This window comes from Diadema antillarum, unplaced genomic scaffold, assembly GCF_040938485.1.
Source record: "Diadema antillarum isolate AM-2024a unplaced genomic scaffold, OU_Dant_1.0 seq00001240_RagTag, whole genome shotgun sequence".
Lineage (NCBI taxonomy): Eukaryota > Metazoa > Echinodermata > Echinoidea > Diadematoida > Diadematidae > Diadema > Diadema antillarum.
In genome coordinates, this window is record NW_027272027.1 from 1 (window position 1) to 59,398 (window position 59,398).

The window sequence follows — 59,398 nt, forward strand, 5'->3', positions numbered from 1 at the left end:
ACTTCATGGGTACCTTTTACAGATAGAGAAATAAGCCTGTAAAGGCATTATGGCGGCCATTTTGCATTTATTAAATGCAAATATATGCAAAAAATGTATAAATGGAAGCTTGAAAGTTACTGCTTATATCATAATTGTATTCCCTGACCTAAAAAACATAGGTTTAGACACCAGAATCAATTTTCTGCGGGTTTTATGTCCAGATATATAGCGACTTATTCCTGAGTGTACTACATTAATGGTCGGTATACGAAGATATGGGCTTGCACAGGCAATATGGCGGCCATTTTGCATGTAATTATATGCAAATATATGCAAAAACTATATAAAGGGATGCTTGAAAGTTGCTACAGATAACATAATTGTATTCCTTGACCTAAAAACCATAGGTTTAGACATCGGAATTTACTTTCTGTGGGTTACTTATCCCGAGATATAGGCATAAACAGGTTGTATGGTGGCCATTTTGAATTTATGCAAATTAGACACTGATCCACCACTCGAATTTTAGGGAACTTTTAATATGTTATTTTAATAGCTCTTCCGGGTCAAATGCAAGTGGAATCGTTTCTGTTGCAATTAGTTGTGGGTTAACCCATTTTTTTTTTCGTATTTTGACTGGACTACATTGTTTATGATTAACTTTAAGGAGCTTCTGCTTGTGTTTAAAGCTCATTGATAATATACATGCAAACAGGTTGAATATTTCTACAGTCTTTTTTTTTTTTGTACACATGTACCGGAACTAACGATAGGCCTATAAGGTGGAATAGGGATACAGAAAAAACCAAACAAAACAAAAAACAACTCACAACAAACGAGGCAAAGGAAACTGGATTTGTAGTGTAACTTGCGCGACAAGATATTAAACAAGCATTTTTTTTTTTCAAAAATGGGGAAAAAGTATGTCATCCATTGCTATCTAGACATTTTAAAGCATTTCATTGATGTAGGATAGGGCCTACTGATATTAGCATTTTTTTAGGGGGGGGGGGGGGAGACAATAATTTTTTTTTTTCCAGACCAAAATTAAAAGAGCAGTGTACACATTTGTGCAAGGGTGGATGGGGGGGGGGGGGGGGGGAGTGGTGAAGGGTAAAGGGCATGTGCTTGGGGTCACATAAAAGCAAAGATAATAGCTAGCCTCACCCCATCCCCTTTCCCTTCATAGGGGCCAACATCTTTGTTTTGTTTGTTTGTCTGTTTGTTTTTTTCCATGGGGGAAGGTAATTCTCATTTCGAGTCTCACCCTGGTTTTCCCACACTATACCGTGAATTAGCTACAGGAAGTTATGCACTATTTTTTCTTTCACAATACAAAAAATTGTATCATGCAGTACTTTGTTGGGGTTTTTTAAATTTATTTTTTACTATGAACCATATCGCATCACAACAGAATTCAAGTGATTACCAATAGGCATATTCATGTACATGTTCTAATAAAGTAAAATACAATTATGCTTTGCTAATGTTGGTAGAGAATAAATGGATAAGAAGGAGTAAAGTGCCCATTGATAACAAATGACAGAAATAAAACTTTTTTAACAAATGAGAGAAATAAAATTGATAACAAATGAGAGAAATACTACTTCTATAATGTGCATGGATTACCAGAATTGAATGAAATGCCAGTATGAATGCACTATAGGTCTGGTACAGTTTGATTGTTCAGGGATATGGACATGTAGAAAGTCAAAGACCAGTGAAAAAAGCTATGGTAATATTTTCCACATGAGAAAAGACCAAACAGGAATATAATTTATGGTATTCTTATTGCTCAAGGGTTAGGTTTGTTGTACCGAAAAAAAATAAAGAAAACATTTAAGTGGGTGACACAATTCCAAATGGACTTGAAATGCATTTCTCTGTGATCTCACTTGTAATCACTTTACATTCCTGCTAATATAGAATACATTCTGAAGGCAATCAACAAAATCACTATCATATCAATTCATAACATAATAACAAACACAGCCGAATCATAATCATAATTACACTCACAATCACAACCATAAGAACATTCAAAATCACATTTGCAATCACAGACACAATCACAATTCAACTCTCTTGTCCATTCTGATGATTATTACAACTGCAAGAGCAGTCACAGTCACACTTACAATGTCAATCATTATCAAAATAGATTATTGTTATGTGTCTTTTCACAATAAAACATTCTGATTACATGATACTGGTGGATTAGGTGCATACCAACAAGCAATTCACAGTCACATTACAAAGGCAATCATGTTATAAAGACTGTTTTCTGTCATTTTCATGGCCAGTCTAATTTCTCTTGTATCATAATTCTGCAGTTAGTTTCTAAGTCACTGTTTAAAGTAAATACAAATGCCTTTTCAGAAGCAGGGGACATCTACTGTAAAAGTGGAAATTTGTGCAGTCTGGAAATTTTCTGCACACTCTGCGATACTCAGCCCTGCACAGCAGCTGGTATAGTCTGGTTTCCAGACCCTTTGCCAACTGGACTCCGCGGCGACAAAGTCGCCGCCTTTGCCAAAGGCAAAGGACAAAATCACCTTAAACTTAACAATTGTACTAGTTTTCGACGTTGAGGGCATCAATATCCTGAATAGCGAAATAGTATGGGCAGAGGATCTGGAAGCCAGACTACAGCTGGTATAGAGTACGCAATATGGATGAGATGCATTGTCTACTTTATAGCCTTATATAGGCACTAGAGCTACCGTGAGAGATCTCCAATTGAGTATTTCAAGGCTGAACATGATTACTCTGGATAAGAGAATGCAGAAGGGTGGGACTCCTCGTCTTCTACAGAAGGTAAGAAGATTGGAATATGTAAAGTGTGAACAACTCTTTTCTTCCTTTGTCTAAAAAGAAGCCTGACCTCTTGTCACATAAGTGGAAGGATTTGTTGCATACATCCTATGTAACAATTCTATCAAAAGTAGTGAAGAGAAAAGACACACACATACACATACACACACACACACACACACTCACTCACAAAAACCAAACAGAAAAAGAGCTCTGAAATATTCAGTAACCTGCAAACAGAAAGAAGTGATACCATGCACACTGGAATAACCCTAAATAAACAAATGCTTTTATTTAAATGAAACTGATGTTATTTACAAAAGATGACGCAGTGCTTACATAACTGTCCATAATAATCACAATGAAAATCAGTTAGCTGATTCATTCCTCCTCTTCCGCCAGACCCTTCCGTTCATCTTCCTCTCTCCAGTATTACTTCACAACCCATGTACAAAACCCGTTATGGTGACCTAACCTTCTCCTCCATTGCTCCCACAGTTTGGCATAAACTCCCTCTTCATACTCAGAATGCCTCATCTAGTGAATCATTTAAAATTCTTCTCAAAAATCATCTATTTAATTAGTTGTATTATTTTTTTCTGGATCACTGTATCGTTTGTATTTTTTTCTGCTTCTTCTTTTCATTACTGTTATTTGGGTTTTACATTCTCCTCATGTTTCTAGTTTTCTTGTATAATTAATAGCACCAGTGCACGTAGAAACACCCGTATAAAGCGTCATATAAATGTAATTATTATCATTATTTTTTATCCTTGTTTTATTATTGTAATCATTAATATCCTCATTATTATTATTATCATTATTATTATTATTATTATTATTATCAATATTATTATTATCATTATCATCTTTATTATTATTGATATTTTCATTATCATCTTTTTATTATTATTATTATTATTATTATTATTATTATTATTATTATTATTGTCATCATTATTACTATCTCATGCTCTTTACAATGTAGGATCTTGCTTTGTTACACACACTAAATAAACAATGTAACCTACATGTGCAGTAAGCATGGAAAATCACGTCTTAGTGATCATGGCCAGAATAGTAGGTCGACTACTGTAAAACATGATATTTTTGCCCCATGAAATTTTCACGCATTGGAGCCAACGGACTTTCTCACAAGTTGCCTCTTACATTCAATGTATATAGTGTAACCAAGAACTTTCACATCATGCATTTTAATTTCACGAATCTTGGCTATTGCGAAATTCACAAAATTAAAATGCACGCGAACATTCCTCGTTTTACAGCATTATGTACATCCATCAGCCAACTTTATCTCGTGTGACTACATGTACTTTTGTATACTGTATGTGCTCTAGCATTGATAGGAATAAGTTTTCACACATTTTCATCTCCCTACAGTATGACCATGAACACAAACTTTGAAATTAGCTCAGTGCATCATGTAACATATACCTGACAAATGTAGTCCTGTAATAAATGACAAAATATTTGAAGTTAACCTTATAACATAATTCATTCAAAATAACATGCCAACTTGGTACTGGAGTTAATGATTAAATTGTGAAGGATACAAAACTCAACATAAAACTCAAAACAAAACACAACATGACTGACATATGTTTATGGCAAATTCTTATTATATACAAGCCACCATTAAGTGGCAGACATAAAGCAACGGCAAGAAATCCTTATTCATAGGACATTGCACAAAACCCCCCAAAATATTCTTCTCCACTTGCCAACTGTCCATTACCATCTTCTGCATATTTCATGAAGGCAGCACTGATTTAATTTTGCAAGACTGAAAGGTACCCATGTTTCAAAATGTTGCATGCAAACTGCCATGTACCCAATTTCAAAGAAACACTAGCAAGAGGTAAATTGATTGTATCAACAATCACTTTGACACACTCTGATAAGATATGCTTTTAAATGGGATATGAACCTCAGAACGACATTGATAAGATGATGCCAGTCACCTATAAACACTTATCAACATGATATAATAAAAACTTGAATACCATATCCTACTTTTCCCACGTGGAACTTTCTGCTACAACAGGGCAAGGGTGTATTTGAATCTTGACCTCAGTATGCTCTATCCAAATTTGTGAAGAAATACTCCCTAATTCTGTTATATTGCTTCTCAAAAAGCAATATCACCAGAAATACTCCAAATGTATTCTTCCACGCTATTAGGGAAACTTGTTTCCAGCTGCAAGTAACATACATTGAAACCGTTTTTTTTTCTCTTTGTCGGCGTGTGTGTGAAATAACACTTGCTAAAAGCATGATTTAGCATTTTGGCACTGTTTCAAAATGGGTCCAGACTGGCTGAGTGCTAGACAGGAAAGACAGGAAATGGAAATGTTTAGGTTTTCCTTCCCCCTCCCCCTTACATGTCCAGATAGAGCTCAAAATATCAAAGATTTGGTGGTGTTTTTAATGATAGTCTGCTGCTAGTAGCCACCTTGAGCTGAGAATCTGAGCATAGCAGAATTGGTATGACACAGAGGAGAGCAAGGCCTACTTGAAACCCCAGCTGTCTATTGTGTCCTTCACCAGGGATCACAGAGGGGTAATGAACACAAGGTCTTATTACTGACTCACTATTCAAACCTTTATCTCACAAACACTTTCACATGCTTAATTCCCATAGTCTGAGCATGGAGCTACTAACAGGGTAGCTCCATGGTCTGAGCTGGGTTAAAATGCTAGACAGATTGCATGCAGTTGGGCACTCAAGACACTCTGTTGCTCTGATTTATCTTTACCACCACTTAGGGTGCAATGTCAAAGCAAAATTTTCCACTGCATAATGAACTGAATTCTGAGCACAGCCCAATGTGATGAAATACAATGTGTCTGATTAATATATAGCACCATTTCCAGGTTACAAGCATGCATTATGAGCAGATAATACCCCAGATAATTCTTACTTCTCTTCATTTGCTGTCAGAAGCAATTTCAACAAATGTCATACTGAGCAGTAGAAGGCTTCCCGGTGCACCATGCATTCTTTCTTGGGTGGCCTGAAAAGGGCCCACCTACTTCCCCCTTTCATATTCATGATTACTGTTTCAATATATTCTTTTGGGTGCTATACTTCATAAACTGTACTGTCAATTCAAACATATAATTACAAGATACCACAAACACCCACTGATGTCTTAGTGTCATATTTCAGTGCAATGATTTTGAGCAGGAATGATGAAATAAACATTATTCACCCAACCTCTTCGTAAAACAGATCAAAATCTGACAAAATGGGGTGTTAAAACATATATTCAAAGTTGATTTAAAAAGTGCACAAGATCAGACAAGGTGAAAAATACAATTTTAATACAAACTGGATTAAGTATGTGCCCATGATTTCATGTTTCAAAACAAAATTTTGGATGGCAGTGATTTACTTTACCAGAGAAAACTAGGTTATCTATTCAGTATTGTTTTAACATTTTTGACACAGCTTTCAAGCTAATGCACTGCATAAAACAGCAAAAAATAACTGGTTACTGCAAAGCAAGCACTTTTCCTGAATACATCCTACATATATGATACAAAAGAAAGGTAAAAATTTTAATGTCCATACCACACTAAAAAGTTGCTTCAGAATACCCCAAAGAACAATTAAAAAAAAAGGTGTGTGTGTGTGGGGGGGGGGGGGGGGGGGGGAGATTACACAATCTCATAGAATAATACCCAAAATGTTTATGCTATAATTTTAATGCAAATGTACCCTGCAAAACATGCATCAAGTGCATATAAAAAAGGGTGTGGGGGATTACACGATCTCATAGAATAATACCCAAAATGTTTATGCTAATGCAAACGTACCCTGCAAAACATGCTTCCAAATTGCAAATTCTCATTTAGATGCACACACACACACACACACACACACTATTAGCAATGAAGATAACAGTACAAGCATCATGGTCATCTTCCCACTGACTGCTGGTAGTGACCAATGCTACATTACACATGCACAGTTTTAGCTTGTTGAGAAAAGTTTACTTGCTGGTCACATTGAAAAGTTGCAAATCAACCAAGTAATATTTACAGTGTCATAGACATTGCATACAGATTGACACATACACCACAATGTTACAATTTCAGAGTAATACAAACTCAAAAACATGCATACCGTAGCTGGGGGACAAGACCTCATATCTAAAAATGAATATGTTCAGGAGAGCAAAAAAACAACAACAATAAACAAACAAACATGGCAGCCAAAGCACTATATCAAATGGCACAGCCTTTCTTTTGACATGCTGTGGTGGCATTTTTTTTTTTTGGTATAAAGACAGCTAGAATTTTGGCACCATTAATACAAAACAGTCATTTTCATCAAAATTTCAGATACAAGGTCTTGTCACCTCAGCGACGATAAATATATGTGCTCAGTGTTTTACATATTTTACATACATTTTTATACAGCATTGTCTCTCTTCCCACATATTTACCAAACTACCCAAAAATCCGAAAAAGGTCATACATACAACTTTATATCACAATGGAGAACATTACAAGAAAGTGTGTGATAAGTCCAGCTGACAAGATTTGCTGAGAGCCCAAAGAGATTTGCTGATGGGTCCCTTTGGAACAGTGAGAAATGACCTTCTATCATTTAAATGGCATTCAAGTAGTGAAAATACTTTTCTTTTTTATTTAAGGTACAACACAGTGTGCTTTCATTATGTTTGGTGAAATGGTGAAATTAGGTCAGCGACACATATCGTTCCCAACGTATAGAGAGACTATATGTACATTGAAGGCAGGAATCTCAGGTCACATTAAATCTCTCTAAAAGTGGGTGAGTAGTTTTACCCCCACAAGAATTTGAGAGACTTTGATATCATATGTGACTGCTTTCAGGTACACAAAGTATTGAGGGGAGGATGGCCTTACGACAAATACTCTGACATTCGGTCGTCTATAAAGGAAAGCGTGTATGTCATGTGGTTAGTCAGATTGCACTGTTAACAGTGTTATAGCGTACAGCTCTATGCACCTCCGAATGCCTGAATGCATTGCCTATGTACGTGTTGGGGGGGGGGGGGGCAGCATGGGCAAAACATTCCATGATATACTTTAGCTGCAGATGCAACTGTCTGTTTGATCGCAAAAACATGTGAAATTCATCTTACATGGCCGAGCACAAAACATCACTCATTCGAAAATATCCACTTTTACAGTATGGAGGCCTACGACCTTTGTTGGCAAGACAAAGCCTACACTAAATGGAAGGCTATGAGCTAAATGGTGCAAAAAGATGTTCAGGGCTGATGAGTCATTGTAAGAGTCATCTCATTACATGTGAATATAATAAGCGTGAAGTATTATCGCCCATGCCTAGGCCTACCTCTCCTGTGGTAAAAGGTTGTAGAAAGTATAGTCTACAGACTTCTTGCAGCTGTAAACATATCATTTACACCTGTGGCGTGTACAGCTCCTTGTTCTCAAAGGCTTGTGGGTTGACTGGGGGCTGGTAAGGGGGTGGGGCAACCACTGGTTCCCCAGGGTAAAGGTTCATCATGGGCGGGCCAGGGTATGGGGGCACGAAGTTGGCATTTTCCAGTTGGTTAATATCTCCCGACTTCTCTGGTGGGGCTTCAGTGCGGGGAAGCTGTAGAAAGTCAAGAACACAACTCAAACAGTATACACCAAGGACAGCAGGTGCCTTACCACTGAAGGATGACGTTGTTTCAGCCTTGTCAAAGTACAGTTCATTTATGCAATTAAGCAATCATAAGCTAGCCCCTGCTTATTTAAAGCAATCTTTGCCTATGTCTGTAAACCAAGACTAAGAAATGACAGTTTGATGGCAATAACATATTGATATAAATGGCAGATTAAATCTGAATTTAGACCAAGACACAGAAATGGCATGGTTTACTGGCAAAAACATGCGAACATATTTTCTAGATTCATTCTGAATAGAACATGAAGGGACATTCAATTAAGAGAATGGTCAAAGAATGTCTCATACAGTCACTTTGATAAAAAAAAAGGCAGTCTTGCGGTCAATGTACTGAAACAAGCACACAACTATTTGCAAATCTAACCTAATTTTAATCATCCCCTTGTGAGTCTCTCACTTGTCCTGGCTTGCTTCCCTCCCCTACACACAAGCATGATCTTGATTAACCTTTTCACACAGAAGGCATATGGAAATAAAGTTATGCATACACACACACACACACACACACACAAAAAAAAATCAATAAGGTCAGTGTACTTCCTAATGTTAATTTCCCTTTCAAAAGTATACAGGGTATTTTTTTTAATGTTGAACACACAAAACTGTACTATTTTTGTGGATGGAATTCTTGCCCCATGTGTGATGCACAATCATAACAGCCACGGATGATGAAAGCACCCTCGGTAGCAAAGCACCAGAAAGTCTGTATCATAATCCCCTTACCCCACTTACCGTTGTGCCCTGGGCCCGGTAAATGGCCCTCATGTTCCCTCGGCCATCACGTAGATCCTGGTAGTACGAGTATACACACAGCACACAGTAGAGCTGGGAAAAACATGTCAATGAAATTTTTCATTTACATCCTGTTAAAAAGTAGGAGAAATGTATGTTCAATACGAATATACAATGTTCAATACAATTAAATGCAGACTATAATAAACTATGTAACACAGCATTAAACTGGGCAATGGAAACTAACAGGGTTGAAAATGAAATACCACAACCACTGAAGGGTTTGGATGAATTCGTGTCTTAATTGTTAAATGAAAGCATTACATACTATTGTAATGTCTGTCATGTAGACCAACTAACGTACACTTTGACTCTTCTCCTCTACTGCTGTCTTTTTTCTTTCTTTTTTTTTTAACTCCAGTTGAGGAAAGTATATTGCTCAGTATGTGTTGAAATCTCTTTTGTTTTTATTCTCCATTTTGCCTAGAAATCTCCTTTTGCCAGCAGTTGTTTCTCCTCTGAACATTTCATACTTGGTACATCAACGGCGTGGGGCACAGAAAGCGTTATAAACAGGCCAATATTGTATAAACTGTCATCTGCACATCATTACTTGAGCTCAAAATAAAATTCCACTCTTATATCATTATGTTTTGATGTTATGACTTCGGCTGAATTTATCACATGATAATCATTACATACAAACACAACTTTCCTGGTACTTTAACTTCCATAATGTGTATACAGGATACTTTTATTAGAAAAATAAAAGAACATGTAGTGCATTAATTGTTATGCTGTCATGCCTTTATCACTTCTTATTTGCTTATGAATTATGATATATCTCACTGCCAAATGAATGATAGCGATGATGATAATCATAATTTCAATGATAATTATCAATAACAACTGGATGGTGACAATGTTTTACATGATAGTCCCTTTATGAAAGGCCTGCCTGAAAGCAAAACGAAAACAGCCCATAAAAAGTATCTATTTATGTGCTGAATTCTTGATCAAGACAGGAACAACAACCATGTCCCTTGCCGCTACTAATAATAAATCTTTACTGGCAAAGGGCACTGGCAAGGGATGTGTTGGCATGCTCCTAGTTCCACCAAGGAGGTAGACACTAGGCTCGCCTTAGTACACTGTACCTCCTTGGTTCCGCAGACATCAAAACTGCCAGGGCTACAATCTGTACCATTCCATTTCCTTCTCACACGTGATACTGATATCCAAACCTTGGCAACTGTTTCTTGCTCTTTTTGTATTAACTTCGTCATTCATTTCAGAACATCCTCATGCCAGACTTTGCATCAAATTCCCATCCAACAGTTTGCATTAACCCCTTCCCTATGGGAACCTGGCAGTCTGTGTATTAAATCTATGGGGATTTTAGAATTCGGCACGGAATGGGTTTAGTAATAAATTGCAAATATTGCTCATATTTTCATCTGTCTTTGAAACAGCAAAAAAAAAAAAGAATTAAGAATAAAGATAATTCTGATATCTCATGTGCATGACCAAAACTGTGATGATTTTTCTCTCTACAAAATGCACATGGTCAATAATGCCTCCATCTTACAAACAACATCAAAATCAGATTTCTTACTGGAAACCATATTCAGGTTACTGAACAGTCAAGAGCTGGATACCATGGTCAGGTTTATGAAAAAATGAGATTGCTGGTGCAGACTTGGGTTGTACTACTTACATTAAGGAAAGTGACCAGACCGATGACCAGAAGTTCAATGATACCTGACGTGGATACACCGACGGCCATCTGTTGGACAAACACATGACAGAATTGCTAAATATAAACAAGACCTGCAGCATACACCATGCACAAAGAGCTGATCTCCAGTAAAAAAGCCACCCATTATATTCCCAATCCCACCTCTCTCACTCAACGACTGCAGAGAAATTGTGGAAGCCACTTCAGAGAAGGCAATTAACTTGGAGATAATTCTGTGGTGTGATCCCCGCATATCTCCTCTTTGTTCTACAAAGACACACGTACACACACACACACACACACACATACACAAATGTGTACTGTGATGCCTGCTTTAATAGTGCCGTGGCACAAAATAATAACGAGACTACACACCCTCCGCACAAGACAGATTTATTGGCCGGTCAATAAATATCTCATGACGTGTTGAAAATTTCTTTCTCGAAGAACGATCCATGCCTTGAAAGAGTGAATTGCGAATGACTCTAAAAAAGACACATGGGTTGATTAATACAGTGATCTTCTTGATATCATTGGTGGAATACACTTGTAAAGTGCTTAATCTCAACATTCTGTGATGTGTACATAAAACAGGCATTATTATTTTCCTATACTGATTGTTTGTTGTGCATTGTTCCCTATTTGTATAATTGTCTATTTTCACTTCTTTTTAGTGCTTTGTGCACTTCATTGGCTTGTGCTTTTATAACCATTATTATTCTCATTTTTATTATTATTACTATTACCATCATCATTTCACTGCAGTCATGACAACTTCATTGCTACCTGCTACTTTCTGGGCTGCTGTTGCTGCTGAAAAGTGCTTTACCGGTAGCAAGCCAGAGTGGGAAAAAACAAACATTAATTCTTTTTCCTTGCCTCTCTTTCTAATATTCAATGCCCCTCTATGTATGACATTAATGCATACAAGTAAATGTGCTTACACACTGACAACTGATGATTTAGTTTGAAGAGAAAATGTACTAAATAGAAACTTACAATGAAAATAAGAAGAAACATCAAGAGAATCTGAAGAACCACCAGGACAGACATGCAGATGATGAATGGTATGAACAGGTAGCGTCGGTACTGAGAGATTGGGAGAAAATCATCATTAGAGAAAAATAAAGAGAGAGAGACATACAAAGACATTTGTGATCATTATGGTATATTTTAACATGAAATATTAAATGCAATATCAAATATATACTTTTACATATACACGTTGCACTTCCGCAGTTACAGAATTATTTGCCTACACAAACAGTAACTCAAATGAAATTTATCACACAAAACTGGATATTCTTGAAAATGTGAACGAAATAATAATATGACAATTGATACAAAATGGAAAAATAATCATCCAATAGGGCATCCATGGGCAAAAAAAAAAGGAAGAAAATGATTTCTACAGTATCCTTTACATGTACAAGTCTAGTGTGACACTCATTATCTTGCATAATACACAAACTCAATGAAAATTACAGCTGTATACATTTTTCACTCTGTTGCATTTGTATCTGAGTCAATAATTTACTCAGGCTTGGAGGATATGCCTAGACATTTATGTCTCTAATATATGTGCCAATTGAGCACAGTCAAATTGTATCGCTTGCTTGGAGAACTTGCACAACACTTATTTATCACACGAAAATAACATGAACATGTAATTCATAAGTAGTGTGACTGCAAGTATTAAAATGATTCTAACTCTGAGGGATCTTCTATCTTTTTTTTGCTTACATATTATTCACAACTACATGGTAGCTATTTGGTAAGGAGAAAATGTCATTTGACCAGAGTGACTGTGTTCTTCACTGATTTGATGGTATAACAATTGTGTCTCAAAGTTACTCAATATGGATTTCCAAGAATTTCAATTAATTTGCTTTCAGTGATGGATAAATAACAACGTTCTTCCTTCACTACTATACACTCTGCATAAAAATAACCCTCAAAATGGAATCACAGGTCAGTATAGCTTTGTCAGAACATGTCATTATGTTGAAGGAGCACTTCAAAATTGATGGGGGGGGGGCACTAAATACAACTTGGGCACTCATGGATAACAAAGTCTAATTTGACATCACAAGTGGTCAACAATTTGGAGTACATACAATTGTAGATTGCAGTTTTCATAGAGCGCGACTAGTAATAGGGTATACAGTCAACCTTGACTAAGTCAAAAAACTTGGCCAAGTCAAAGCTCCAGAAAAGTCCCAATTTTGTCTTTCTTTCTTTAAAATAATCTGTCACTAAACAGTCAAAGTCGAAATTTACCACACAAATACTTGATTTTTAAAAAAAAAGAATGATAGAAAGAAGAATTTCATTATAAAAGTAAATTTCAAGGCAAGAAGCTGTGCATCAAACACATATAATTGAAAATCTTAACCTTTTTAAATGCAAGGAAAAAGAAGCCACACAGTTGAAACACCTGTACAATTTCTATAGCTATTAAGAGTCCTGTAATGCACTTTCTTGCAGCTCTGGAAATGCACATGAAAAAAGTGCACAACCACATGACTTGTATGGGCTCATCTCTCACATCATGCTCTGGAATGACATCCGACAGGAAACAGCAGAGTCACAACTACTCAGTATTGGAGATACTTGGCACAGTTCTAGGAGCATGAAATATATTGGAGGCAATTTGGAGCAATGGTGCCAAGCGGAGATAACTGCAACTCAATGTCACTGCCTCAACTCATTCAACTCAAGGCCATTAACCCTAAACATACACATGGATTCAGTGAACATAGAAATATTATGACACCAATAAAGTTACTATTCTTTTTTTATGGGTAGTGTTATTCCTCCTGCATTAAATGCTCTTTCATTACACTAGAAAAAAAAATAAATCATGTGGAATATTCCTTCAATTTTCTTTATGCTACATGTATGTATTGTATTTCACTACTGCAACATCACAAACTGCTATAGATTTCTCATCCATCAACAACAGCACATGACTTTTCTATTAGCCCACATTTTACTTCAAAACTTTTGAATGGATCCACTGATTCTAATCAATCTTTACTGATACAAAGTAAACCTGATAATCTGGAAGCAATAAAACACATGTATATCATTAACCCCCCCCCCCCACCAAAAAAAAAAAAAAAAAACAGACAAAAATCTTGCATAAACACACTCAATAACTTCCATAAGAGCCATTTTCTTTCATATTCTACTTTTTTTTCTTCAGAAAAATCATAGCCATGCTACAGATATTTCAGTGGCATGCATTTTTTAAGCAAACAACAGAAAACAAGCTTGACAAGTTTTTCAAATGCAAAAATAAATCCATTTTTATCAACTTGAGATATTCAAGAATAATCTGCTAAAAACACAGAAAATTATCAAAATATATCTATGTGATGATTTTGATATATTTACAAATATTCTTTACACAATGAGTGCAGCATCATTGGAAAGATTTTGTTTTTATTTGACTTGATTTGAAACTTTGAAGATATAGTGTAAAATATGGTGTTTACTGGTAAACCAGAAATATTTGCGGCATGAAATTTTCACTGAATTGGAACGGATGGCCTTTTTCCTGGTATGAAGCTTTTCATGAATTGCCAATGGCATTCAATGCATATAGTGTAGTCAAGTAGACAAGACCTTTCGCATGCATTTTGATTTTGCAAATCTTGGCTCTCTCGAAATTTGCAAAATTAAAATGCACATGAAAATTTCTGGTTTTACAGTATCTTTTTTTGCATTCAAACTCTTCCAAGTCTTCCTTTGGTAGCATGTCAGGCCCTTCAAAGAAAGATCATCACTAAATGGGATACTGATACTCATTTCATTGTTGGTAAAAAGAAATAAATAAATAAAAACAATATATATATATATTGTCACCTGACTGTCTTGTACTCCTGAAGTACAAAATCAATCCTACATGTACAATATATTCAAATAATTGTTTACACAGATGCAAATTACAAATCTCTTCATAATGGGCAATATCAAGCAACTTATCAGAAGACTTTTTCAACTTCTTCAGGTCTTTGAAGTATAAAGGCAAATGATTAGAATGCATTGCAAATAATGAATAGTGAATAAATATTTAGCACAACATGTAAGTTGAGGGGTCCACATTCTACAAGCTTTGCCCTTTTAGCAGGTCCCTCCATTTTGTGCAGATTGCATATTGATATTTTATTTTCATCACTTCAGTTTTCATAGCAATGTACGATTACCATATGGTTCCACAATTATTGTATACTCTGATCGGTTTGCTTTCTTTTGTTTATGAAACCTTATTCTCTGTTACCAAAGAAAGTGAAATGAGTACATGTATGTTCTTGTCGAAAAATGAAATAAAATTTGAATTGATTTCAATAATGTATTGTCATGCCATGCATAATTCATGCCTGATGCGAAGCTGCCCATTTTTGTAGAAGAGTCAGGGATTCATTACATTAGAACAAACATATCAGTAGGACTTAATTAAAACTGGCATCAAGGTAGTGACATTTTCTTAAAGTTTTACATTGGATATTCATATGTACCTCTCAATGAAACTGAGAAGCCAGTTACAAAAGTAAGAAGTGATAACATGATCCTCTCACAATCAATGATTGGTCAGTCTACAAATATACTGTTAAATCTAAAAATATACAGAAAAATAATGACGTTTGGCTTGGCCATTTAAATTTATATAGTTACAATTACACAGTCCCTCTCCTTTGAACAACACAGCTCAGTTGTTACAACTCCTCCTTTATGCAACTTAGGATAATGTTTCTTCCTTTTGATTTCATTTTATATGAGTGATTTACAAATATAATGTACATGTACTGTGCAAGTCAATGAGAGAGCTGTGATACAATGACATCTTTATACCTCATTTGATTCACCAAGTGATTCATTCTATCAAAAAGACACATGAACTTCAAACTTCGAAACTTTTCTGTATTATCTCATATTTACTGAATTTTGACTTCTTTGTTTGATTTGACTCCTTTTGCTGAGTAGATACAAGTTTAAAGGGTGTGTACAGTTCTGGTTGAGATGAGGTCCATTTAACTTTTTCCGAGATATTCAGAAACCACTCTATGAGATGTCAAAGAGCATGCAATTCTAAGGGGTATCAAAAGTTTATTTGATGAAAATCGGTTTTGAAATGGCTGAGATATCCGAAAACAAGGTGAGACAACAAGATCCTAATAAAAGGCGTGGCCTGTAGACTTTTATTATTATCACTTTTTAGGATATCTCAGCCATTTGAAAACAAATTTCATCAAATAAATGTTGAATCCTTCTTAAAATTACACGCTCTTTCATATTTCATAAGAGGTTTCTCATTATCTCATCTAGGAATGTTCAAAACATGAATCCCCAGCTCAACTTGAGTACTGTAGAGTCCCTTTAAAATGCTGGAACACTTCTTGCTCTGCATGGTTATTCTCTCTCAGTTCCAATGTCTCGGGATATTCTTCTCGGTTCATTTCACACTCTGTCAGAACTCTTGTTGCTCACATCCTTTGAATTTTGTTGTTGTTTTTTTCTTTTTCAATTCCCAACAGGCCTGTATTATCATGCACAGCACTCCACAGGAAAGACGCAGGTCTTCAACCGTCTACAAGCGCTATTCCCACTCCTCTTGGTTGACTCCATGCCAAGTTGGCACAGAGTTCTGCATATTTACGTGCACAAAACTGGCTTATGTGCATAATATGAAGCTTTTCAGGGATCCAGTTTAATGTACAGGCCACTCCTCACACATTGAGAGTTAGATTGAGACAATTGCTCTGCTCTGGGTGGGGATCAAAATTGACTAGTCCTGTATTTTAAGAGCAGGTATTTTTTTTTATATCTATCTATTCAGGCAATACAATGTGAGTGACGATTGAGAGTGTTTCAATTAACTTGCAGAAAAACTTGTGAAAGCATTTGTGCAGCAAATCATCAGTTCTTAAGAGGAAATATACCCCAAAACTAAATTAAGTCCAAAAGAAAGAGACAAAAAAAAAAAAAATCCCTACAGAACACTTTAAAATATGACAAAAATTGAATAAGAAATAAGGAAGATATGACATTTTGAACTTTCATATTTTTTCGGAAAACATTTCTTGACCAGTCCTTACTGAAGGTGACTAATATCCCGGTTCCAGCAACTCAGACTCTTATGGTGTCTTGCATACCAACACGATCATACAAATTTGACTTTATTAAATTGCTTGAATGCGGTGGAAGTACATAATTTACAATTCACAAGTTTTAGTAAAATTGTGGTTATCATGGCAAACACAAAAATAAAATCTCCACATCTATACCTCACTGCAATAATGTCCAACCAGCTGACCTACTGTGTACCACACGCTAATTCCTATATACCCCCTTATACATTTTGTGTATAAGTGGGTATATCAGCTTTATTGTAAAGTAACATTTGTTTTGCCATTTTTGTATATAAAATGAATAAGAAATTGTGAGAGCATGACATCATCAACCTGCCGATTTGAATATTCATAACGACTAGTCAAGAAGTGTTTTCCAAAAAAAAAATCAAAATTAAAGATTAGAACATCATAATTCCCATATTTCTTACCCGATTTTTGATCGTTTTTGCACTGTTCTGCAGGGATTTTTTTCCTCTTCCCTACGAAATTGATACAATTTTGGAGTGGATTTCTTTTTCAACCTGTTGAGGACAGTTTGATTTTGCTACAACATGCATTTCCCATAGACGCTTGCCCGAGTATACTCAGGACTCGTCCTCAACAGGTTTAAGTACTGATCTACGTGTAAGAACTGTACCATGAGGTCTAGTCAAGAAGATGGGAAAGGAACTAACTTGTATAAAGCTGACGGGCTGTACATGTTGGGTTTTTTTTTTTTTTTGGTCTCAACATGACCTCAACATGACCATGAAAGATGAACCAATTGCCAGATTCAGTACTGTACAACAAAACACTGTTAATATTTGCTTCAGACATACAATGGTTGTACATGATCACTTGTACAAGAATTCAATATATGAAGACAACATTTTCGACTTTGCAAATTATGCTAAATACTTTATGGAAATGTAACTTGCTTTCATTTATGTCTCTAATATATAATAACATATATGCAAAATATATGCAATGAAATCTAAAAGGCATTGTGTTTTTTTTCTTTTAAAACTGAAATTAGCAATAATGCAACAAAGTCAAGGACCATATAATGTTGCATTATATTGTGGTTTGTTTCTGTTAGAATGTACGTTGTATCAACACTACTACATTACGACACTGTTTGACGTCATACGCCCTAAATGTGTCACACTGTTGACACACAGACAAACAGGATTTAGCTCTTGAAAGTAATAAATCCCCTTCCCCTGCCTCGACCTAGCTGTAATTACATAGCACATACTCAGCATATCTCTCTGAAGTGCCCTGTATATTTGTACCAGCAAATTCTAAGGATAACATAAGTATGTACAGGTATGCATCACACTAGAAAATTCAAAGTAACGTTGTCATATTCACTGCAAGGATACTGAAAAACACCCTATGTATTCAAACAAAGATCTCATGCTAACTTTCAATAATTCTGCCATCTGGTGACCTAGAAGTTTCAGCCCTTGGTTATGAATCTTCATGAAAAGAGTATGGATATTTCAACAACATGCTACAACAGTACCAGACATGATTCAGTTTCCATGTGCTTAGATGCATCAATTTATACACTTGGCTGCAGAAAGAAAGGGGAGCACCATAACATGCCAACACAAATGGTGACAATATTACTGTTGACTGGAAAATGGAGGGGGGGGGGGGGGGGGGGGGAGGGAGGTCGAAAACATAAGAAATATGGGACTTTTTAATCCAGACGATGTTTGTCTAAGGGCAAGTCCAAGATAAGGTCCCCTCAGAAGGCAAAATTTCATCTTTGCTCAATATTGACATGTTTGGTATCATTTTAAAGCTTATGAGTTGAAGTTTTGGTTTCCGTGAAGGAAAAAATGATATTATGTAAATTTATGCAAATTTCAAGGGCTTCATTTGCATAAATGTGAAACACAGCGTTACGTATGGGACATTTATAAAAATTCATATTAATTTGAAGGAAAGCAAATAATAATTGATTAATATGTGGACATAAGAAGTTCATCACATAGTTTAACTTCGTACGAAAATTTAGGGATTATGCAAATGATTATGCAAATTAGCTCGTGTCCTATCATGAGATGTCCCATACGTAACAAAATGAGGTCATTTTTTTAGGTTTTTTCTGAAATTGCTAAGGTTATTTTAATGCCCTTTTGGAAAGTTCTAATTTATTGTTTAGAGAAATTAAATACCAGAGAAAAAAGAAAAAAAAGTAAAAGAAATACTTTTTATTAGGCATTGAAATAATGTTACGTTTGGGACAAATGCGTTACGTATGGGACATCCTCATACATATTGCATGTGAATGCATGTAGCTAGCTGGGAAGGTCCCTCAGTACACAAATGGTCAATCATCCTGAAGAAAGCATCCCAACATTGTAGCTACTTTTTGAGTTATAGACACTTGAAACAATACATGAACTTGACCGAACAATTTTCAGAAAGGGGAGGGGAAAATGGCAAAATTATTACACAATGAAAAATCAGCATTAAAGGGATGGTATAGTTTTTTGTAGAAATTGGGATTCAGTTTTCAACATTTAAAGGGATGATTGGAAACCAATTGTACGAATTACTTAAGAGCATAAAATCCTAAGACTAGAGGAATTCAAAGTTTATGTGATGGAGATCCAATTTGAAATGGTTGTGATAGTATAGAAGAAAAAAGAGTAAAATGATTTTTTTTTTTTATTGCAAGTGATACACAAATTGTCCTTATTCAGTTTTCAGTAGTAGCCACAACAAAATTCATGGGTATACATACTGAGTTGTGACTCGAATCAATGACCTGACTGCTAGACAGACATCATATATCTACTCGATCACTGGGGTTCCACGCAGCAGGTATTGCTTATTTATTAAACTTAATATTTCTTGTGTCAAGTTGTTTTTTATTGAAACTAAATGGCAAACTGCCCATCATCAATGCAAGTAAACACTTTAAACTATTCAATTTTTCAGTAGTAACTATCCTGATAAAAATAGGGCATACTTGTACATATACTCAAGTTGGTCATAGAAAATATAGAATATGATTGAATGTGATTATGATGGTAAATATCTGGGGAATATTGTCCCTTGTCAATCTGGATCAGTATTTGAGTAATTTCAACTGATTCCACCTCAATAATTATGCAAAAATTTGTTTAAATGGGTATTTTGCAAAATTATTTTGCAAAATACCCATAAACATGGTTCTCCACACACTAAACGAATGGGGAACAAAGGGCATGCATACCCAGGTTGGTCACAAAAATATAAAAATATGATTGAATATGATTATGATGGTGAATATTTGGGGAATATTGTTTCCTTGACAATCTGGATCAGTATTTGAGTAGTTTCAACTGATTTTACTTCAATAATTATGCTAAATACCCATAAACATGGTTTTCACACACTAAATGAATGGGGGACAAACTGTCCCATACGTAACTGTCCCATACGTAACACGTCATGTCTGTCTTTAATTAGAACCTGTAATTAGAGCTTTTTGCCTAATGACATGAAACTTACCTGTGATAATCTTGAGTGTTGTGACTTTCATCACAGTGAGTTACAAGTTGTAGAATGAAATACTTTCAGAGAGTTTTGAGGTTGAAAAAAATGTTCAAAAAAACAAAATTTTTCTGGTCCCATACGTAACGGCACATATTTTCTCTTCTAGAATATAATTGTCAAGGTCATTTTTCTCAATTTTTTACATGATTATACTTCTTCTAGATATCAATCACCATGATGAAGTTCAATATGATCAAAGGCCATTAACACTATTTTTCAGGTCATAAAAGTCTCTGAATGTCCCATACGTAACGTGCGCGTTATCTTGGACTTGCCCCTAATGTGATATTGGCAATCATACACATTGTATCAGTCTCATAACTCACATGTATCATACCATTGATGCAGTCGAGAGCCTCCAAGGACCATCACCCATATTTAGCACTTTAAAAATGTACCCCTCGAGACTAGGTGATAAATTTATGCAGACATCACCCCACGACGTCAGCACATCTGCTGCTCGTGACAACTACTGTTTTGCACCAAGAAAAACACTAGAACCATGATGTCAGATAGACTGGTTCCACTGAACTACTCACTAAAGTGCAATTTGCTCTAGCGAGGAAATGGAATTTGTGTGACAAGGAGAGATTGGTTGAAATTTGAGTGAAATCAAGCAAAAGTGATGGCAAACTTTTTTCATGTGGGTAATTACACATTTGTACTTGTATGCTTGTCCAAGATGAAATATTGTGCATAAATCTTTGTGTTATCACAGGGGATATTCAAACAGGCTGTCTCTTGTTAAGAGATCATGAGATTTCAACGGTGCATGCTTTTAGACCTACTTCCCTTGTATTGCCTGTTTCACAGAGCAACGTCAGAAGGATGTCACTTTCTGGTAAACACTGTAATTGTCATTTTTTCACTCATTTAAAGATACTACAGTCATTTGATTTATGCAAGTTAGGCAGGAAAACATACAATGCCTCATCTGGAACAACCAAGTGTGGATGTCTGAGGGAAAGCTGTTTTTTTTTCAGTCAGATCTAGTAATCAACCCAAATTGATGGGTGTCTGTCAGCTCACATGAAATGGAAAGTTTCAAAAATAAACAAAATTTTACTGACAGCGTGATAAAAAGTGTATTAATTGTGGGGTCATGTATGTCTAGTTTACCTGTAAAATGGAGATACTTCACACAACATTGTAAAGGCATATCAGATCATCAGATTCTGATAAGAGTACGTAAGTGCATGCGTGGTGGAATGTTGGGTGAATAAACATGGAATGCTATTTTTTATTAACTTCACAGATATAAAACCGGACTTGGTGATATACGCTGAGCATCTGTTTAACGGTTCATACATCATATATTTAAATAAGCAAGTTTGTATGTAGGAATGCCAATTTACTGTACAGTATTAGTATATACTGTACATGTAAATGCCATAAGGCAGGACTCCACAATAACTTTTATTTTTGGCGGCCCAAAGGCAAACATCCAACCTTTTTTGGTGGTCCAATCAACCCACCAAATTCTTCATTTCTGAAATTTTGGTGGCGCGACTTGCGTTTTTGGTGGCCCTGGGCCACTGGGCCACCGCTAGTGTCGAGCCCTGCATAAGGTCAGAGCATGCATGTTTATAGACAAGGAACATGATGGCAGAATAAATACTCAATTTTATTCACTTTTAAAGTTGTAAAACAATCTAAATAGTACAGCCACATATGATGGTTAACCCGTTGAGGACGAATCCCGAGTATACTCGGGCAAGTGTCTAGATGGGAAATTTATGTTGTAAATAGCAAAATCAAATCATCCTCAATGGGTTAACCAACAAGGAGTTTGATCAATAAGTGCAAAAGTATTTTGAAAAGTGCTGTTGTGGTTCAAATGACATACATCTGCAGTTTTATTCTAGACAATAATTCCTATAATGGTGAAAGTCATGAAATACTCTTTATGCAAAGCAAAATGCATTTATGACACAGATACTGTAATGCAAACTATAAACATGCTTTGAAGCTGTGATATATAAGATGCATTTCAGACAGTGCTTGGATTGGATCTACAAGACTTGCAGTGAATTACACCCTTTTGGTTATATATGGAAACAAGAATAATTTGCTCAGTTCAACAGAATGAGTAAATTTTATCAACAATACAATTTATAGCAGAATCTTCTTTTCCTTGAGCAATCACTTCCTGATAATTTGAAGGCAAGAAAACAAACTGCAGTTTGCACAGGTTTAATGAAAGATGGAAAAAAAGTAATAAATGGCTATCCTGCTACAACAACAAATGGTGTCCTTGCCATTGCTTCATCTTGCGCCAGGTAGTTTTAACTGCTTTAAAATGTGATCGTAAGAACTTATATTTCCTATATAATTCTATATTTCTTATATGTTTTTTTTTTCACAGAAAATTTGGGCATTTAATGTAGTCTAATGTGTCCAAGCGTCCCTGTTTTCCATTCTTTTCTTTTTGTTTCTTGGTTTAATAAATCACCCTGGTTCACTGTCACTTTACTCTGCCAGCATTCATCCTTGATACAGACAATGCATGATGTAAAAAAAAAACCCAAATGAAATACCAATGTTACATAATGCAATTTATATGTCACACATTTTACAGATATATGCCAATGTAGAGTGATAGAATATATCAATATAAAAGTCCATAACAAATATATGTAATGAAACAAATATCAAAATCATGATATGTCATATTTTATAATAGGTGCAAAAAAAAAAACACTCACATTCACAATACGGCCAATGTTACAATAATTAGCACAAAATGATACCAAGAAAAAGAAAATAGAAGGAAAACACATTTTGTAAGACCGGAAAGGAATTGAAGGAAACAGGAAATGCAGATGAAATGTGCAATCAAGATTCAAGAATTTCCAGAACTTACGTTTTTCACACCATACAGCAAGATTATCGCAGACAGAAATATGAGAGAGAAGAATGCCACATCAACGCAGGTTGCGATGAAGAAGGCACGTTCCTCCTGTGACAGATGTGATGCAGCTATACAAGGCAAAGGCAAAGTTAACTGAATAATTCATTAAATACATGTTTCAGTCAGAAAACTTCGAACAAATTTGTAGATTAAAATCATGACTGATTATACATCCAAAAGGCAAAAATATGAAAGTCCTGTCCATGTTCATGGCCACAGAAAACATGTCATTTCTCAATGCTCCACAGTACTTCTAGCCTAACTTTTGACCCTTTGTATACTGTGTATATGTTCAAGAGCATGAACACTATAATACATTTTCAATGAACTGTTAAGTTCTTCTTCAAAACTCTTAGAAGTGTTAATGGAAGCAATCTTACACTTATTTGCATGAAATTGCCTAAAGAGAATTTTTACAGTTCTACAAATGCAAATAAAGTGCTCACGTAATTGGAATAATAACCTGGGACTGCTTTAGAAGGAACACCACTAAAAAGCACAATAAAATTCAATGTACAGTACCACAGAGGTTATTTTCACTCTGAGTTACAACACACTTTATTTGGGCATGCTTTGGCTGCAACACTTCAACTGCACCTCATTAATGTCTTAAAGGACAAGTTCACCTTCATAAACATAAGGATTGAGAGAATGCAGAAATATTAGTAGAACACATCAGTGAAGGTTTGAGGAAAATTGGACAATCGATGCAAAAGTTATGAATTTTTTAAATTTCTGTGCTGGAATCGCTGGATGAGGAGAGTACCAAGGCTCATGATGACATATTATGAGTACAACAGTGTAAAGAAAATGTAAAGAAAATTCCACATATTTTCACTTTTTTCGCATAATAAAAGAGCACTTGACTTGCCTCTTTCTAAAGGCAATGGGAATAATATTACCCATAACATATGTCAGTAACGAGTCAAGGGAATGTGTACTTTTTTCAAAAGATGAAATTTTGTGAAATTTTCTTTATATTTTCCTTATATTGTTGTACGCATGTGACATCATACACTGCAGTAGTCTTCTCATCCAGCAGTGACTGCACAAAAACTTCAAAAATTCATAACTTTTGAACGGATTGTCCAATTTTCCTCAAACTTTCAATGATGTGTTCTATTAACATTACTACATTCTCTCAATCCTTATGTTAATGAAGGTGAACTTGTCCTTTAAATTGATTACCAATGCCAGAGAAATAATCGCAGGGATTTTATTTTCACATTAGAACAGCAAAGTTCAATCCAACTCTGTCAATAGGGTATTCTAATCATTTGCTGTCGGGCAACAGGATGTTTGTGGGACTATTGAAATGTTGGCATTGAGTTGATGGCCAAATTGAGCCCTGTAAAGCTCCTATTCATGATTGCACAGAAGTAGAGGTGACCATGTGTGTTATGCTCATCCCAAATCATATTGTATCAGAGGAAAAAAAATCATATTTTTAAATCTGCCGTAATTAATAAAACATTTTTACTATGTCATAAACTTGTCATGACAGTATCAGCAACTTGTTCATCATAGTTCTTTTCTTTTTTCTTTTTCTTTTTTTGCTTCTTTGAGACCTTGCAACAGAAAAGAACAAAATAATGCGGAACATCCTGCAAAATGTAATATATATTGTCAACAGTTCCTCCACTGCATACAGTGTACAAGTTTATACTATAAATTTGAATTACAGGTTGGTTGGTTTTTCTGCAAGTAAATGCACAGCACAAATGAGGAGCATACATGTATTTCAATTCACAACATAGATGCCAATATGACATTAATACAGAATGACCCTTTTTTGATAAAGAGTGACAATTAAAAAACACACATACACACCAACACACAAATTTGTGTAATTTGTGTAGTTTTGTTCAGACTTATGTGCCTTTTCTCTTTTATCATCTAGTTGTAGTTCTGACAATTTACTTTGATTAATTTAAAATCTGCTGAGTCCTTATTTAGCAAAGTATTTAAACTTTAAAAGCAACATATATGCAGTTATATTTGCAAGTTGATAACAACATTATCTGGGTTGGATTTTCCAAAAATAAGATTTAGAATGGCACACAAGAGTATCAAATTTTAAAGTAATGACAACAGTTCTCTGCAGGAATTTATCTTGGTAAAACAGTTCAAAATATTTGAAGAGTTTTGTCACAAAACGAGCTAACTGCACTCTTGTTTAGAAGAAATAATTTGCAATTAAAGGTGTGCTAAAAAAAAATTATTTAAACATAATGGGATATTCTTAATCATACTGTAACTTCATGAATATTCCTCGTTATGTTATAAATGAGGTATTACAGGAAAGTTTTATTTACACATAGGATAGCTGTATCTGATGGGCTTACTTTTAAAATGTTTGAAAATGGGACTTAGCCCATTCTGCAATGAAACTCTTTATTCATAAGTTTAGCTCCTCATCTCAATTTTTTCTTCCAGTATACAACAGTAGCAAGAATAAGATATAAGAATAATTAACAATCTTAGCTTTATTTTTCATGATATATTGACTGCAGTTCTACAGGTGTAACATGAGAAAATCATAGATGTATGCCATGATAAAGCGAGTTAATTTGTTATAAAGAATCAGAATTGATTTACAAGTGTGCAGCCAGAAGGAAGGAGCTGAGCAGTTAAGGTGATTATGTATCTGACATTGCAGCTGATTGACAAATTGCCCTACATCTACAGACATAAATGAGCACCAATTATCGGTGTTTTAGTAGAAGCCATGTTAATAAATCATGGACATGCACGCTCGGACAGGATTTAGTTCAATGTACGACAATTTGTCAATCAATTGCAATAAAAACAATGTGACATGAAAAATTTAATGAATATGAATACCTCTGACAGAACCTTGCAAAAGAAAGCTGGTGCATACACACTGCATCATTTGGTCAACGGTAAACAACCGTCTTGTGAGTCTTCATCAGGTGATTATCACTATGGCAACTACATCCCGCCTCGGCAGACATGACGCATTTCCTGTCATATTGCCAATGCAGTATCACAATGAATTACTCATACTCCCTATACCACATAATATGATCAAAAGCTAACTAGAAGACATGTCTCTGGCACTGCTACAGCCACCCGTGTTCAGCAACTAAGTCATGAACTAGAGAGGGGCCGTCAAAGGCGGCAGACCCACGCCTAAGTACAAAGTCGGGGTAAACATAATGTGCATTCGGTCATCTACCAGAATTCGGCCACTTAATTGCCAGTGTGCTTTATCACCAGCCAGTGAGTTCTACCAAAGATCGTACACTGAAGTGTACGATCTTTGGTTCTACAGTCACATCACACGCAAATCACATCATTACACATACGGTATTAACACTCATTCACGTACAGGAAAGTCCTCAAGTCTCCTCCAAAAATCCATCGAAAATCCCAAATTCCACAGTCAAAAGTGCAGAATCGGAACTTTTCCAAGCGCGCGCGAATTAAGTCGCGGAAAAAGCGCTAAAAATCGAGAAATACGCCGTTTTCTTGCGGGATCATATTTTGATTATAGCAAGCCGAGAGTGTGATGATATCAAAGGTCGTATGAGTGTACGATCTTTGATGGTACGATTGTATCCACAAAAGCGCAAAAGAAAAACAAAATTTACGTACCCCCTAGGCAATCACCCCTATGATTAGTGTCTACGGGAATTATTCAATGCAAGGGTTGAATGCAAATGTCTACTGCACCAGTATTCGGCCACCAACGAGCGCCGCAACGTCCCCGATGCAATTTTGCACCAACAGTGTAGAGCGCGATGCATTTTCAGCGGCCTTGCACACGCATTGACATTGAGCACGCATATCGTGCAGTGTGACTGCGACCGAGCAAATGCTCCTCCAACGAAAAAAACAATCAATGTTAATTTGAAAAATCATCAAAATACGGGCCAGTTTGTGATGACGGAGAACGAACTTTCATAAATCTAGAAGGACATAGTCCCTCAAATAGGCCTAAACGTAAATTTCGGAATTCTTACGAACATTTGAGCAGCGAAGTCGGATCGTTTGGGAGTTTATGTTTTCGTATGGTAGCGGAAAATCGCAAAGTGAGAAACAGGAAATTTTCGGAGTGGTCACTATACCATGGGGTCAAAACTTCAAGGTCACACAGAATTTGCAAGGGTCAACCGATTATCACCAAAATCTAATCGATTCTTTCCTGCCATTATCCAAACATCCCCATAACATTTCGTGCAAATCCGTTTACCCGTTCTCTTGTTATCTTGTACACAAACAAAAAAACAAAAACAAAAAAACAAACAAACAAACAAACATACGGAACCCTTTACATAACCCCCTGCCGATTTTCATCGGCGTGGGTAAAAAGAAAAACAAAATTTACGTACCCCCTGGGCAATTACCCCCCTACGGCAATTATTCAATGCAAGGGTTGAATGCAAATATATACTGCACCAGTATTCGGTCACCAACGAGCGCCGCAACGTCCGCGATGCAATTTTGCGCCAACAGGGTAGAGCGCGATGCAGTTTCACCGGCCTTGAACACGCATTGACAATGAGTGCGCATATCGTGCAGTGTGACTGGGACCGAGCAAAATTATTTCATGATTGAGGAATGCTCCTCCAACAAACAAACAAAAAAAGAATCAATGTTAATTTGAAAAATCACCAAATACGGGACAGTTTGTGACGACGGAGAGCGAACCCCGAACTTTCATAAATCAAGAAGGACATAGTTCCTCAAATAAACGTAAATTTCGAAATTCTTACGAATGGTGTTGAGCAGCGAAGTTGGATCGTCTTACGAACAGAGTTGCATGCAGCGAAGTCGGATCGTTTGGGAGATACGCTTTTGTATATGGCGCGCCGATCGACCAACAACACTGTTTATCGGCGATAAACACTTAATCGAGCGATAAACTCTGTTTATCAAGATGAAGCTCTGTTTATCACACCTTTATCAACTGATAAACTGAATTTTTCTCGATAAACACCGTTTATCGGCGGTCGATAAACAGTGTTTATCAAAAAAAAACTCTGTTTATCGGTCGATCGATAAACATAGTTTTTCCTCGATAAACACTGTTTATCACTTGGTCGATAAACATAGTTTTTCTCGATAAACACTGTTTATCACTTGATAAACAGTGTTTTTCGTTCGATAAACACTGTTTATCGCCGATAAACAGTGTTTTTTCAGTGTTTATCGCCGATAAACAGTGTTTTTCGGCGATGAACAGTTAATCGGCATTATTGATCAAATGGCGCGCCATATTTGTATGGTAGCGGAAAATCGCAAAGAAACGGAAAATGTTCGGAGTGGTCACTATACCATGGGGTTAAAACTTCAAGGTCACACAGAATTTGCAAGGGTCAACCGATTATCACCAAAATCTAATCGATTCTTTCCTGTCATTATCCAAACATTCCCTGAACATTTCGTGCAAATCCGTTTACCCGTTCTCTTGTTATCTTGTACACAAACAAACAAACAAACAAACATACAAACAAACAAACAAACAAACAAACAAACAAACAAACAAACAAACAAACAAACAAAAAAACAAACAAACAAACAAACATACGGAACCCTTTACATAACCCCCTGCCGATTACATCGGCGTGGGTAATGATGCAATTTGTACAATTACTTGCTCCTTTTCCTTAATGGTGCCCAATGTCATAGTTTTGCTGTCTGTCAAAATAATGAGGGTAAAAAGAGTGACTCGGCCTTAGCCATCTCTCTCTCTCTCACCTCTATTTCCTGCAGAAACATACACAGCTTATACATGAGTGCATGGTGTGTGTATAATACAAATATAATGAGCCCGACCATATTCTTCTCTTCTTTTTTTTGAGGGGAAGGGGGGGGGGGGGGTGGGCTTAGGTGATTTTTAGCTAAATTGGTTAAATAAATGCCACTGCAGCACTTCCACCCCAGAAACATACACAGCTTATACATGAGTGCAAGGTGTGTGTATAATACAAATATAATGAGCCCGACCATATTCTTCTCTTCTTTTTTTTGAGGGGAAGGGGGGGGGGGGGGGTGGGCTTAGGTGATTTTTAGCTAAATTGGTTAAATAAATGCCACTGCAGCACTTCCACCCCAGAAACATACACAGCTTATACATGAGTGCATGGTGTGTGTATAATACAAATATAATGAGCCCGACCATATTCTTCTCTTTTTTTTTTTTGAGGGGAAGGGGGGGGGGGGGGGGTGGGCTTAGGTGATTTTTAGCTAAATTGGTTAAATAAATGCCACTGCAGCACTTCCACCCCAGAAACATACACAGCTTATACATGAGTGCATGGTGTGTGTATAATACAAATATAATGAGCCCGACCATATTCTTCTCTTTTTTTTTGATGGGGGGGGGGGGGGGGTGGGCTTAGGTGATTTTTAACTAAATTGGTTAAATAAATGCCACTGCAGCACTTCCACCCCATGCTGCTGAATTGGTTTTCGGGAAGCAAGAGTTTAACACTGCACAGCTACTGTAAAAGTTGAAATTTTCAGTGTTGACATTTTCATGCATTTCACGCAACCAGAAACTAGCATGAAACTAAAAGCACGCAAATATTTTTGCTTGCTATATGTTCTCGTACTTACTGTCTTGCTTCCGCAGGATTAAAAACATGTGAAACTCTTCTTACTGGGACGAGCACAGATATTAGTCACATGATTTTTTTTTTCTTTTACAGTAGTTTTTGATTGCTTTTGCTCTTCACAGAAATGTACTCTGTGAAAGCATTTTTTTCATACCTCTACCCAACTACTAGCATAGAACTAAAAGAAGTATGAATCACATCTCATTCAAAAAGACAGAGGAAAAGGAAAACACTGTATGGTAACCCTTCTTTCTAAAATGATAGTCAGTTAAAATTCCATCCAATTTTTTTTTTCCAGATGTTCAACTTTTATCATTAATTTTGTTTTCTGTTTGCAGTAAGCAGGAAAACTGGGGATTGATACAATGTGTTGCCATCTATTTCACTACCAGTCCTAGCAACCTACGTACAAGTGTAGGTCCTAACTGAAGACATAAATCACCATTACACTGTAATGTGGATCTGCTGTGAAAGACAACATGCCAACAATGGTCTTGTTATCAACCATGGAGCTACAATAGCTCCATGGATCAACTTTGTTGTGTTTAAAAGTAAGGCTGAAACCAGACAGTCAATTCCTATATAGAGAGACTGCTACCTCAAAATTCAGGAAAGAACTTTCTAGTCAGTGAGTCACTATCAAAACAAATACTGGTACAGCATCAGTCACATTTATATTTGGGTTTCTTTCTTTCTGTTTTTGTTTTTGTTTTTGTTTTTTCTTTTCATAGTTTGTTTTTGTTTCCGTTTTATCTTTATTGACTTTATGTGTGTACCTCAGCTACGGCAATTTTGTTTGGGTGATGTATCGAACAAAAGAAATTACTGAAATTCACTGCATTTCATTAGGATTTCAGTATAGGTACAGAAGTCTCGGCATTAAATCAGGTAGTATCAGGCCAAGCATTTCTTACCCAATTTACTGGATAGCATGTTGTTTGTTTTTTTCATTACTGCTGCCCACAGATACCACAAACTAATTATGCATTTTCCTACCAGTATCATAATTACACTGTATGTGCAATTACCCCATAGTTTTGATGAGTAAAAATCTCTGACATGGAAGGCTAAAAAAAAAGAAAAAAAAGCGCATTTACACCCATAATATATCTTGAGCAGAATCTGACTGTCAGGATTTTTTTACAGTATGACTTTGTAGTATAAACTACAAGGGGAGAACCATTCACACTGTGTCCACGGAGTGTTATACAATTGTATCGAGATGTCTTTACTAGCCAATATGTCACATCAGCAATGACAGTAATCAATGCAATAAATATCAAACCTTTTTCCACTGACCTGTCATATATTATACGAATTGTACGTATCATAAACTTGCACTTTAAATCTCTTGTTGACTTATGATTTATTGTTTTCATATTTCCCTTCTTATAGTCTACAGCTCTAGTATTCAAGTACATGCAATAACAAAACATGCATTTGTAACAAGAATATATTGTCTTTATACTTGAACAAAAAAATTAATTGTTTTGCTTATCATTACTTTCATTTCTTCCACTTTTAGCACAGATTTAAAAAACCAGGTCTATATCATTTTGATTAGCATTCATTATCATCATTCTTTAACTTCAACAAAAGTCATAAACTGTGTCAGGTCATTGCACTACTAACATCCCATGGTAGAAAGGGCTTTATGAGAAGATATTATACGTACAAAACAGTTTACTTGCTGTTTGTGTCAGATAACAACATCTAATTCACTTAATTTCATGCAGATTCAAGAAAAGTGTACTCACATTGCATATCAACATGAATCTTGAAAGCAGATGCCCCGAGTGCTAGAGCTGCATATATCTGTCAGACAAAATACAGTTATCAAAACAAGCTTTAAAACAAAAATGACAAACCAGGGCAAAAAGATGAAGAGCTTTCAAACACTTTAATTTTACAGTAGGTTTAGTACTGCCAGTTTATCATCCTTTTAGTTTTCAAACAAAAAAGGAACATTATAATATCAATTGAATTAAGACTGGCATAAGTGGAAAAGTGAGAATTCAGAACTTCTTCTGTATAGAATATTAGGCCATGATTCATATCCAAACACAAAACAACTTTAAGCTTCACAGATCTACCTGATCTATTCAAACTGAACTTCAAAGACTTGTCACACATAATATGCACACACACATCATCTTTTATCAGGAATTTAAAAATATCAAACGTACAATGAGTATGGCAAGTTGAATGAAGTCCATTGATATGTGTGTGTTTGTCTGTCTGCCTCTGTCTGTCTGTATCCTGTGTGTGTTCATGTGCACTGTACAAAGAATTGCATGTAGGATATCTGACTTCATTCAACTTGCCATATAGGTAAAGGGGGCTTTAAACATAATGTAATTTGGTTTAGGGAAGCTCCCGTTTGCTTGAAAAACGCATTGCATATACTGGTAAATGGAATTGCTAGACCCCTACTTCAATTTAACATTGGATTATGCTGGCAGCGTATACAATGCAATAACACTTGTGTACATCAGTAACAGGGCTGGTTGACCGTGCATCACAAAACGAACAAAAAGTCGCACACACTGATTTTGCATGAGGACTGAAAATAGGTGAAATGGGTCAACCTAGCTGATCTTGACTTTTTCATATTTTCTGAAAGAGCAAGTCCTCTTTTACATTATGCTAAAATTTGGGATCATAAAACGGGCAGGAAAGGGTGTTTTTTAGCAGTTTATCTCGAACATTTTTGGTAGAATAGTGTGATTAGGTGTGTCTTTAGAGTCTCTTTTTCATTTCTGAAAAACCTTGTACACACTTTTCACTTTGAACTCTAATAACTTTTGAAAGGATAGTGCTACTGCTTTCACAGTTGGCATTAATTATGGACAGAATATGTTAATGAGGCATGCTTCATTTCAGTTTAATCTGATAATCCCTTCATTGTTGTTACTCTGGTGGTTTACTTCTTGTTTTTTGTCCCATTCATCGCACAGCCAGCACGGTTAGGTAAAGATTAAGCGCTTGAATAGACACTCAGAGCCTCTTTTCTCAGTTCACACTTTTCCTGAGTTTGTGCTTTCTTTCCAATATTTAGATATTTTAGATTAGGTCTAAGTTAGGAGAGTCCATTTGATAAGTTATTCATCATTTTAAAGCTTAAAGTCTGCTCTTTCAGAATATGGTCTTAACTAAAAATTCATGTCTGGCGACTTTTTGTTTGTTTTGTGGTGCAGGGTCACATATAGTTAAACGCAATCCTGAGAGCCGTGCAATGAGCAAGTTGATCTGAGCGAGCAACGACATAAAAGTCTATGTCCATATCAATGGTATGCAAGTGTTTCAACATTCAATTTTACTCTAATTCATGAGAGTGATTACAATTAAAGTGTGCATAATATCTAATCTATAGAAGAGTCTATCGACTTTAGATCATGCAGATCTATTCTGAGCTCTTTGATTTGGAGCATTCGAGATATGTAGACCTTACATGATTCAGATTTGTATGAGAGTATGTACAGATTTAGCGACAAATAATCCAACACTCAAAGTAAGATATTGTCATGGCATGGGCAGAGACTCCAACCCCAAGAACCTTCTGATCGGGAGATTCTCCCGCCTGAAACCCCTACCAAACGGGAGACTTCAACTTGATTTGCCCAAAGCGCGAAGTTCCTTGAATTGCGGCCGGGTCCAGCTCTCTCTTGCTATATAAGGCTTATTTTTCAACATAAATGATGGCAATAAGTAAGAAATCCTTTCCAACTGGAGACACAGAGCCAGGGTGGGAGAAATTAAATCTTGATCGGGAGAACGGGAGATTTTACAAAAATTGGCTTTCGGCGGGAGATCTCCTGTCGAAAGCAGGAGAGTTGGAGTCTCTGCATGGGGGTTGCAATCCCTCCTCTTCCTCCCCCCCCCCCCCCCCCCCCCCATTATTGCGGCCCCGACATGCAATGACATATATATCCTTATTTTCCTACATTTAATATCATTATACTTAAATATCAATATCATTCGGTAAGGCGACTGAAAAGCGCCAAATAAACTCAACAACAACAACATATTATACTGTCTTACCATTGAGTATATCGCACTGGCCATAGACCCTGTGCGAATGTCGCAACAGCAGCACCTGGTCACTAGTGGCATCTTGCGCTCCTGTCTGGATCCACTCAGACACACAAATATTTGCAAGCCTCAAACTGAAATGAAACAGTAACCAACGCAACGTTTTGCTTCTATTATACAAATTTTGGTGGGTTCTACGGCTCTACAGCTACTACAGCCGCAGTGCAACAGGGATATGAATGAATGGTGTCCAAGCTGGACATAATATGCACAGGTCAGACACAGTCACAGGGCCGGGTCAATCGCCAGTCTGTAGGGCCTATTCTTCTTGATCTTGTGCTGCTTGAAATAGTCGATGACGCGACGTCGATTGGTAAACTAATTCTCGAAGTTGATAAAATTTGAACTGAAAAGAGCGGGGCGGTGAACACGAATATAGCAGCCAGTCGGCAGAACGTCTTCACGACGTAGTCAACCTGCACCGTACGCGAACCTCCGGCAGTCAATGTTACCGTAATTCGTTTTTTGGAAGTGACATCCGTGTCATGTCGTCTGCACTAAAACTGCGCAGTGACATCATCACTACTGACGACGATCGCTCTCTCCTCTTTTGCTGCGGAGCGTGCCGAATCACCTTCCTCCTTTCTCCCAGATGTTGTCTCTGTTGTTGTTGTCGTTTTTTCTTTCTTTAAGACGCTACGATGGGTCCAGCTACGACGATAGAGGGGGCCAGTACGTCCGAAAAAGCAGCTGTCGTAGCCACTGGTCGTAGCCTTCTCTCTTCGAAAAAGTACGGCACTGCGAAAAACGCAACAGTGAAACTCGAGCTCCGTTACTACGAGATCCGTGGGACCACCGATATTATTGCCTCGTTATATCCGGTTCCTCGACCCTCGTTATAACCGTCTGCACTAAAAACAAAGTAAAAATAAGCATGGAGTCACATACCAAGCAATCAAACTTATGAGCAGTCTTTGCGTTGTTATTACACAAGTAAATGGATCATTATTTTTGAGAAAGAATAAAAAGGAATCATATGTGAGTTGATACCGAAAGAATAAAAATAGAAGGGGTTCAAAACGCGTTCTTTGATTTCTTTTGAAAAATCTCTTCGCGTGTGTTATGCATGCGTTCTTGAAAACTGCACGGCAGGGTTGAATTCGTAATCCTTTCTACACCTATCTCTTCCTCGTGTATTGAACCATTCTGAAAGAATGAAATTATCGTTTATGAAACACAATATAGAATTTTAATAAACAAAATCAAATTCTATTAAAAACGTTTGTTATCACTTTTTCTGAACATGGGTGCAAGCAGAGTATCAACATGCATTATTCAAGTTATTTTAACGCTGTGTGCGCCCAGCGGGATCGTGATGATTACATTAATCATAGGCTAGGCTGTATTCCATGATGTTTGCACCAGCAGGATGCGTTTTGTATTTTTCTCCCCAAAATCTCTTCGCATTTTGTACATGCGTTCTTAAAAGGTACACGACATGATTGAATTCGTGATCCTTTCTACGCCTATCTCTTCCTCATTATAACGGACCATTCTGAAAGAACAAAATTATTCATTTTGTAAAATACAGTGTGAAATAATAATGAACATAGATGATTTCATTAATTATTTCGGTTGTAATCTTATGTAGTGTACACATCAATGTTTCCCAACCAGCAAAACAACTGGAAGTTGGAACTAATATGAAAAGGATTATGATAAGCTGCACATGTGTTCAGAATGACTCTGCAGAACAGGAAAGAGAACAGAAGGCTTTCGGTTTTCAATGTTTCGTCTGTCGCGTGTTTGAAAGCGGCATAGCAGGTCAAGAAACACATAATCAATTTGATCGGATAAAACATGACGCACCGAAGATGTCCTCGTTATAACCGGGATTTCATTATAGCCGAACTCGTTGTAACCGAGGCCGTTTTACCATGGGCTTACACTCACAGAAAAATGGGACCGACGTGATCAACTCGTTAAAACTGGTTCCTCGTTTTAAGCGAACTCGTCATAACGGGTTTCACTGTACTATGATAACATAATTATATTATTTGTATTTTTGGATCAAAAATTTATCCTCTATATAGTGGTTGATGAAAGAGTTTCAGGTGATTAAAGGTATTTTAAAAGGATGGTACAGTATTGATGGAGATGAGAATTGGACTTTTAACTTTTGGCAAGATATCGAATAAACACTTTTGATCGTAATTATAGTTAGTACACAGCATACCATTTTTAGAGAAATTTAAAGTTTATTTGATGAAAATCGGGTTTGGAATGACCGAAATATCCAAAAACGAAGTACAACAGTGGGTCCCACACTAAAATAGAATTGCTCTTTTTTTTTTTTTTGGATATCTCAGCCATTTCAAAACCAATTTTCATCAAATAAACTTTGAATTCCTCAAAGAATTACATGCTCGTTCATAATTCTTAAGAGGTTTCTCATTATCTCACACACACACACAAAAAAAATGTTAGAAACCTGAAATGAGGTCTCAACCAAAACTAGACGATCCCTTTAAGCTATGTCAGAATGTTGGCATGTTTGACACTCTATACGGCGTACTATTTGCAAAATGACGACACTTTCGGTGACGACACGTTGGTGGAGCACAGCTACTTCTGAGTTTACCGACGCAACAGAAACAGAAATTATACAAGCATTTTGCAATTTTGCATTTTAAAAATGATGTCACAAGGCAATTGTGACATCACGAAGCAATTTTGACATTGCGCACCGCTTCGTTCCGTCGCTGTAAAATGTGTAACAATATCATTCTAACGAAAAAAAATTGTGACATCACAATGCAATTCGGACATCGCGTCCTGCTTCGTCCCTTCACCAAAGAAATTGTAAAATCTTTCTGATCATCAAACAATATTTCCAACGACAAAGAAAAAAAATGTAACATCGCCAAGAAATTCCGACATTGTGCACTGCTTCATACCGTACCGTCACCCGATTGTGATTTGTAACAATTTATATTATATATATATATATATATATATATATATATATATATATATATACATATTATACACTCAGCAAAAAAAGTAAGTTCCCCCCTAACATTTTTGGATATATCTCAAAAAGTAATTGACGGATGTTCATAATTCGAACGAGAATGGATAGGGAATTTCATTACTCACAACATGAATGGCATATCATCGCCACCAGATATCATTATTGGTGTAAAAAATCGCATTTTATGTCAAAATGCATGGGAAAAAAGTTGCACTTTAGGCCATAGGAAGCATCATTTCCTATGTAAGTTATCAAATGATCTTTTAGAATTGTGTAATTCTCAGGAATTTTTTCAGGTACAATGTGCTTCCCTATTAAACAGATGGTATGCATGTATACTTTTTGAACAATAGGCCTTCTCAATATGAAAATATTGGTAGAAGCCATGTGATTTGTAATTCCAATTTAGGTTGATCACATTAATGTGCCTGTGGGCATTTTGCATCATGCCCTCAAGTTGAAGATCAGTTTGCTTAGGGAAATAGCATCGAACGTATGGAGTGGCCTGCAAGATCCCCTGACTGTAATCCAGTAGAGAATCTTTGGGATATCATTAAGTGGAAAGCGAGCAAGAAGTTGAAAGATGACACTTCACTGCAAGAATTTCAGCGCATCTTGCAGAGAGCGTGATGGGCCAACATTGAGCAGCGCCAAGTACAAACTTTAGTTAACAGTATGAGGAGGAGATGGCGGCTGGTCATTGCGGGTGGTGGACATATCAATTATCAAATACTTCACTATATGCTCATGAAAAGAAAGAAATAGAGAAATATGCAATAACCCATGCTTAAATGTTCAGAATCATGAGTGATTGTTTGAGTATTTGTGTAAAAGTCATTGCAAATCACTAAAGTGCAACTTTTGTTTCCATGCATTTTGACATAAAATGCATTTTTTTCACACCAATAATGATATCTGGTGGCAATGATTTGCCACTCATGTTCTGAGTAATAAATTTTTTTATCCATTTCCGTTTGAATTATGAAAATCGGTTGAATGCTTTTTGAGATATATCCACAAATGCTAGGGGGGAACTTACTTTTTTTGCTGAGTGTATATATATATATATATATATATATTATATGTATATGTATATATATATATATATATATATATATATATATATATATTAATCTAGGCATTTTCCACGTGTTGGACTTCGAATGTTATAATTATAAGAAGAATGAGTCTCAAATATGCCATATTATCCAACAAGAAGGTTTTTATTCGATAAGTCTTTGCAAACATGAATCATGCAAACATGAATCATAACAGTCTAAGATGTCTAAGATGCTTTCGATACTGGGATCTTAAATAAGCTACAACATTTTTTTCCAAGTATATTTAAAAAAATTTATATTCAACGCTTGTTTTACCCTATCTCAGTTACGGTATACTTGCCTGGGGCAACTGTGCCAAATTACACATTGATAAAATTTTCAAAGTACAAAAACGGGCTATTCGTTCAGTTAATTTAGCCGATTTTTATTGTCACACGAATTATTTTTTCTTTGAGAACAGACTCCTTAAGGTTGCTGACTTGTTTTTATATAACTTAGGCACATTTATGTTTCAGTTATCAGCCAACGGCTTGCCTGACGTATTTACCCACATGTTTCAGAAAAACTATGCCGTCCATGCTTACCCAACAAGACAAAGAGATTCATTTCACCTTCCACATACTCGCACACTCCTTGCTCAAAAAACAATTGTTTTTACCTGACCTAAATTCTGGAATGATCTTCCCACCGACTTAATCAATTGCTCTATATGTTTATATTCAAACAAAAATGGAAATCAAAGTTAATAAATGAATATAACCTGCCTGATTAGAATTTTTCTTTGATATGTTATCTGCAGTATCCTCATTTAATGTATGATGAATCAACTTGCAGTTTATAATCACTGCATCCGTACCAGTAGTAACATATTGAACTCGTTATGAATTTGACTCTAGATAATGTGTGTGTGTATACCTGTGTATCTATATGCTATATTAAATTTTTTACCCTGTTCTTATTCCTTAAGTTCTTGTTTTTTTCCTTTTCTTTTTCATCTCTTTTATTTTCTTTTTCCTTTGTACCTTGATAATTTAGTTTTCATATAGTTTCGTCATTATTACTTTGTGTCCTATCTCCATCGAATGCATATCAAATTTACACTGGTATATTTTCTTGGAACCTGCGTTTACAAGCTTTGCTTTTGCGGTTCCATCATATTTCACAAGTTATAGAGAATTGTCTTATAGACATTATATACGCTGACACACTTTCTGTCCATGACCCGATTTACATATTTTGTATCTTGCTTGGTTTGTATTCTTTTTTTAATGTATTTCGATGAAATGTATCTCAAGTGAAATATGAAAATAAATATGCTGGAAGTGTTTACTGTGTCTTGAGTGTAAGACCGGTGCAGTTTCAGTTATTCAATTCAATTCAATAACATCATAACAATGCTCTGCGCGTCATGCGCAAGTGATGCACAGTATAATCTCAACAAAAACTCAACTCAAACTCAACAAAAAGTTCCGAGTATATATTTGTAAATGTATTATATATATATATATATATATATATATGTATATATATATGTATATATATATGTATATATATATAATATATATGTATATATATATATATATATATATGTATACGATATACTATATAAAAATTATATACAAGTATACAAACATTGTTATACACTTTTTCGTGTAGAGAAACATCGACGAAAGATAGAGGTAGGACGCATATCAAGCATTAATTACAAATAGAGAAGAGATCGTAAGAAATGAGCTAAGGATAATGTTGCAGTATTGGTGCAATAAAATATCAGAGCATGTGTTTACTGTGATGATAAAGATTAGGACAAATTTGTCAAGAATTTAATCAAGACACCATTAGCATGATTAGGTAATTGCGTGAAAACAGTCAATGCAAATATAGTGTCACCTCAACATTAACTCTAATAAATAATCTAAAGTTCCATTAAATGAAAAAATATACGTAGTAGGTCCAGTCTTAGATTCTTAGAGCTTCATTTCTTGTAGAAGGTGAAATTGCTAAGCCATCCAAGGTCCTTGTTGAGTCCTGTTCCAAAAGACCTGGTTTGGATGATGAATTTCATTTCCGCTAATTTTCTGGCTTCTCTGTCTTTGAAATTAGTGCCGATGATGCAGAATTGCAGATCCTGAATTGAGTGGTTGCCTGAGTTTAAATGTTCGGCAACAACTGGTAGTGATGAGTTATCATTGTACTATATACAGAGCGTATAATATTAAAAAAAAGGTAATCCAACTTTGGAGGGCTGCCATTTCTTAATTGTCTGTTATGAAGAGCAAAATGTTGGTTATTAGGAAAGAGGAACTCTTCCTCTTTCCATTGCTATACCTAATTATTTGACAATTGTCATGCATGACTGAGCACATGGACTTTAAAGACAACAATGACAAATTGCACTTTTTCCAAGTTTGCGTGTTATTGTAAAGGAACAATGCATGTCTGACTGCATGGATGAGATCTGTCAATGAAAGTGGTCAAATCATCAGTCCATCAATCCAAAGTTGGATTACCTTTGTTTGATACGCTCTGTATACACTTAATAATACTGGCGAAGGCCCGAAGCGAGTTGAAAATTTTGTAAATAAAAACTTTCTTCTTGGATCTACAGAAATGATGGCGTATTTGAGACTCATTCTTCTTATGATTATATATATATACACACACACACACACGCACACGCACACACACACACACACACATATATATATATAATTATATATATATATATATATATATATATATATATATATATATATATATATAGACATGAGCGTCTCAGCTACACTACACAGATTCCGAGATTTTCTGAGATACTGCTCTGATATCTTCAATCTGCTTCAATCTGAACAACAACAACAACAACAACAAAAAGATACAGTACGCAGCCACACTCTCTCATGGAAATACTGAATCGATTAATAATTTTGCCTGTATTGCATGCATTATTTTGTATCAAAACTGGGTCAGGGACTATACTGAATTAACTGTCACTGTAGGTTAGAAGATATGATTTGGATTGGATTCATTATTGAACCCCGAACAGATAGGCCTACATACTCGTAGTTAACATAAGAAGGCGCTGCTCATCATGTCGGTCTCGTGGTCCTTCTTTGCCTAGTGTCGGTATCGTGAGCATCTTAATTGCGTATACCGTTTGTCCCCCCCCCCCCAAAAAAAAAAAATAAATAAATAAAAATGAAAATACAACGGGAGCTCCGCAATGATATTTTTAAAAATAGTTCGTCAATCTAAATACAAATTCAGGATATGAAACTATAACTCATTGCCCACATCTTACAGAAACCCCCATTCGATTTGCTTCAGTGGTCAAAGAGAAATGATGAATTTTGTAGAGGATGTTAGGAATCTCTTCCCTCCAAGTTTTGTCTATTGTATTCACACACAAGAGCATCAAAGTGCTAAACTTGGAAGAATCAGACTCATGACATGCTTTGCAACAATCCACATTTCTCTGTGACCGCTTAACCAAATTAAATGGGGTTTTCTGCCAAATAGAGCTAAGATGTATAGCATTTAGACAGTTTAATCATATTGGGTGTTACCAATGTGAAAATCTGATCGTAATTTTTTTGGGGACATGCTGTATAGTGTTGGTTTCGTGGGATTTGACTGCGTCGGTCTCATACGTGAGCCCCTTTTTTTTCTTTTTTTTCTCTCGTATATAATAGTGTCGGTCTCGTGAGCCTTTTTGACGTAGTGCCGGTCTCTTCGTAATGCGCAGTGTTGTTAAATCCACGTATTTTTCTATGTTACTACATTGTATTGATATTGTGTTATTTTGTGTATGAAAATGTTTGCATTGTTGGAAATGAAACAAATGAAATGAAATAAAATTAAATAAGATTAATTATACCAAGTATAGCGTCCTCCTTGGATTTGTGTTATACTGAATATTAATATGTCAACCACCTTTTTCATGTTGATCACTGCTGGTGGTAATGTGTGAAGAAGCCATGCAGAAGTCGAGTTCATGTCCCAGCGCACTATGATGTTTCCATGGTATGCAAGAATATGTCCAATATTTGGGGAGTAAAAGAGTTCATGAGGAAGCTTTTACATTTTTTGTTTAAAATTACCAAGAATTTAGATTCAAGGATATGGTGCGCACACGTTTGGTATGATATTTTCACAGTTTTCAATATAAAAAGTAAAACGATTTGCTGGTTGTTTACCTATAAGTTGCAAGAAGGAACACCAAAAAAGGTATATTCTGTATAATTCTTGCATAATTTTCTCATTTACTGATCAAACTAGGACCTATTTGAATATCTGATATTCGAAGTTTGCCAGCGGATGAAACCTGCAGATGGTACTATAGAGAAGTGAGGGTAAGGTTTTTTTGTTTTTTTTTTTGTTTTTTTTAATGAAATATCATAGATTATACAATTTTATACTCTTTATTGTTTCGTATCATATAAGTGGTTTATAAATATAAGTATCTCACAAAAAAAACATTAAAAACGAATCCCCATCTCAACTAAAACTAATACTAAGTAGTAGGCCTATGCTTCAAATAATTACATCTTGTATTGCCGAATTTGCGTGCTTGATAGTCTGGTTTACAGACATTGTGATGGAAGTAATGATTGAGTTGAGTTGAGTTGAGTTGAGTTGAGTTATACATGTGAATATGATAACATGATAACATGAAATTCCATAGGGTAAGATACAATAACATGAATTTTTTTTATGAGAATACAATGATTTTGTACAAGGTTCTTACAGCTATGCAAGCATATGTTTTACATACTTATATTTATCTTACATAAGAATACATGTGGTATAATATATTTAGTTTCGTTGTGATACATTTATCACTGAAAAAGGCAAAGAGTATGAATAAGTATGTAATGTAGAAATACGCATAGACAAAGGTTCTGAAAAAAAATAGAAAAAAAATAGAAAAACAGAAGATAATGTTGTTAAAGGGGGAACCAAAAGTTAGCACAAGTGCTAGTCGAGAATGGTTCTCCCATTATAGCTACATGTATATTTAAGCTGCTTATTGCAAGGTCTACTCTTTTAAAGTAACTGTACTATAAAAGTACATTAAACTAAACACTGAATATTCTTTTCTTCACTAAACTTCATTTAACAAATGATTTTTTAGGTATCTTCGAAATGCAGATCTTGTTCTTTCCTCCTGAATATTTTTGGGCAAACTATTCCAAAACTTTGACCCGACAAAATTTATAGAAAATGTACTCCGGAGTATGTGTCGTTTTACATTTCGGGAGTCTAAGCATGGAATGATCTTTGCCTCTAGTCCTGTACATGCATGATTGAATCAAGATACATGCGCACATAAACATCGAAGATGCCTATGTTGAATACAAACGAAAACTTGGACAATACTCCACTGAAGTGTAGCATACATGTTACTCATGTATCACCTTTCCTCCCAGCCTGACAGATTAATCCGTATTGCAAAAGGATGATGATGCATCTTCAATTGATCTGGCACCGAGACTAATGCTTGCTGTAGGTACACGCCACAGAACTCTTACACATTTTTTCTGTGGTACACGCCATTAAAACCAAAACAACAACATACAATATCATTGTTGTATCACGTGAGACGTGACGGACGGTAAGCATGCTGTGGAGGAATAAGAGACCTAATACGTTGGGCAAGTTCAGTGCTATCAGCTGCACAGACCTTCTTAAACGACCCTATCATATCAGCAGTCACTTCAGAGCGTAATAAATTAATGAGCTTTAGATTAGATTGATCGGCGATCGCCGGCGTCTGTGTGGTCTCCCACATTTGAGCTCCTACACTACCAGTGACTACACTGCACTGATGAAATGAGGTGTGAGCCTGTGCCTCGAGTGTATGAGCTTTGAACAAGCGAACTCCACCGATCTAACGCGTGCCGTCCTCCTCACCTCCCCCGATTCTGGCCCGGCGCTTTCGGCTAAGAAATCGATGGGCAGCAGCTGCAGTGTTTATGTGTGGTGTGTGTGATATAGTATATCATCATGGAGTTGTGGAAGCAGATATTCTACATGCTGATTATGTACGGCATCGCAATATTTGCAACCATTCGACAGCTGTTGCGAGGCCACAAGAAATTAGAAGGTAAATCAGGGGAAAGATTGAATTACAATGTCAATAGAGTCTATGGTTTATACCTTGAGTTTTCAGTTTCAATTGAGTAAACTTTTACAGCATTGCGATTGGCCTTGCCGTTATTTGGCAGAATTTGTAGATGCTGGTTTTGCAAAGAAACTACATCCATGTATACAGTATAGTCTATAGTAGAGTCTTGATATAGATACTTGTTGATAACTTGTTAGTCTCGAAGTTCGATTGACCGAAAGATCGGTCTGTATCTGTCCGTCGGGGAATGTTCCGCGGAGACTACGTCTGGCTTCACGGATCCCGTGACAGCGTCAATGGCAAAATATAAAAGAGTCCTCCGCTTCGGACAGACGGATCTTTCTGTTTAGATTGCTAAAACAGGTTTTTATCGACTTGTAGGTGACCTAATTTTATTACAGCTGTATTAAAATGCCGTTAAACGTACAAATAACCAACTAGTACTACACAAAGGCAAAGTAAAAACAAATAATTATCCGTTGCAATCCTTTGCTTTGTGATCTTTAATACAACTCGAGTCAACTTACCATATATTAATAATTTTGAATTTTGATAAGGTCTAAATACATGTACATCTGATTCTACAGACAGATTGTCATTGTCAGATAATGATAAAACTCTTAATAGTTAAAATCTAAAAAGAATTCATTAGGCCTCAGATATATACAATTTCAATGTATATAAATATTATTTCTGTCACTGTGCTGTATTGTACGGACTTGGTGCATGGTTGATTATCATCAACGAATTGTTGTGTTAAAGAGGCACGTCATTCACATTTGAATATTTGCGCCTTCATCTGCACAATATCGATAGTTGTACATGTACAAATCAATTTCTCAGGAAAAACAAAAACAAAAACTACTTTATAAAATTGTGGCGAGCGATCTGATGCTGTCATACAGTTAGGGTAGATAAGTCCCAGTGCATGATGATGACAAAACCTGGTCAGCCCGGCTCGTACATTGAGCAGGTTTCTCAGTCGCGCACAACTGACTTAGACCCGGGGCCCTCATTTGTCGCACATAGGGTGCTCTGCCCAATGCATATGGTACAAAACGATTTAGATATTTGATTATTCAGACTCCTAAACACGTTATAAACATCAAAAGAATTTATATCACACCATACATTAAAAAAAAAATAAACATGATTTGTGAATAATTCTAATTTCACATTATAAGCAAACATCCGGTTGTGCAGTGTGCAAATCTAAATTAGGCAAAACTTAAACAAGGCTAGGACCTACATAGGTCTATCAGGCGTAGGTCTCTTAAGGTAAATCTTCTAGTTCTCTTCACATGTTATTGTTAAATTGTCTTTTTCATGCTTATACTCCTGTCAAAATTTTTTCTCATGCCTTGCAATAAATAAACCTCCAAAACACACACATTGCACGTACACAAACATGGATTACCAACCACCAAAAGAGTCACATTTTGAGACAATTTGTGTTTTCAGAATAAGCCAAAATATAACATTCAGTATGCACCAGATTGCACAATTTAAAGCTTAACATTGTGCTATTATTTAAGCTCTTTAACCCCTCATCCGCACCCTTTACCCCTTTTTGTCTGTCGGCTTTGAACTTTTAAACTCAGTCTGTACATCGATCATGAATACATTACAGAGTATGTACCGGTACTGTACCTTGGAGTTTTGTAGAACAATAGCAATGGCATAGCAAATGTAAACATCCTGCTACGCAGTGGGTATGCTGCGCCTGTGTATTCACTTTTGATGATACAGAGTGAAACTAACTGATCATTACTTTATAGTGCATCACCTCAGGTGCTCGCCTGTATGTTAGATTATCAACTTTCAGATAACAATTAACAACAAAACAGCGTACCATAGTTTATGCTTGCCACCCTGCTGGTGGTTTTAATCTGAAAGCAATAATTGCGTTCCTGTGGTCAGTACAAATAAATGATTTTGTGTAGTCATAGTTAATAGTTCTATCATTGTCACTTGCACACCCTTTTGTCTGCCATTATGGATGGAATGCAATAATTAACATTACTGAAGAAATTTACTCGGGTAAAACTGAATGGAATTGTCCTGGATATGTATAATACGTACCAGTAAATGGAGAGAAATGGTGGCACCACAGTAATATTCATTCACTACATTGCCTTCCAATCTGCAGTCTGTATCATGCATAGTAGGGCCTACATTGCAATTTCACAATATGCAATGGGCCTACATGTACCTCTGTATTGTGAAAATACAAAATTGCATGAAATATGAGGAGAATGTGTGTTATGTTTTCACAGGTTTGTTTTTTATGTTTTCATGTTTTGTTTTGTTTTATTTCATTTTTTTTTAAATGTTGGTTATAACCTTTGATATGAAAATTTGGGTCCTGAGGTAGCAGATGATATCATTGGTATTGATGGTAATGAATGTGAAAACAAATTGAGAATTAAAGATAGCAAACTTCATGGGAAAGGATAGATCTACGATATGCATGACATAATTCTTTTCAAACAAGACCTTCAATGACAAGATATGTGACAATTTGAGTCGAAAATATTGAGATGATTTTTTTTTTCCTCTGCTGTGGCTAGGAGATCCCAATTGCAACTTGTGCTATAGACAGCAATTTGATGATTGCATAATTGTACCTGCACCTTTTAGTTACAAGTATGTGAAATTCTGCAAGAGTTTCCCACAGTGCACAGGTTTTCCTTATTTCTCTGCATGGATGTGCTTCATTCTTCCACAGATGTACCAAGATATGATGGCAAAGTTGCCATAGTGACCGGAGGTGCTGTTGGTATTGGCCTTGAAGTTGTCAAGGAACTATGCCGTGCAGGAATGCAAGTGTTTATAGGTAAAATTCAACAAATTTAGACAGTGCCAAGACCTGATAACTTTTGCAGAAGTCATAATGAGTACATACAGTATTGTGCACTCATGTAAAATTAGCTTTTAAGTACAAATGTGAATAGAAACAGCAAAACGAGAGAAACAAAACAGTGAAATTTTGTGCAAATTCAGTTCAAAATGAAGAAAGTAATGAATTATTTTATGTTGTAGTATTACAACAGGCACAGAGAGGTATTCTTTTGATCTTCTCTTAGATCAAAATGTTTGCAGTTTAGTCAAGTTAAATACATGAACCTTCAAGAATTGATGATTCAAATACTGTTGCCATAGGATTTCCTTGAGCTATTTGCATAGCTTTGCCTTGATTAAAGGTTCCTGTTTGAAGCATATATCACAATCTAATCACTCAAGAGCGAGATCACTGCTATCTGTCTGTACTTTATCTGGGAAATGTGCACACCTTGTTTGTATTTAATTATCAGCCATGACAAGCCTTCTATCATCCTTTTTCTCTTGTGCTGAAGGCAGAAAAGTTGAGGGGGGCAAGAAACTAAAGGTAATTGTGGTGTACTGACAGGGATTTTGTCACTTCTTTCAGTTTTTCTTTCCTTTTTAGGATGTCTTTTGAGTCAGTTCATGTTTTTATTAATTTTTCCCTCGGAGAAAAGACAGATCTTATGACAGGAAAGGACTATTATGCTCTGTGGTAGTACATGTTAGTAGTGAAATATTTATGCATGAGAAAATGTATCCAGTCCTGCTAGTTTTTCACAATTTTTAATTCTGGGCTGTGAATTACATTTTCTGCAGCTCCTCAGACACATTTTCTTTCTTTTTTTCAAAAGTAAATAATTGACTATCAATAATGGTATATTACTAACCGTTTGATTTTAGGAACCCCAAGCTCAAAAGAGGCAAAGAGAGCATTTGAGTTCATCAAGTCAGAAAATGCACTTGCCAGAGTCGACTGGATTCCTCTGGATTTGTCTTCCCTGGCATCTGTCCAACAGTTTGCAAAGACCTTCATCGATAAGAAGCTACCTCTTCATGTCCTGGTAAATAATGGTAAGCTGCTCAACAGTTCAGGGGTTACAACTTGCTAGCAATTGGGTGTAAATGTTAACAGCTGGTACTGTAAAAGTGGATATTTTCGCATGACTAATTTTTCGCGCTCGGCGGGGTTAGAAGAGTTTCGCGTGTTTTTGATTCCGCGGAATCAAAACGTCAACTACTGGAACATATGACAAGCAAAAATATTCGCGTGCTTTTATTTTCGCGCTCGTTTCTGGTTGCGCGAAATGCGCGAAAATTTCAACACCGCGAAAATTTCCACTTTTACAGTATATCGTGGTTGTTAATTTTTGCATACATGTAGCAAAGAGTAAGGTTGAATTTACACAGTTGTTTGAGTGCATCTTTTCAAGGGCACACAACATTAAGCCGTGAAGAAAAGAAATTAGTACCATCTGTCTTATTCATTTAAAGGGTATTAAAGAAAGCATTAATGTATTGTAAAGAGGGAAATTGGAGCGTATGACATCAACACCTAAAATTTGTGTAACTGAAATCAGAACTGATGCCAAACACTTGTTATTCTTGTTGAAAGTTGTGACTCCAGTATTTCCAAAATTTAGTTATGATTCCAGTAATGTCAAAATTTATAATTATCTTTTTAACATTGTATTTATTTAGATATCAGTATTAATTCTTTTTCTATATCTTTTTGTGCATGAAAATCACTCACTATAGACTAAGTGCAAAGCTCCATAAAGTGCTGCAATGTTTGGTATTGTGCTGCGAGTGAAGAGTTATAAATGTCTTCGATTTGTTTGACCCAGCTGGTGTGATGATAACTCCATACCACAAGACAGTGGACGACTTTGAGCTTCAGTTCCAGGTCAACTACCTTGGTCACTTCTACCTGACCAGACTTCTCCTGGATACCCTGCACAACTCGGCCGACTCCAGGAACTACTCCAGGATTATCAATGTCTCTTCCATTGCGCACTTTGGCGGTTCACTGGACCCTACACACCTGACTAAAATGTGAGTACACATCCCCTTTGACTTTAATAGTCAAATGATATTTGTGTCAAAAATAGTGGTGTAACTACAGTTTAGGCCTGAGACTAAGGTACAGTTCAAATAATTGATGTGCACAATTTTTGTTTCAAATACATTTTTCAATCACACACAAATCCTACCTAATAAAGGGTAGCAAATCAGTTGGTGACCTTTTGGGATATATGTGTAAATGCTTTTTGTGTTTGATTAAATGCCATATCACTACTTCACAAACACACAAGTCTCACCATGTACACAGTGTTGAACTATTGTGTGCATTGGCAGCTTTCATCAATACAGTACTCTAGTGCAATTGTACCCCATCCCACTACTTGTGCTGGCTACTGCCAATTTAGCATTTTTTTTTTTGAAGTCGTTGTACGAAATTGGCATCAAAAGGGCTGTTATACCATACTGTTTTTTTTTTTTTCAGATTTACATACTATTCTCCACATTGACAATTCTTGAGAAAATAGAGATGTCTACCAGGACCGCTTGTATTAAACTTTCAACCATATGGCAGGTGTTGTACACTTGGGCATGCATGTGTAACACGGTTTTAAATAGTTTAAATGTAAATATGCTGTGTGTGTGTGTCAGAGATACACTCGTGCATGCAGCTTTTGTGCATCAGTGTATGTTTCAGTTATTGCATTTGCATTCAATGCAATTTGATACACCACCCTCAACTTATAGGAGGTCATCAGGATGACACCACCCAGATAAAATATGTTGTATGGAGGTCCATTCTTGGCGCTGTTCCACAACAGAGCTTGTGCATTGCATTAACCCGTTGAGGATGAGTCCTGAGTATACTCGGGCAAGTGTCTGTGGGAAATGCGTGTTGTAGCAAAATCAGCCCATCCTCGCTGGGTTAATGGCACAAAATGGTGCTCTCTGTGTGCTGAATGAGATATCTAAAGGTGTTTACCTGTATAATTGATATCCACCTCGAGGTTTGTCACTTTACGAAGTGTTGGTGGATGTCCCCAAAAACACAGAAGGCTGGTTTCACATTTCATTGTTATGGTCATGCGATATCAATATCAAAGAATGAACGGTGACCCCCCCCCCCCCCTTCAGCTTTCCCAACAGCACCTCTTCATAGTTTCAATGACATTCCTTCGCAGATAGAGGACATTTTGCTTGTGTCAGTGACTATGGAGGCGATATCTGCCTTCCTTTTCCTTCCATTGTTCCAAGTGGATCATGTGATATTTAGTATCTCACCCACATAGCTGTCCTTTCCAAAAGAGAAGTTAGCTATTAAAGCATCCAGTTTTTATCATCGTGGTTAAATCAGCTAGTTTTACCTGGTGGAAAAAAAAAAAAATGTTTTTGCATTCTGCCAGTTCACACTTTTAGTGATTTGTGTTCTGTGTACAGTGCACTACCGTTATAAACAAACATGGTTATAACAAAACTTCTTATACAACAAAATAAAATTAAGGCCAAAAATTATCATCTTAATACATATCTGTATACAGTTTATTTGGTGTGCTGAAATAATGAAATAACAAAAGAAAACTGCCAGTCTCATAGGCTTTGTTATAATGGGAGTCGCCTGTATCTCATTTGAGACAGTCACAATTCTATTAGAACCTCACTGTGTTGTGTATATGAACACCTAATAAACAAATTAATTATAGAGGGAAATGGTTTTTGGAAATGTTTGGATCTACATTACTGCTTGAAACATTGCTGTTTGTTTTAGGTTTTTTGTTTTGGTTTTAGCTTTCCCCGTGTGAAAATAGCATGAGGGAAAGAAAATATCACAGGAAGTATTTTGTCCTGTCCTTGCACTCGATGGTATTGCTGTTTTGAGTTTAGGTTTTGTTGGTACGGTATGGGTTTTCTTTGTTATTTTTTCAGCACCACAAAAGGTTTACATACTGGTATTTGTTTTTCTACTCAAAATTCAAGAGCATTAAACATATTGTTTAGCACAGTCCTCATGGTCATTTTGCTAGCACCAAATATGTATTGTATGAGCTATCATTATCTCTTTTTCATTGGTGTCCAATTGTGGAAATTCACTTCCAAGATTTGTATCAATTAATCAGCTTTTTTGCATGGATTTGTTTTACTTTGTGTGCACTTGGCAGCATGCCAGAAGAGCTGTATTCTCCGTACAAGGCTTATGCTGACAGTAAACTTGCCGTAGTCTTGGGCACGCAGGAGCTCCAGCGGCGTATATACCGCGCCAGTCGCCGTGTGACCGTCAATAGCCTCCATCCGGGAATGGTCAGTACTAACCTCTACCAGAACCTTCATCCTGTGATCCAAATGGTCAAGATGGTCATCACCCAGTTTGGACTGATGTGGGTGAGTGAAGCCGTGTTCCCATCTCTCTCCACTATACCGGGTGTCCCAAAAAAAGCGGAACGGTGGATTTTCAGTACCTTGCGGTCTAAAAGTGATATATTTTTCGACATCTTTAGTAAGAGCATCTTCCGCAGAAGACTATGATACCAAAATCATTAAATTTGGTTCAGTACTTTTTATTCTACGCCAATTTCTGTAAATGCAGTCATTTTCAATTTTTTGCGACTTATGAGATAATAATTTGGGCGCGACACACGTTCCATACGGTGAATTGTGTACGCTCGTTGATCCATGTCAACAAAAGATAACGCTTTCTATTTGGCGCGTACACAGACACAGACACACACACATACACAGTGTTTTGTTTTTTTTTCTGGCCTGTGCCCAATGTGAAAGCTGTATCTTTTGTTGACATGGATCACTGAGCTTACACAATATTCACCGTATGGATCGCGTGTAGCACTCAAATTATTATCTCATAAGACCCAGAAATCCGGCGAAATTTGAAAATGACTGCATTTTCAGGAATTGCCGTAGAATAAAAAGTACTGAACCAAATTTTATGATTTTGGTATCATTGTCTTCTGCGGAAAATTCTCTTTCTAATGATGTTAAAAAACATATCACTTTTAGAACGCAAGGTACTGAAAATCCACTGTTCCGCTTTTTTTGGGACACCCGGTATAAACCCATGATTGAAATTCAATAATCCTTTCACCACAGCTTTTTGTCAAGCTTCGAAAGTGCAGACAGTCAAGCCACAGTGTACCCATATCTCTAGGTTATGATGTGTAGGAAGCTAGTTAGCAGGGCTGCCAAATCTCACTCATTGAGAGTGAGACTCACTCATTTTGGTCCTTTTCACTCTAAAACTTTATTTCATTTGCATGCATTTCTATTGATCTCACTCATTTTGACTCCATTATAGCATTGGCCTATGGGAGTCTCACTCTCAACTAGTTTCCAGTGTTGGCAGCCCTGAGTTAGTTAGTGATATATAAAAATATTTTAATTTCATTTGTCTTTTTTATGGTTTCAGGTAGGTTGGAACAAGCCATTGTTAGAAGAATGTTTTGATTGAATTAGTACCTTTCAGATTTAATACCTTTGTTTCAATCAAAATTTGTCATAGCAATCTCTTCATATAAAAGTGTATGAAACCATTACCTGTTACAAATAGCAATATATTTTCATTAGATTCTGAGGTAAGGATTGGGAACAAATCTTCTTTTTCTTACATTGTATTTGTTTGAAATATTTATTGTGAACACAACAAAGTGCATCCTCTCTTGGAAGTCTTTGTAGAATTCCCTCTATTCAAAAGCATTTTACTTGAGTGAAGGACTGCACGATTCAATCAAGGAGATGGACTTTGACCCCTTTGCCTTGATAAAAGATTATCTGATCTCATCAGTCATTGGTCTAAAGTCCAATTTGCCCTAGAGTTGGGTATCAGAGACCGAGGGGACGTCAAATCAAAGATTGTGCTCTCCCAGTAGAATATTAAAACCAGCCCATGTTCTTTGCTTGTGTACATCGCTCAAGTGTTTACCCACCGCCTTGCATTCCTCTACTCTGTCCCTGCTCTGGTTATGCTACTGTATGTGCAGTGAATTATCAGCAGTTTTCTGATGATTCAAGAATGACCTTATAGATTTCAGTTGCATTCGAAATGAAATCTTTGAACTTCTCTGACTCCATACACATATGCCTGAAGGTCACCTTGTACCCCAAAAGGCTTTGTTGCCATTTTCAATGTATTCAATGGACAACATGTATAAGAGGCCTATACAAGTTAAATGCCATACAAGCACTTTCTTAATTTCATGTATAATGATGGCTCACATAAAAGCAAGCTGGAAATTTTCGTATAACTGGATGGATGGTGTAAAATGGGCATGAAAGTCCCATACGCCTCGAAGATGTGTTAATTTTCACTTTTTACAAATGTAGCTTCCCCATAATCTGCTGAAGGCCACTTAAGTGGCCCTAAGCTACATTTTTGGTCTTTTTGTTATTAAGAATAAGCATTTAAGTAAAAATTTATGTTATTTCACTCAAACACATTTAGTTTTATCAAGGAGGTACTAGTACTAGGCATTGCCTAGTACCTCCTTGGTTTTATCAAACTAAAATAAAAAAATTAAGTTTTATTATAAAAGTGAAAATTTACAGCCAAAGATTATGTCAAAATATGACTTTTTGCACAAAGTACCACAGAAAATCAGTATATGGGACTACACGGACATTGATTACTGACTCACAATTATGTAAATATTTGAACAGTGAAAAGAGATTACTACTTAAAATTTGTGTACTAGCATCCTGAGATATCAATGTACAAAAATTGGTTAAAAATTTGGAAAATGGTACAGGAAAGTTTAATAGTATTTTTCAGAAAAAAATTCAAAAATTGTGTTTGGCATAGAATATGAAAATTTATCAAAAGGATTTTTTTTTTTATTTAAAAATTTCAATCATTTTCAAAATGGAAGTATAATATGATATACACACAAGAAATACAAATTTTTTGAATAATTTCCCAAATATTTTTGTGGCCCCCAAACTAAAAATGCCCAAAATACCCTGAGCATTTTATGGGTTGAATATCACTGAGCTGCCAAGCCTTCCTGTCCTTGCCACGGCAGGAGGCTCAGTCACTTAAAATTCTTCCTCATGTCCTGACAAGGGAATCAAAAGGCCTGCCCAGGTTGGGAATTAGTTTCACATACAGTGTATTAACATACATGCTGTATTGAAACACACAGAGATCTCCCAGATTGCTCTTTGAAACTTCCATGACTTTGATGTGAGTGGCTGTGTTAGCAGCCTTCATTGTGTTCTACTAAGAGTAGTAAGCACTGCACATGTACTAGTTGTCAAGAATATTTAAAGCCATAAGCAGATTCTGAAGTAGACTTCTCAAAGTATAACTGTATTTGTGAACACTAAACCTTAAAGCTATAACATAGTACCCATAGGGGCTCAAATTTATCTTTTACCAATTAGGAATTTGCTTTCAATATATCGGAAAGCTCTAACAAGAAACTTGTTTGGCTGGTATGGTTTGCTGGGATAACAAGTTATTTTTTTCCCCTTATCTTTAGTTCAAAAGTGTGAATGTAATAAAAGTTAGTATACCGACTTTTGTTATGAAATTGCCCTCACTGTTCAGCACTGTGGGAAAGTGGAATGTTGCACGGTGATCGTCATGCCCCTGTAAACGTAATCTACATGCAATTCATGCTAGCATGGAAGATTGATGGATGTTGCTCTGGCCGAATTTGCTGATTATTTATGATTGATTATGAAAGACTATGTAGCAACCACAATTGGTAAGCTCCAAGATTGTGGACTTCCAATGAATCTTTTTGGCTAGTATAGTATTTTGCGTTTTCATCATTTCACAACTGAAATCGCATTATTACAGTGTTATTTCACTCATTTCTTATACATGTGTACATGTGGAGCAATTTAATCGACACTTCTGCAGGCATACAAGAACTGTGTTTTGGCTTTATATAGTGTGCCCGGAGATGGAGGTCATGTATATTTTGTCACAGAAACATGTCTAATCCAAATATCAAGAGAATTTTAGAGCAAGTGAATGAAATGAAAATGAGTTTATAGGAAGTGAACTGTATATGATGACAGGAAATTACTTTGCTGAACAATTAACTTTAAATGCAAGGAATTGACTCTATAAAACAGTATACAGCTTCAGTCAAAATAATGTATATTTTTTCAAATTGTTTGATTTGTTGTCATTAGACTAAAAGGAAAGGTTGTGCGACTACTGTGTATGCAGCGCTAGCAGAGGATATGCAGGGAGTCGGGGGTTGTTACCTTGACAACTGTGACAGCGTGGCATCGTGCAGCCTGTCATATGACAGGCACCTGCAGGTTGCACTGTGGAAGCAGTCCAGCGAGTGGTGTGGCCTACCAGTAGACATTCTCAGTCATAAGGCGTTGAAACAGCTTGCGAACAAGGAGCAGAACGGAAGGATGAGGGTGGCATCTATGTGAATATTGTGCATATTGAGACATGATCGTGTTGACAAGCTCCCTCGCGGCAAGACTTGCTCTTTTTAAAGAGGAAATCCACCCCAAACATAAATAAACTCTACAAGAAAGAGAAAAAAATCCCTACAGAATGTTCTGAAAATGACAAAACTTGGATGAGAAATAAGGAAGATTTGACATTTTGAAATTTCACATTTTTTGGAAAATATTTCTGGACCAGTCCTTCTGAATATATACAAATGAGTGACTTGATGATGTCATGCCCCTACAATTTTTTTTACGTATGTTATATATGAAATTCAGAAAAATTTGTTATCTTTAGCTAATACAGGTAAAAGGATATTCCATACCCAAATATATAAGAGTTTGTTCTTTTTTATTTTAGGTGATTTTAAGACAAATTTTATACTTGTACAGCTGAAATATGAGATTTTTTTTTCATTTCTGTATATATTTGAAATGAATAAAAAATTGTGAGAGCATCATATCATCAACGTGCTGATTTGAATATTCATAATGACTGATCAAGAAGTGTTTAAAAAAAATGCAAAATGTCATATTTCCTTATTTCTTATCCCATTTTGATCATTTTTGCACTGTTCTGCAGGGAATTTTTTTCTCTTTCTTATGAAATTGATAAAATTCTGGAGTGGATTTCTTCTTTAAGTTTTGTCTTCATCTGAAGGACAGTATTACTCTTGACTTGTGACCCGCCACAACAACTGTATACTGTATATAATATGCTGAATATTTTGCAAGGTTTTTATTTTCGCGAATTTCGCGAGTCAGGTGCTATTCGCGAAATTGAAGACACACGAAAATATTGACTCTGATCCCAATGTGGATGTGACGTACACATGTGCATTTCTCCGTTCAGTGCAGGACTCCACAATAGCGAATTTAACCACTCCAAATTGTGTGGAATTCCCGATTCGCGAAAATTTAGACTCGCTGAATATATGGCGTGTACAGTATTTAATCACCATGGCAGTATTCACATACAGAGGTAGAGAACATTCAACTTAATTCGTCAGAAAGTTGAGTTTGGGTTTCAGTCATTTTCTAAATGATGAGATATTTATCTGCCACCCATGAAAATTTGTTTATAAGAGGTGGGCTTTCGACTTAAGTCTTTCTTTGTGTGTTTTTTTAATTCAGATAAAATGACAAGCGACAAGGGCTGATATAGTATTAGTTGAGGTGAGGATTCAGCTTTTAGCTTGTTAGATACTGAAAAACCACTTCATGAAATCCTAAAAAGCATACACTTGTTAGAGGAATTCAAAGTTTATTTGATGAAAATCGGTTTCAAATTGCTGAGATATCCCAAAACAAAGTAAAATGAAGCAATCCTATGTTCGAATACAAAGGTGGGTTCCATCTTTGATAAGGATTGCTCAGTTTTTGATATCTCAGCCATTTTAAATCAAATTTTCATGGAATAAACTTCTAATTCCTGTTAGAATTATATGCTCTTTAATATTTCACAAGAGGTTTCTCATTATCTAAAACAAAAGCATCATAAAAAACGTATAGTCTGGAGCCCCATTTCAACCGAAACTGTACCATCCCTTTAAAGTCTACCCTTATGTACCATTTGCAAACCAAGATAGACACTGTACACAATTTGGCTTTTTGTTGTGCCAGGTCACATTGAAGCAATATGCTGCACTCTGCTCAGTATTGAGACACTTCTATGAAGTTCATGTGTAAGTACACCTGTACTGTGATTAAAACAACAGCAACTGCAAACCATTTCTCAGGTGATTGATTTGCAAGAAACTCAGTTTTTTATATGAAAGTGATGTCATATTTTATTTGAAATCCGAAATGCTCATTTGATGTGTCCAACTCCATTCCTTCAGTCACTGATCATTGTGCCAAATTCCTCTGAAAGTGACTTGGATGTGTGATAGCAAGTTGCGAATGCCTACTAGTGAGCAGAAATTTGTGGTACTTTATTATTGCCATCACAATGTACTACAGGCTTGACTTTGAGAATGTCATCTCTAAGATACCAAAAATTACCTCAGATTTTTTATATTTCTGAAAATTCCAATTGTAAATACAACGCACTGAATATCTTTCTTGATGAAAACACATATGCCATATTCATGTACCAGTGACAATATAACTCCTTTTTGCCCATTGCTAATGGGATCTAAGTGGGTCATGTGCAAATTCTATGAGAATTTTAGAATCTCACAGGAAAAGGGTTAAACTCAGTGACAGGCCACTGTTCAATGTGTACTAGGTATTAAAAGTGTAGGTATATAGGGATGCCTTATATTTGCATTGTGTTTGTGGGCAGTAGTGAGATATGACAGATGATTATGCAGGTCAGTCTTTAGTTGATTCGTTCTTGGGTACTGTAGTATCTGTCGCCAGCGTGAACTTCTCTCCTTTTTTTTTTCATCTTCTTCTCATTCTTTGTGGCAGCCATATGTATTTTTTTTCAATGTACTTCCAGACCTATTCAGGTGCATCCAAAATGATTCAGGTAAGAAAAGGGTATCAAGAGTCATGCATGCATACACTTCTGGCCATTTGCTACATACTACCTCTGTGATCATGCATGACACTTGTTTGCTAAACCAAGATATAACTCCTTTTACCAAAGCAAATTATGTGTTGTATATTACACAGTGTGTGTTTTCTTACAGTCATGTATAATCCAAGGAAGTAGGCAATGTCCCCTGTAAACACAGGGACAAAAGCAGTTATAATAAAATGGTGTGACTTTTTGCTATGCTCCATTTTATACTGTGTGACAAATATGCTTATGAAAAATACAGCGAGAAATCCCATTGTTTTGTTGTCTTTTACTAAGTGGGCTATACACAAGCTGTTTCATGTGGTAAAAAACAAACAAACAAAAACAATGAAAAGCTGTATAAAGCTGGTTGTCAGCAATTATTGACTTTGAAAAAAAAAGTAAGTGTAGTCTGCTGGAAATGTATGTAGTTTGTACTTAAATTCTAGACTGTGTGGTCTATAATGTCATTGCCTTTTGTCATACATTGGCAGCTCAAAGCCACAGTATGGATAGAAATGTGAGCAAGAATCAGGTCATAAACCAGATGTTGTTTACTCACAGTATCAATTATGTACAGAATATATAACAAGACCTGCAAAAATCTGAGAGCAAATTATAACAAAAAATGGACATACTTTAGAATGTTAAACACTGTCAGTCTCAGTAAGCTTGCATTGTCTACAATACTTTATACAATACTTCACAAGTCATTCCCATTTTCATATACTTGTAGAGCTTAGAAGTTGTGTGATGCAATATATACTCTGAGCAAGCGTGCAATTTAGCAAACATTTCTTTCTTTTTGTTTTTATTTCAATTTAAAGGGATGGTATAGTTTTGATGAAGATGGAGATTCAGGTATTAACTTTTTGCAAGATAATAAAAAAAACCCCTACACAATTATATATGACATTTCAAAGGGCATACAATTCTGAGAGGAATTGAAAAGTTTATTATATGTGACCGGCGACAACGGTTTCAGGCAAAAGTCGGGAATTTTGAAAATTCATTTTTTCACTGAATCACATTGCCCATTTCCTAAGCTTTGCATTGATATAAAACACTTGTATTGTTCGGCACCATAAGTGGGCATAGAAAGCGAAATAAAATGCACTTTTTAAGTTGTTAGCCTGACAAACTTGCGAGAAAACAGGCTTTGAAGATTCACCTCTTTCTCAAAGACAATGTCCGAGCGGCGATGCGAAGGGAGAATCACCCATCC

At 36.1% G+C, this 59,398-nt stretch overlaps 2 protein-coding genes across 2 annotated transcripts; one reads left to right on the forward strand and one right to left on the reverse strand.

The window, feature by feature from the left end:
* Window positions 1-10,821: 10,821 nt before the first annotated feature.
* On the reverse strand, window positions 10,822-34,416 carry LOC139745199 (uncharacterized). The gene is made up of 5 exons (XM_071655605.1): window positions 34,187-34,416; window positions 31,903-31,960; window positions 23,514-23,629; window positions 11,976-12,065; window positions 10,822-11,024 (listed from the first exon to the last, which is right to left on the reverse strand). Exons 1-5 carry the CDS (start codon window positions 34,256-34,258, stop codon window positions 10,908-10,910), a joined length of 453 nt encoding a protein of 150 aa, XP_071511706.1. The 5' UTR covers window positions 34,259-34,416; the 3' UTR covers window positions 10,822-10,907.
* Window positions 34,417-44,053: 9,637 nt separating this feature from the next.
* LOC139745200 (polyprenol dehydrogenase-like) lies at window positions 44,054-55,742 on the forward strand. The gene is made up of 6 exons (XM_071655607.1): window positions 44,054-44,375; window positions 47,125-47,232; window positions 48,123-48,293; window positions 49,067-49,274; window positions 51,398-51,617; window positions 55,389-55,742. Exons 1-6 carry the CDS (start codon window positions 44,276-44,278, stop codon window positions 55,641-55,643), a joined length of 1,062 nt encoding a protein of 353 aa, XP_071511708.1. The 5' UTR covers window positions 44,054-44,275; the 3' UTR covers window positions 55,644-55,742.
* Window positions 55,743-59,398: the final 3,656 nt, after the last annotated feature.

Excerpts from the sequence above, each read along its gene's own strand:
- LOC139745199 (XM_071655605.1), bottom strand. The coding sequence starts at position 34,258 with ATGCCACTAGTGACCAGGTGCTGCTGTTGCGACATTCGCACAGGGTCT. Across the intron at positions 23,630-31,902 it reads GATTCATGTTGATATGCAAT|CTGCATCACATCTGTCACAG; the intron begins GTGAGTACACTT and ends TGCCTTGTATAG. Across the intron at positions 12,066-23,513 it reads TGCTGTATGGTGTGAAAAAC|TACCGACGCTACCTGTTCAT; the intron begins GTAAGTTCTGGA and ends CCAATCTCTCAG.
- LOC139745200 (XM_071655607.1), top strand. The coding sequence starts at position 44,276 with ATGGAGTTGTGGAAGCAGATATTCTACATGCTGATTATGTACGGCATC. Across the intron at positions 48,294-49,066 it reads TCATGTCCTGGTAAATAATG|CTGGTGTGATGATAACTCCA; the intron begins GTAAGCTGCTCA and ends TGTTTGACCCAG. Across the intron at positions 51,618-55,388 it reads CCCAGTTTGGACTGATGTGG|ACTAAAAGGAAAGGTTGTGC; the intron begins GTGAGTGAAGCC and ends TGTTGTCATTAG.